At 41.8% G+C, this 69941-nt stretch overlaps 1 protein-coding gene across 2 annotated transcripts; it reads left to right on the plus strand.

The window, feature by feature from the left end:
- Positions 1-23250: 23250 nt before the first annotated feature.
- LOC143867583 (uncharacterized) lies at positions 23251-46386 on the plus strand. 2 transcript variants are annotated; one of them, XM_077376130.1, is made up of 6 exons: positions 23251-23519; positions 24448-24543; positions 40018-40821; positions 44186-44239; positions 45085-45269; positions 45960-46386. In XM_077376130.1, the coding sequence occupies exons 3-6, from the start codon at positions 40022-40024 to the stop codon at positions 46190-46192; spliced, it is 1272 nt and encodes a 423-aa protein (XP_077232245.1). In that variant the 5' UTR covers positions 23251-23519; positions 24448-24543; positions 40018-40021; the 3' UTR covers positions 46193-46386. The 2 variants fall into 2 exon arrangements, with proteins under 2 accessions (XP_077232245.1, XP_077232244.1); XM_077376129.1 differs by having other exon boundaries at positions 23251-23484.
- The last annotated feature ends 23555 nt before the right edge of the window (positions 46387-69941 follow it).

The raw sequence follows: 69941 nt of genomic DNA on the forward strand, positions 1-69941 counted from the left end.
TGAGTTGAGTCCTACGGGGGGTGGACATCAACTACCCCCTAGACTCACTCACGGTATACCTTTCAGTCAAGCAGTGTTGGCCCGCAAATGCATTTGCTAAAAACCATTTCAAAACTTATTTTGTGAAATCATTTTGTCATACACTTTATCAAATCCACCTGGTCAGGTATTTTTCTAGGCCTACTGCTCTAACCAAAATCGTAGAATTCCATGTCGGGTATCACTATTGACCTCGATGGTTTGTCCAACACTCTAGAACTACCCTCTAATGTTGCCAAGAGAATCACGGTTAGATAGACCAAGAATGAGAGACTCGCCAACAGACCAGTATGACCCCTCAGGTCAAAGGACGTGTAGAAGGTCCTCTGAGGTAGAGAGCTCTATTGTCTTCTGTCCACAAGCTATTCTAATGTGATCATGTTCAGTACGCAATCTAATTGTCTTACCCATTCTATCTTGCTTAAGGTCCACTACCCGAGTGATTGAGATAAGTCACTCCACATCACGTGTATGTTCGCAAGATAGATGCTAGTTGTATACATGAGGAGGTGTCCAACCTCAACTCCAACTAGGAACTATTAAGGTCTGCAAAGAACCGGAATCCCATATCTCCTTGCTCCCTAGGATCTGTGAATCCATGAACATGGATTTCCTACTTTGCTACCTAAGGACAAATACATGTCAATAATAAGTAGCATGTCACACATATTTAACTTTTAGTTACCCATTAATTGTAATGAAAAGAAACTTGTATTGATCAACATGTGAAATATACTGGGTTTTAGGACACCAACTCTAATAGTCTTCTACTTGCCCCCAAAACTAGTTATGCATATATATCTTAGACCCATCCCCTCAACATGTCTGTCAAACACCTTTTCACTAATGGGTTTGGTAAAAGGGTCCGCCACATTATCCACTGAGGCAACCTTTGCAATGGCCACATCCCCTCTGTCAATGATCTCCCGTATCACATGATACTTTCGAAGTACATGCTTGGACTTCTTATGAGACCTCGGTTCCTTTGCTTGAGCAATTGCTCCGCTATTATCACAGTACACCATAATGGGTCTCTCAACAGAGGGTCCGAGTCCAAGGTCATCCAAAAACTTTCGCAGCCATACTGCCTCTTTCGCTGCTTCACTCGCAACGATGTACTCAGCCTCAGTTGGGGAATCTACCGTAGTGTCTTGCTTGCAACTTCTCCATGACACTGCCCCATTTGCTAAGGTGAACACAAAACTAGATGATGATTTCATGCATCTGCGTCGGTAAAACTAGAAATGACCAACTCGTCTGCACCGTAAACTAAACAATAATGTTTAGTTCTCCTAAGATACTTAAAAATATGTTTAACTGATGTCCAATGCTCTAGACCTGGGTCCGACTGATATTTGCTAACCACACTTATAGAGTGACAGATATCTGGCCTTGTACATAGCATATATAAGACTTCCCACAGCCGAAGCATAGGGAATGTTGTTCATAACCTGCTTATCCTCAAGTGTCTTAGGAGACATCTTCTTGGATAACTTGATTTCATGCTTGAAAGGAACTAATCCCTTCTTGGGATCTGCCATATTGTACCTTGCCAATATCTTATCTATGTAAGTTTCTTGTGATAGCCCAACCTTCCTATTCTTATGGTCCATAAACAATTTAATTCCTAGAATGTATGAAGCTTCTCCCAGATCTTTCATAGCAAACGTGCTTGAAAGCCACAACCTTGTACTTGATAGAAATCCTACATCATTCCCAATTAGTAGGATGTCATCTACATAAAGAACCAAGAACATAACCACGCTCCCACTGACCTTTTTGTAAACACAAGCGTCATCTACATTTTGACAGAAGCCAAACTCTTTGACTGCTTGATCGAAATAAAGGTTCCAACTACAGGAAGCTTGCTTCAATCCATAAATGGATCTCTGCAACTTGCACACTTTTTTATTACCCTCTCTAACAACTTCAAAACTCTCCGGCTGGACCATATAAATATCTTCCTAAATGTTTCCATTCAAGAAGGCGGTTTTGACGTCTATCTGCCAGATTTCATAATCATAATGTGCAGAGATAGCTAGTAAAATCCTAATGGCCTTTAGCATGGCTACTGGTGGAGAAGGTTTCCTCATAGTCAATACTAGCCTTTTGACCATATCCCTTCGCCACTAGCCTAGCCTTATAGGTCTCCACCTTTCCATCAGGGCTCTTCTTCCTCTTGAAGATCCATTTACATCCAATAGGTTTAATACCCTCAGGTAGATCAACGAGAGTCCAGACCTTATTGGAATACATAGAGTCCATTTCGGATTTCTTAGCATCCATTCATTTTCTCCCATCGTTGTCTAACATCACCTCTTTGTAGTTAAGGAGATATGTATCTTCTCTATTTACTTCACCCAAGCAGACAAGTCTATTGGGTTATCTGATCCCCCTACTACTACGCCGAAGTGTTGGAATAGGTTTAGTGAGTACTTGCTCAACTTCCTTATATCTCTCTATTGGATTTTTGGGTTGCTCTTCTAAAGCAATCCTATCATTTCTGCTCCCATCTTGAATGAACACTTCTTCTAAGAATGCGACATTCCTGCTCACAAAACAGTTTTGCTCACTAGGGTTATAAAACATATAACCCTTTATTTCCTTAGGATATCCAATAAAGAGACACCTATTGGTTCGTGACTCCAACTTTTCAACACCTATCTTTTTAACATGGACAGAACAACCCCATATCCTCATATGATTCAATGCGGGTTTTCTGCCGGTCCATTTCTCATATGAAGTCCTTGGTACTGATTTAGTTGATACCCGATTAAGGATGTAGATCATCGTTTGTAGGGCGAATCCTCATTGAAACAAAGGTGCCTGTGCAAAGCTCATCATAGATCAAACCATGTCTAATAGTGTTCGATTTCTCCTCTCTGACACACCGTTCAACTCTGGTGTTGCAGGTGGAGTCCATTGAGAAACAATTCTGTTTTCTCTTTAAGTAGTCCTTAAACTCATCCGAGAGGTACTCTCCTCCCCTATCAGAGCGAAGTGTTTTAATCTTTTTGTTTAGCTACTTTTCTACTTCATTCTTGAACTCTTTGAACTTTTCAAAGATCTCACACTTACGTCGCATTAAGTACAGGTAGCCGTACCTTTAAAGGTCATCCGTGAAAGTCACGAAGTAGACAAACCCTCCTCTCACGGGATGAGAAATAGGACCACATACATCTGTATGTATCAATTCCAGTACACTTTTGCTTCTTCCACTCTTGCCCTTGAAAGAAATTTTAGACATTTTGCCTTAGAGACATGGCTCACAAGTTGGAAAGGGTTCCACTTGGATTGAATCCAATGAACCATCTTTCACTAATCTTGTAATCCGCTCTAGGCTAATATGACCTAATCCAGTGGAGTCGTCAGCCTGTGGACCTCGATCTGAGGAGGCGGCGAGGAACGAGTCCTCGTCGGTCCTTTGGATCTCCACATGAAGAAGAGCATTGCCAAGGACCTCTCGAAATAAAGCGCCCTATGGCGATATATGAGATACCTCTTGATCCGGAGACAAAAGCCTCGAAACCAAGACGTACCTAAAAATATAAAAGAGTCGCCATCCATGGATAGGCCATGGAACCAAAAACAAATGCTCTGTTTGCAACGGATAACCAAAGAAGAAAGGGTCCATGCCTGATTACGAGTTGGGAAGGTTTTAGGCATCCAGCTCGCTCGAGCGGGTCTCTTATGCCATTTTTAAATTAACTTTAAAGAGTTTTGGGCAAAAATCATGTGAAATGGGAACAAGCATCCCTAAGAAAACGTCTACCTAAACATGCATGACCCGGGTATGGGCAAAAGAAAGATAAAACATCCAAATTCTAAAGAGAATTGATATCAGTGTCACCCGACATTGGTTTGAACACAAGAATCCGTCGTCTCTAAAAGAGGCAGAGAAGACTAGAGTTTATCCAATATCAAATAACCATGCTATCTATCTCCACACATCACATCTAGCATCCATGCCTAAAGAGAATTAGAACCAGTATCATCTGTCATTAGAATAAACATTAGAATCCTCCGTCTCTGAAAGAGGCAGAGAAGACTAGAGTTTATCCAATACCTGATAATCCTGCTACATATCTCTAAACATCCCATCTAATCCTAACTCATCACATCTAGTAAAGTGGTAAACATACACATGCACATCTACAGCTAAGTAGATAATGGCAATGATTATGAGCATATATGATAGGCTAGAATAAGCAGGAAAACAGAAAAAGAGCTATAACTAAACAGATAAGTAAAAATAATCAACAGCTAAGCAGTAAAGAGCTACAGCTAAACAGGTGGTCAAGAAATAATAAACTAATAAGCAATAAAGAGCTAAAGCTAAGCAGGGGATCAAGAGATAATAAACTAGTAAGCAGTAAAGAGCTATAGCTAAGCAGGTGATCAAAAGATAATAAACTAGCAAGCAGTAAAGAACTACAGCTAAACATGTGAATAAACAAGTAACTTATAGCTAAACATGCAATAAAGCTATAAAGACAAGCAATGCCACTACTAAACACATACAACTATGCAAGAAATAAAGGTAATCAGAAAAAAGAAGTAAAAACACTATCATGATCCTATGCAAGAAACAATGCTGAATAACAGACTCAAATCCTAAAATACTAACAACAAACCCTAAAACTATAAATGTTTTCGCCTGAATCTTAGATGGTCTGATGTTCATCCAAGCCGCCTACGTATCCCCGCCTCTTACGGGAATCAAGGCCACGTAGTTCTTGCGCGCCTATTCTAAACTATGATGCCTAACACATCTAGACCACTAAACTAGACTCAACCTAAAAGACCAGACTGATTTTTATAGCTTCTTAAATATTATTTAGGTTAAAGTGAATTGTGGACTTTAGGACTTCCTATATGTCATAACTAAATGCAAGTTTAGCCCTAAGCTAATGCAAGTGGTTCCTATATCCTATGTGCAACTAGGCTGTGTGTCATAAGGAAAATAATAGGCTGTCTAACGCATCATAATCTAGTCATCAGTCGGCGAAGAGTATCGCCAACTGACCGGACAGAGACGTAACAAACTCCTAGCTAGGAGAAACTCCTAACTAACACAAATACAAAAAACTAAAATAAACACAAACAAAGCACTCAACACATCAAGAACAAACTCCTAACTCTAAAACTCTCTATCTAGGTCTAACACCTAACTCTAGAGGAAGATCTTTTCGAAAACATGTGTAGAGTTTTATTTAAAAGGTTTAAACGATTTCTTTTTTAAGGTTTGACTGGACTTGGGATGAAAATCCCAAGCTGCCTCGTATCTCGTGGGAGAGGATCAAGCCAACGTAGTTCGGAAATAAACTTTCCTAACTACTTCTAAAAAATTAACTTTTCAAATGTTTTTTATTTCAAATGTTTCAATGCTTTTGGATTTTTAAAATTTTTTCTAGTGTTTTTTAGATTTTTAAAATGTCTTAACCCTTAAAAAGCGAACATGCCAAACCTTAGGGCTAAAGGGGAAACTCTGAAATCAAATAAACTCACTAAAAGTGAAATGATCGCTAGACGAGTAAACTAGAGTCTCAAGGTAAAAATGAAAAGATCCCAAGTAAGTAAAGCTATAATATGACTGAGATAGTCTCTAATAAAGGTGAGTGACAACAACTTTAAAGGATAAACCCATAACTGACTTTCACTAAGGAGGGGGTGCAAATAAGTCAAAGACTTCTCTAATAATGCTACCAAAGCATAGGGGTAAATAAGTCAAAGACTCTCTAATAACGCTACCAAAATACCGGGGTAAATAAGTCAAAGACTCGTTATTAACGCTACCAAAGCACGGGGGTAAATAAGTCAAAGACTCGCTATTAACTGTAAGCCCAATGGTTCCCACCTTGGCATTACCTTCTTGTTTTGATGATTCCAAACATAAGTTGATGTGTTTTGCTTATCTAATTGTTTGATATTTCAAAGTTCATGTATTGGAAATCAAGGAATCAAACACCAAAGACAAGGAAGCATAGATCATGACATGAACCAATTGAAGACGTCTCATTAGAAGCCAAAGAAATTTGAAGGCTTAGAGAAATAAATGAGACATCATGAACAACCAAAGAATCAAAGAGAAGATCCATGGAATTGACCCAGACATGAAGAGCTTCAAAGTTGAAGATTTGTTTGTAATTGTCTTGTGTTAGAATGTAAGTCTAATCCCACTTAGACATCCCTTTTAGAGGCACAGGTAATTGAGTTTCAAAGGCCTTAAAATTATTTGAAATTAACTTGAAAATATATTTGAAATAAACTTGAAAATGTATTTGAAATGAACTTGAAAATGTATTTGAAAATATATTTGAAAGCATAGGGAAAAGCCCAAATACCTTGGCCCAAAAGCTCCTGAAGTTTTAAAGTTAAAATGGAATTTTTACCATGGCCGGTTGACCGGGGTTTTCCGGGCAACAACTGAAGCAAGTCTAGAAATCCAGAACTTGGCTTCCAATAGCGGGCCGGTCAACCAGGGTGTCTCGGGCGACCGCGGATATGTTTCTGTCAATACAAAAACAATCCAGTAAGGTCGAGCCGGTTGACCTCCAATGGCTGGACGACCTCGGATAGAAATCTGGACAAAAATAAATATGTCCAGGTTGCTCTCTCCGGACGACCGACATGGCTCGGTCGACCACTGCGGTTTGAAATTTAAAAATAAAAAGATGAACCCAATAAGGGCGGGCGACCGCCATAACTCGGTCGACCGCGACGGCCTGGCAATATAGCCTTTGGAGCCTGCGGGGCTTGACTTTTTCAACCCAGTTTTTTACCCTTTTGCCCTCAAACGGTCATATTTTCAAATGAGCTATATATATACCTTATTTAAGACCTCTTAAAAAGAACTCTCCCATTTCTAAACATGTTTTAATCTTGTGAAAAGTGATTAAACACCCTTGTGCCTCATTTGGGATATATCTAAAGGGATTAGATCTAGAGCTTATCTTTGTACATCTTTTAAGAGAGTTTTGTTTGTATAAGCTTGAGAGCTTCATCCACCCTTGAAGAGGGTTTTGTATTTTTATTTTCTTTTACATATTTGTATATTCGGCGAGTGCGAAGGGACGCATAGCCATCCCAAGAGCGAGTGTTGGAGACGCGGAGCTTTCTTTAGTTCGTGGAGAGGCGTAGCCGAACCAAGTTGTAATTGGGTTGATTCCTCGCCATTAAAGAAATCCGCAGTGAAATCACCAACAGGTCTTGGTGGAGTGGAGTAGGTCCTTGAGTGACCGAACCACTATAAATCTGGGGTGCACTTTTTCTATATCTCTCTCTATCTCTTTCTGCATTTGTGATTTATTTTCATTTGTGTGCTTGGTTGTTTATTTGCCATTTGATTTTGCTTCCGCATTTGTATTTGGCAAGAATTTTTAAATACCTTAGGTCGTCATCTATCCTTGGATTTCACTTGGTATCAGAGCTCAAGGCTCTTATTTGGGGATTTTTTATTTTTTAAAATTCAAAAGAGAAAAAGATTTTTTTTGGCATCCCATGGATTTTCATCTTGGTCAATCGATTTTAGATCCACCTATTTTTAATGAAAATAATTTTGATAAATGGAAAATTCATTTGAGTTTCTTTTTAGAATTATTAGATTATGAGATTTTGGATTTGGTTGAAAATGACTCATCTCTTTCTAAAAATAAAAGGGGGGAAATTGATTCCAAATGGCTTGATTTAAATGCTAAAGCTTTAATTGCCATTTGTTGGTCATTCTCTCCTCACGTATTTGAGAAAGTTTCAAAATGTAAAAATGCTCATGAAGTTCGGGTTAAACTTGAAAAATGCATTTGTAGATTCTAATGAATCTCATATACATGATTGTGTTGTAAATCCTAATGTGCATGTAAAGTCTTTAGAAATGGAAAAGGATTTCAACAGCTCAATTTCCAATTTGCAAAAAGAGATAAATTCTTTGAAAATGAAAATTGATGATTTCTCGCTAAAAAATGATGCTTTGAATCAAATGAATGAGAACTTGATTAGTGCTAATTTTGATTTGATTCAAGGATACAATTCATTTGAGAATGAAAATGAAAAATTGGTTTTTGAAAACCAAGGTTTGCAAGAAGAGAAGAAATCTCTTGAAAATTATAAAACTTCTTGTGATTTTGCATGTCCATCTACTTGTTGCACAAAATGTCATTTTTTGTGGTAAAGTAGGATATTTTAAAATTGAATGCGTGTTTAGATTATTACCTAGAACTAAAATGATTTGGGTTGAAAAGAACACTTTAGGTAAATCCAAAACATTTGGAACCAAATGGGTGTGGGTTCCAAAGGCCCCAACCTAGTTTTGAAATTCCAAGGGTAGGCCCGAGATGGCAACTTATGAGGAGGTAAAATTTAGGTTGCTAACAAGTTTTAACCTTTTGAAAATTTCTAACCCAAATTTGAAGATTAAGAGATCAAAGATGAAATTTAAACACACAAGTTAAATCCTAAGTGCAATGCAAATAAAGAGCATGAGATAAGAGAGAGTGCACCCGAGATTTAAAGTAGTTCGGTCCTCCAAACGCGAGGCCTACTCCACTCCACCAACCAAACCCGTTGTTGGCTTCACTATTTGATCTTCTTAACTTCGGCGAAGATCGGTGCCGATTACAATTCCGAATGCCTTTAACCTTGGTGGCACTCCTCAGCACGAAGAGTGGGCTCCGCTTCTCCGAACAATCCCCCGAATACAATGTTCTTGATAAAGAAAGAAAGAATAAAAAATCCCTCACAAGGGTTTACAAACTTTGAATAAGAGGTACTGTAGACACCCCATTTTGACTGAACCCTAAATAAGCGTCGTTAGGGTAGAAACCTTTTTAAACTAGTGTTTTAATGTCCCAAATTTGTTCCTAGAATAGGTTAGGGTCTCATTTAGGTCCTCGTCAATTTTTGTCCGAATCCGTCGCGGTTCGCCTAGCAAGCAGACGATGTTTGTAGAGTAGTGTAGTGTAGGAATAAGGGTGGCGATTCAGCCAGAAGCGGGGGTGTGCAGGAATTTAGAAAACCAGTTCAAATTTTCTATAATGGGTTGTCCAGGCAGAAGCAGGGGTATGCGGATTAGTGTGTAGCATAATTAGGGGGTGTATTATCCTGAAGCAGGGCAATTTCATAATTTGCAAAGATGCTTTTCTTCCCCTCCAAGTCACCATTAAGGCCTAAGCTAGGTTAGTGAGAGCTTTAGGACTAGAATTAGCCAGAGGGGAATCCTATGTAGATTAGGCTTCCTTTGATCCCAGCCCTTAAACAAAAGCTGATTTGAAGGGCTAGGATCAAGGGGAGGGAGATATTTTCCATAAAATTTCCCCCTCCGCCATTGCCCGAGGCCCCCCCTGTAAGTTAGGAGATGTACAAAACGCATTGATGGGGGCTGTCCAAAGGAGAGGAAGGGGGCAGAATATATCATCTTTTTCTAGACCATTTCTTTCCTGGGCCCCCCTGTTGAGAAAGGAGTAGTCATAAATATGCATAGAGGGTGGTTGTCCTGGGGGAAGAAGGGTCAAATTTATTATTACCCTATATAATCACCTAACGAGTTAGGGTTGAGGAGGATTTTTCTTTTTCTTCGTTCGAAGCAGAGGGAGAGAAAAAAAACCAGAGAGAATAAGAGAGAGAGAGAGAGAGAGGAAGAAGAAGAAGGAGAAGGAGGCAACCACCTCCGCACCCATTTCCCTAACATCCAAATCCCACCTCATCTCCACCTTCTTCTCCACTTTTCCATCGGCCGGCCACCTTTTCTTCCTCCCCAACCATCATTTTCTCCGGCGGAAACCCACCTCCTGCATCTACCCCATCATCTTCCACCTCAAAACCCACCCACCGCCTATCTCTCCATCCCAAACCCCATTCCATTTCCGACCCAAACCCACTCGTTCCATCTTCTACCTCCAGCCGCATCCCCCATTTCTCTGCAACTCTGACCACCATCCCCATCTCCGGCCATCCGCCCCTTTCAAACCCTTGAAGCCCTCCCCTCCATTTCCCACCGGAATCCGAGACTCACGCTACCTCCACCACCTCCAACCCAATTTCAACAAAACCTCCATTTCAAGTGAAACCCACTTCGAAACCCATTTCTCCACCTTCGGCCTTCATCTCCACGTTGCCACCATAACCTCATCCTCTCCTCACTACCTCTCCACAAAATTCGTCACTACCATCAAACCTAAACCCACTTCCATTTCCTCTTCACAGATCCCATCTTCCATTGCCTCATTTCATTTCCCCTAAATCCAGCAGACCCCATTTTCCCCTTCATTTTTGCTATACAACCATCAACAGACCGTATTTTTCTCCCGAACCTCCATTTATTCTGGTCACATTTCGTCGGAATCCGGCCAAGCCACCATCAACCCTACTTCATTAAACTTGAGATTTACAACCCATTTTCATCTTTAAAACCCATATCCAAACCCCATTCCATTGCTATTTCTTAATTCCTCTGCAAACCCATTTCTCTAATCCATCATCAGAGACCATCTTCGGAACCCATTTCTCTTTTCCTCAATCATTCGATCCTACAATCGGGCCGAGATCTCCATCCTCATTTTCCCCCTATCGCCATCATCACTACTATTTCAAACCTCAGAGGCCATTTTTGTCCAGTGGCAATTCCGACCTCGGTCATAGGATCCGAAGGATTACAAGGATAGTGTTCAGCGCATTAGCACGCTATCTAGCGGACTGCATTCTGCCTCATTGCAAGTATAATCCCCTACACTCTGTAAGTGATCCATCCCTTTGAATGTTTAAAGTTTGTTCCCTCTGAATTTCATGTGGTTATGTTTTTTTTTTTTTCTTCGTTTTGTCTTTGTTTTGAGCATATGTTTGTTCTTGGGATGTTATGCTAGTTATGGTGACATGGACTGTAGGTCTGTCATTACAATCCTTGGGGTTTAGAAGAAAGCATATCTGGAAATTCTTATGTCCCTCCTTGATATATTTACTCTCTGACCTGCCCCTGCACCTCATTTTGATGGATGTTTGTTTCAATGTTGGTGTTGAATGGGTTGTTTTGAATGGGTTTTGATGCCTTTGTTTGCCCTATTTTTTATTATTCTCCTCGGTATCTTTGATTTAGTAAAATACAAGATGAGGTAGTGCAATTGTGTGACTGTGATTGTGAAGGCATCATTTCCATGGAATGGTTACAGGGAGCTGATATCCATACCACCGCATTTTATAATGGCACTACGGTGTGGTTTCCCATGTCTATTTACCTCGCATTAGGGATCCTCCTAATCCGCTCCCCAGGACATGGAAGGCAGAAGAACACTGCGATTTTCATCGAGGATCGGGGCATAATACCGATCAGTGTATAACTCTGAGGCATGTGATCCAGAAGTTGATTGATGAGCGCAAGCTATCATTCCAGCAAACGCCAAATGTTGTGTGGAACCATGCCACACCATCGCCGGATAAGGCTTAGACGCATCGAAGTGTGAGAAGCTCAGGTCTAGCTGCAGTAGAACAGGAAGAATCCAAAGTTGAAAGTATCAGCCATGATGATGATTCAGAACGAACCAGCCTTCGCCGAGCCTTCAACACCAGACAGTTGCTCCAGTTAAAGTTTTAATCATTTACTATGTTGAGTCAGTCATCCCGGTCAGTACAATTGTTGAGTCCGGTCTTACAGTTCAAGGTTAATGCCTAGTCCAGGCAAGTTATCTTTTGCTTTTCTTTTTATTCAGAGTTGTGAATCCTGAGCATGTTCAGGATAGGTCGTCAGATGTAATAGCTTTTTCTTTAAATAAAAATTTCAGTTCCAATAGTTCACTTGTGTCTGTTTCTTAAGTATGCTTCTGATCTTAAAGTAAGACTCCCTCCTCAAATGATGACAAAATTGACGAAACTCCACTTGAGTCACAGCAATTACTTGAACAAGAGGAGGAGCGCCAATCCCAGCCTTTCAAAGATGAAATTGAAGTGGTAAACACTGGCACTGAAACTTTGATTCAGTGAATGCTGATTAAAAGTACATTACCCTCTGAAGAGTGTGAAGAATTAATAAACTTATTTCAAGAATAAGAAGATTGTCTAGAAAAGCTACAACCGATACCAGAGGCAAGACATAGATCAAAAGCTCAAGAGAATGAAGAAAGTGAGAGACATATGCTGTACAAGGGGCATAGAGTGGAAACAACTTTCATATTTCCAATCAATGACCTTGGTTCTCAAATTCATAACATAAAGCGAACAAATTCAAGATAAGAAGCTCAAGAGCAAGCGTTGAAAAGAGATCATCAGATATCAAGAGTTACAAATCCATAGATGGAGGATGTCAAAGAGCAAGTTTCGCTCTACGAAAGTCGAAAGCACGTATTAGAATCTTGAAAGAAGAAGATCCATTATCTCTTACCTGGAAATGCCGTCAAGCTCCGAAAAAAAAAAAAAAAAAAAAAAAAAAAAAGAAAGAAGAAGAAATAAATAATCAGTACCAGAGGGACTCTAGTAACCTAGATCGATTCCCAATCTGAGCATCGGAAGGCCTCCTTTGGCCGATTAAATCCCAAAATCAGAACCCAATGTCAAAAGAATACCGGTTTGCAAACCCTTCGAGCCTGAATCAAATTTTCTTGAAAACCCATCAAACTCGGGGCATTCGCCCCGAACTACGCGAGACCTGATCCCTGTACTGGGGTACGTAGGCAACTCGGTTGGACCGAGTTCGGTCGATTCAAAAGAAGAAAAGAAATTCAATCCTTTCAGAAAAAAAGATGGACAAGTTCCAAAAGAAGAGAAGTTAATTATTCCATAAAGAAAAGAAAAAAAAATCAATTAACCTTCAAACAATTTATCTTCAAACTAGGGGCATTCGCCCTGAACTACACACGACCTGATTCCTACCTTGGGATATGTAGGTAACCTGTTCACAGGTTCGGTCGAAATCTTTGTTGAACCTTAAGCCCTTCTTTGAAAAGCCCTATGCTACCTATAAAGTCCTTCTGGTGTTCAGAACTAATGATCTAGGTCCCGAGACACAATAAGTAATAAAAAAATGATGAAAAAAAAAAGAAAAAAAAAGAACGGAGTTTGAAGATCTGCTAGACTGAAAACCTGAAAAGGCGGTTTAGGCAAAATTTAAGATCATTCCCCTGCTAGGTTGAAAACCCGAAAGGGCGGCTTAGGCAAAAGCTAAGGGGATAGCCTGCTGGATTGAAACTTAGAAAGGTGGTTCAGGCAAAAGTTAAGGCTAGCACGGTCCGCCAAGTTAAAAACCCCGAAGAGGTGACTCGGTCACGGTAAGAGAACCATTATAAGAAGGCTACAGTCGGTATCAAGACTGAAGATCAACTGAAGATCAAGCAAATTCAAGTGACATCCTCAACACTGGGGGCATTGAAGCTAAGCAATCTTAGGGGTCGTAATTAAATCCTTGAGATATCACTGTTTTAAGGAAAAAGTCCAGTGTTTACCAATCGAAAAAAAAAAACATTCCCTGAAAGGATAGACTTACCAATTAAAACGTTAACTAGGTCAGAAGCATAACTGTGTCTGTCAGTGTAGTTAGTCAATCTTTGTCATTCTATGTTCACTCCTTCAGAGCTGCTCAGTCCTTTGAGTAGTGCCTTTTATCTAAGTTTTCTCTTTAGAAAGAGTCAATCGTCGTTCTTATGTCCAAATGATGCAACTGTCTTGGTGAAGGAGGCCCGGCCTCGTCAGCTCCCTACAATCGTACCTGAAAGAGCTCGGTAATCTAGTAGAACAGCTTCATTTCAAAGAAGATCAACTCAGAAAAATTCAGAAGTAGAAGCATCAGAAAGCCCAGCTTCCGTAAAAAGATCATACCCCAGGAAGGCACCTTAAGCTTGGCAGAACCTCAGATGCAATGGTGGTTGAGCCAATTTCTCAGAAAGATGAACCATTAAAGTTCAGAATTTCCTTCCAGTTAGTTAAATACTATCCTAGTCAAGAAATGTTTATCTAAGCACCTGTCAAGAAGCAAATCCCGCTTTTCCATGTTAATATCCAAGAGAGCCGTTGTTTTAAATTACCAATTTCAAGTATCTTGTTCAAAGTTTCAGCTATCAAAATCCCCAGAAGACAAGACCAGCTGTCTCTTTGAGAAAAATCTGGTTGAAGTTTCATAAAAGTGTTCCTAATCCATTCTTGTTAGTAATGGTTCTTCGTTCCTAAGGTTTGCCGTTTCGTCATTCGTCAAAGTCCTGATTTCCAATATCTTTGTCGGGCATGATCTATAATGTCCCCGATTTCATTGAATTCAAAAAAAAAAAAAATCTAAAATTCATCAAATCCAATCTTACGTCAAATTCAAACTCATGAAAAATATCTAAACTCTTCGTTGTTGAATTCATAAATCAAAGCTATCTTGTTTCTTTGAGCCCGTTTGTGAACGGTGCCTCATTTCTCAAAAATAAAAAAAAATTCGTCAAATCCAATCCCCAATTCATCAAACCCTAATTCTACGTCAAATTCAAGTTCATGAAAAATCTCTAAATTCTTTGAGCCCGTTTGTGAACGGTGCCTCTTTTCCCGAGGCCATTTGTGAATGGTCTCGTCTTCTCCTTGAGCCCGTTTGTGAACGGTGCCTCATTTCCCAAAAATAAAAAAATTCATCAAATCCAATCCTCAATTCAAAAAAATCCAATCCTACGTCAAATTCAAGTTCATGAAAAATCTCTAAAATTCCTTGAGCCCGTTTGTGAACGGTGCCTCACTTCTCGAGTCCATTTGTGAATGGTCTCGTCTTCTCCTTGAGCCCGTTTGTGGACGGTGCCTCATTTCCCAAAAATAAAAAAATAAAAAATTTTTATCAAATCCAATCCCCGATTCAAAAAAAATCCAATCCTACGTCAAATACAAGCTCATGAAAAATCTCTAAATTCTTCGAGCCCGTTTGAGAACGGTGCCTCTTTTCTTCGAGTCCATACAACTATGGTCTCTTATCCCCTTTGAACATCATACAACTATGATGTCTCATTTCCTTGGAATCCGTACAAATATGGTATTTCATTCTCTTCGAGTCCATACAACTATGGTCTCTTATCCCCTTCGAACATCATACAACTATGATGTCTCATTCCCTTGGAATCCGTACAAATACGGTATTTCATTCTCTCCGAGTCCATACGACTATGGTCTCTTATCAACTTTGAACATCATACAACTATGATGTCTCATTCCCTTGGAATCCGTACAAATACGGTATTTCATTCTCTTCGAGTCCATACAACTATGGTCTCTTATCCCTTTTGAACATCATACAACTATGATGTCTCATTCCCTTGGAATCCGTACAAATACGGTATTTCATTCTCTCCGAGTCCATACAACTATGGTCTCTTATCCCCTTTGAACATCATACAACTATGATGTCTCATTTCCTTGGAATCCGTACAAATACGGTATTTCATTCTCTCCGAGTCCATACGACTATGGTCTCTTATCCCCTTTGAACATCATACAACTATGATGTCTCATTTCCTTGGAATCCGTACAAATACGGTATTTCATTCTCTTCGAGTCCATACAACTATGGTCTCTTATCCCCTTTGAACATCATACAACTATGATGTCTCATTTCCTTGGAATCCGTACAAATACGGTATTTCATTATCTTCGAGTCCATACAACTATGGTCTCTTATCCCCTTTGAACATCATACAACTATGATGTCTCATTTCCTTGGAATCCGTACAAATACGGTATTTCATTCTCTTCGAGTCCATACAACTATGGTCTCTTATCCCCTTTGAACATCATACAACTATGATGTCTCATTCCCTTGGAATCCGTACAAATACGGTATTTCATTCTCTTCGAGTCCATACAACTATGGTCTCTTATCCCTTTTGAACATCATACAACTATGATGTCTCATTCCCTTGGAATCCATACAAATACGGTATTTCATTCTCTCCGAGTCCATACGACTATGGTCTCTTATCCCATTTGAACATCATACAACTATGATGTCTCATTTCCTTGGAATCCGTACAAATACGGTATTTCATTCTCTCCGAGTCCATACGACTATGGTCTCTTATCCCCTTTGAACATCATACAACTATGATGTCTCATTTCCTTGGAATCCGTACAAATACGGTATTTCATTCTCTTCGAGTCCATACAAGTATGGTCTCTTATCCCCTTTGAACATCATACAACTATGATGTCTCATTTCCTTGGAATCCGTACAAATACGGTATTTCATTCTCTTCGAGTCCATACAACTATGGTCTCTTATCCCCTTTGAACATCATACAACTATGATGTCTCATTTCCTTGGAATCCGTACAAATACGGTATTTCATTCTCTTCGAGTCCATACAACTATGGTCTCTTATCCCCTTTGAACATCATACAACTATGATGTCTCATTTCCTTGGAATCGGTACAAATACGGTATTTCATTCTCTTCGAGTCCATACAACTATGGTCTCTTATCCCTTTTGAACATCATACAACTATGATGTCTCATTCCCTTGGAATCCGTACAAATACGGTATTTCATTCTCTCCGAGTCCATACGACTATGGTCTCTTATCCCCTTTGAACATCATACAACTATGATGTCTCATTTCCTTGGAATCCGTACAAATACGGTATTTCATTCTCTCCGAGTCCATACGACTATGGTCTCTTATCCCCTTTGAACATCATACAACTATGATGTCTCATTTCCTTGGAATCCGTACAAATACGGTATTTCATTCTCTTCGAGTCCATACAACTATGGTCTCTTATCCCCTTTGAACATCATACAACTATGATGTCTCATTTCCTTGGAATCCGTACAAATACGGTATTTCATTCTCTTCGAGTCCATACAACTATGGTCTCTTATCCCCTTTGAACATCATACAACTATGATGTCTCATTTCCTTGGAATCCGTACAAATACGGTATTTCATTCTCTTCGAGTCCATACAACTATGGTCTCTTATCCCCTTTGAACATCATACAACTATGATGTCTCATTTCCTTGGAATCCGTACAAATACGGTATTTTATTCTCTTCGAGTCCATACAACTATGGTCTCTTATCCCCTTTGAACATCATACAACTATGATGTCTCATTTCCTTAGAATCCGTACAAATACGGTATTTCATTCTCTTCGAGTCCATACAACTATGGTCTCTTATCCCCTTCGAACATCATACAACTATGATGTCTCATTTCCTTGAAATCCGTACAAATACGGTATTTCATTCTCTTCGAGTCCATACAACTATGGTCTCGTATTCTCCTTGAAGCATCATATAAATGTGATGTCTCATTTTCCCTCTGAATATCCATTCGAAAATGATATCTCATTCTCTCGTTGCCCGTTTGTGAGCGGCACCGCAACGGGATTTTTTATTGCATTCCAATTCTAGGACTTCGTTTAGGGTCTTACATCAGGTAGTAAATGTTTGCGTCTAGGTTCCGTTTTGTAGAGAGTCCTTTGTCGATTGAAGCTACGCAAAATGGTTCTGTCATTTTTGCTTTGGTATTCGACGACTACGTCATCTCTACCAAAGAGGGGCATCTGTAGACACCCTCATTTTGCTCCGCTTTAATCAGCAAAGAAGTCAGTGTTTCGCTATCCGTTTTTAAGTGGTTCCCAATCCCGTGTCTGCCTTTTGTGTTTTCTCAATTTTTTTGATCTTCTCCGCAATGTTCTGCGTTTTTCTTTTCGCTAAGTGTTGAGAGGGGTTATTCACAAAAATCCGAGCAAGGGAAATTTTGGACCCGTTTGGTGGGCCCCCATCAAGCATTTGTTTAGATTTGGATCAAACAGGGGGCCCGCATTGAACATTTTTAACTGGAATGGGATCAAGTCAGTGTGCCCCACATTGTTTTTATTAAATGAGAATGTTGAGCTCATGGATTCTCATGCTGTGACCCACCAATCTAATAGATAAGATCATCATTAGGAGGTAACCATCACTTTACAGGGAGCATCTAATTGGATGGTTAAGATCATACTTTGGAAACGGTGCAGATGAGGGCACGCCCAACTTGTGCCGCGGCCTGCTACATAAACAATTTTGATCGACTCACAGAATTGAACTAAGGGGCATGGCCCATTTATTTTGCAACTTATCAGGTGGACGGATCAGATCATTTCATGCCCTATATTGTGAAAATAATACCCATGCATGACACCATCTGTTGAGTCATATGTATGAATACATGCATGGGATATTACAAGGATAAACCCCATGCAACTTATAAGGCCACGTATAATAATATTTCCCATGCAAAAAGATGATAGAAAGACATTTACATGCATGGAAAGGTGGCAGCAAGGGTTTTTCTAGAAATCTGACCTTTATAGAAATTAGGTGGAGCCCACCAATTATACCAAGAGAGGAAATTGACATTACAATGAATGAGAGTGTAGATGTTGTATTATTTTGGAAAATTTCCATTTTTCAATTAAGCTCACGGCAGAAATTTTCTTTTTTTTTCATTTTGGCATATTAATTCTCATGAAAGGTGGAAAGAACTAAGAGAGGGAGGTATGGTATTCGGCCACTTGCTACTTTTTCTCACGAAAGCATGGGGGTAAGGAAAGCCAAAACTGGTAGTTTCTTTCTAAGAATAGAAGAGCAGAATCAGCAGGTGGGTTGTCTATATAGAAAGAGGTTATAATGGGAATTGGGGGATTAGCATAGAGGGAGATTTTTTTTCTTATTTTTTTTTTTTTTTTTTTTTGGGATTTGATTGGCATGAGGGGAGGGAATGAAGGATGAGAAAGTGGAGGATGATTTCACGGAGGATGGGCATATTACTCTCGGTCTCTCAACTTTCTAAAATTTTTTTTTTCTCACAACTATCCTTGAACCTTCTCTGTCTGTGCCCTCTCTGATCTCACAGCACTCTTGAGCCCCCATGATCCTCAGCCTTTTGATCTACAAGGTTTTTTTCTTTGGTTGTTCTCCCTCTCCCCATCTCAGCCTCGGTTTTTCCCATCCCAACAGCAGCTCTCTCACTCGATTACCCTCTCTCATCTTTCAGCAAACTCCATCCCTTATCTTCTCCATCTCTATCCCTCACTTACACCCAACCTTCAACAGCCCACAAAAAAAGAAAAAAAGAAAAAAAGAACGAACAACGGGAGGAAAACAGAGGCTCTGTTTTTATTAAAAAAGAGAGTAACAGCAGTTTTCATCGCTCTCTCTCCATCCCTCTCCATCCCTCTCAACCTCTCAGCTATCAATCGTCCCTTTCCATCTAGAAAAACAGAGTATTGTTCTTGTGCTATCCCTCTGTCTGTTTACGTTTTTATTCTATCTCTCTGTTTTCTATTTTTCTCTGATCTCTCGGTCTGTTTCTTTCCTCTCCCCATCTCATGCTCTATCTCTCTCTCTCTCTCTCTCTCTCTCTCTCTCTCTCGGCCTCTCCAACCCATCCCTACCTCTCTCCCTCCATCCGGCAGTGAAAAAGAAAAGTAAAAAAAAACAAAGAAAAAAAGAAGAGAAAGAAAGAGAAAGCGGGTCGGATCGCAGCGTCCGCTGGATTTTCAGAGTTTTCGGCTTTTGGATTCGGCGTGGAACTCGATCACAGGTCGGTACCCTACTCTCGGATTTTTCCCGAATTATTAGGCATTTATTATGAATTTTGCATGATTTTTAGCCTTTAATTGAATTTAATTGAATATTAAATGTGTATGCTAAAAATCATGATCTACATGGGTATTTCGATTCCGTTTCGTCCCGAAATTTAATGCAACGATCTATCTAAATAGAGTAAGATAATCATCGGAACGGATCGGACAGTGGATCAACGGTTTTCGAAAATTTTAGTGAAGAGGGGTATTTTATTTAAAATAATGGCTGAGTAATTACGGAATTCGAAAAAATAGCCATCTCAGGATGATCTATTTTTTGGAATTTAAAATTTTTCTTGTGTTCATCATATCAAAACAAGATTAAAGGATGTTTTCCGGAGTCGTAATTTTCTCGAAAATCGTGTTTAAAAAATAGAAAACTCTTCAAAAATATCTTTTCGATGAAGAAAAATAAAATATATACTAAACGAATTCCAAAATTAATGAAATTTCGTAGGAAAATAATATAATGCTGATACATTCTACCATGAATTTTTGGGAATTTTTGGAATTGGTTTGGTATATCATTTTATACTTTCTTTGAAACTTATCAGATTTTGGGAGACTTTTTACTGACATCAGATCACGGATAAAATTCTCAAAATTTTTACAATATTCTTATATTCCATATTTCTAGTTGCTGTAAAATTTTCAAGTGATTTAGATCTTATTTCATATGGGATGTAGTGTTAATTCATAATCTGGGCTGAAAATTGAAAAATCCGAAACTGATAGTAAATAGTTTTCAACATTCATGAAAATCTCACAGCATGCTATACTTACTCATATCTTATTTCTGTCGAAATTTCACTGAATTTAGATTTCTATTTTAGTAGTTTCTGTGTTATTTTTGCAATCTGGTCAATTAATTGTTAAATCAAAATTAAATATGAGCTTAATGTAAAAATCTGTAAAAATCTCTCAATAAGCTACATCTCATCATATCTTGCTGCTGTAGAAGTTTCAACTCATTTCGAATTCATTTGCAACGGTTTCCCTTGTAAAATCACTCATATGGTTTAAAATTGATAAAATTCATTGAAAATCCGAAATTAATTAAAAATCATCTGAAAATCTCTAAAGAACCTCAAATCTCTGTCACATATTAACTCCTTAATCCATTGAAACAGCAATCTTAGGATCTTTAGATTTCCCTGGAAAAATGGCCAGTGCATCCATAATCGTATCCCTATTGCACTCGATCTTTGACAATTTGAATATTTAAGCTATAGCACGTTGTTGGCTCCGAGGTTACTGTCCACGGAAATCCTGAGATATGCCAGGCAATAAGGTGCTATAACCTAAGTATTAAATTGCACAAGGAAAGAGCGCACGATTCCCTTCCTTGGATGCTATTCTGGGTTGAAATTGGTGAACCCTAGAACCATTGGTAATCCTTGAATGTCTAGAAACTGAAAAGCCTTGAAATCTAAAATTAACTAACTTCAAAAGCTGAAATCGATTCATCTCGTGTCTCTCGGAACCATTGGATTATGGTTTCCGTCGTAAGAACCATTAGAGCCCAATTTAGGAACACTGGTGTCGTGTCGTGTCGTGTCCTAAGTTTTAGGGAGTCTTAGGTTTTAGGGAGTCCTAGAGTTAGGAGTCCAGCCTCATCACGGACGCTTGCTATGGATAGCAACCGTGCCATAGGTCTAGTTACACTAGTCACCCAATCTTTTCCTAGGACAAGCCTAGTAAACTAGGATGTAGGCTAACCTGCATTAGTCTAAGGAACAACTTGCATTTAGATAAGAATCATATAGCATCTTAGATGAAATCCTAGGATAATAAAATCCTCAACTTGAATTAAATAACTTCTCTTAAAACTGTTGAAACAGTCAATCCCGTCTAGGTCGGTGTCTTAGTTGAGTTAGACATAAGTAGCTTAGCTTAGGTGCACCGAACTACGTCGACTCTGATCCCAGTGAGGCTTGGGTACGTAGGCAGCTTGGATGTCTGATGGCATACCAACCGCGAGTCGGCACCACAACAAATTGTGGTGTTTTGTATATTAATTTTCTTGTAAATGCTTAATCAAATCACTTAGGATTTTTCATGAAATTAGAACTTTAGGAGAACTTTCACTTAGAATGAATCCAGACAAATTAAGAAATCAAGATACACATTTAGGATTCACATTGAAATTAGATCATAGGATGTATGTCCCGTAGTTAGCACATTAACAGAGAGTTGAATGAGCCATTTAAAATAAATTTAAAAGAGTTAGCTTTTGGAATCGAAGACCGATTATCGGGCAGGAATGGTGCATGTGGTGGATAAATCCCCATACCTTCTATTCTTGTAACCAGGTAGGGAGTCTAGATTTCTGGTTAATTTCGGGTCCTAGATCCCACATCTAGGTGGCGACTCTGTCAGTCTCTTTTGTGTGGAATTCGGATTGCCTTAGTGATCCCAAGTTCACATAAAAGATGAATTAAAATTAATAATTAAAATGCACACGCCAATCGCGTGGGTACGAGAGACCAAGAGAGTGCGTGGCGGCTCGCGCCCCACCCCTCTCGCGGGATCGGGTCCCACACTTAGTGATGGCGCCTAGCCTGTCCATTTCTTTCTTAGCACGTTTGTCTCATAGGGGTAATAACTGGTTTAGCTCTTAGGTATTTTGCGACCCCAGTTAGCGAAAATCTTATTCCTTTGGATGCGGGCCCCCTTTCAGAGTCTTAGAGATTTTATTCGTGGTTGAGATCTTCTTTAGAATTCCGAGTTGCTCCTTCGGGTTAGGGCGATGAAGGCGCTAGCCCAAGCCCATCCTTAATGCATTTGGAGAGCAACATAAGAAAAACGGGCCAAAGGCTTTCATTAATGCACACTTGGGGTTACAAACTTTTCTGATGAACACCTGGGCTTATAAAGCTCATCAAAAGTACAAGAACATGGTCTTGCTCAAAATCTTGCTTCATTACTGCCATCTGCTAACGCTGGAACTAGGCTAAAAGCCTATCAACCTCTGAATTCTGCTCTGCTCTACACTTGTTCACAAGAGCCATAAATTTTCTGCTTCTCTGAGAGTTCTGCTTTCCCTCCTCTCTTTTTTTTTTTTTGCCACCCCGGCTTGGGGAGGAATTTTAACTAAACAGGACCCCGAAGAATTGACCTCGACTCGACAAAGGAATGATTTTGACGAACAACAAACGAGGACATTGACGGACACCTGACTCAAATACCAAGATAGACTGAAATCTGCTTCTTAGTCTGATAAGATTTTTTTTTTTTTTAAATGGTAAAAGTCAAACTCTTAGAATCTTTTGAATACCGCATTTAAAGGTGCTTCAACCCTCTTTTCAAGATTTCTGTGGTGGTTATTACCCCTTTAGATTGTTCGGTTTCACCGTTGATGTCAGAAGGGTATCAGGCTTTCTTCCCAACCCGATTTTGAAGATTAGCCTCTTTGTTTCTTGTTTTAAAAGGTGCCTACAATCCGTAATTTCTCCAAACATCAGCCCCATTCTGTACTTTTCTCTTAACAATTTTAGAACAGTTCGGTTCTGTTGATAATGACGTCATATCTATGTCCGTCGACGTCATTGGTAATTATTCCTTTTTCTGATAAAACATAGGAAAGGCTCGGCGGTCATCATTACTCATTACCGTCGTCGTCGTGTATAAAATTAGGGTTACGTGTCTCGATATAACTCGATTTCTCACAGGCGGGAAACTCCTAATGGCATTATAGTCATTCACTCAAAGAACTAGGGTCATTGTAGTCATTTGATCTCAAATGGCAATAATAGGGAACCGTTGTGTATTTTTCTCCTCCTCTTCATTACTACTTCATAGGGAAGAAGAAGCTTACCTGAATATATATTGTTCCATTTTTTTTCTGGATTTTTAGCTGCTGTTCACTCAATTTTTAACAAGGCAAGTTGTTAAGAATCTCTTCGATTATTTTTTGGGTGAGTTGGTCCGATTTTTTTTGCGTCTTGGGAGTTTCTTGGCTGAAATGTGGGAATCTGTGCCTATTTTTTTCCTTGTATTATTAGGGTTTGGATTTTTTTCTTTGATAGGGTTTATGCATGTTAGTTACCTAATCCAATGTGTTAAAAGCCGTCCTTAAACTGGTTAGGATAGGTGCTAACCAATAGTAACAAATAAACCAAAAGCTCTGCATTAGGCCCACTACCCAGGCCCTTGAACCACATAAGATCTTGAAAATGCATTTGAGTTTTTTATGTCATGTTGTTCTTGTTCTTTTTAGGGTTTCCATTTTGTTGATTGATTTTTACGGTTGGATCTTTGATTTGTTTACGGATTTGGTATTTTGATAGTTCTGATTTTGTCTTTTGTCTAACCTTTTTCATATTGTGGCTTTTTGTTTTTCTTGTTAAAGTTCTTGTTAGGACTTGGGATTTTTTCACCTAACCAGATACTTTTTGGCTTTACAAAGTTTCATTTAGCTGGCGAGTTTTTTCACTTTTCTTTTTTCCCCAACTCTTGTTAAGTTGGTTAGATGAGTTTGGAATCTGGTTAGAAAAATCATACTATTTTATTTTGTCTATTATTGGGAAATATAGTGAGATTCTTGCGGATTTCTTGCATTTATGTTAAAGTATAAAAGATTAAATAATGCCATCTCCAACAACTTAAGCTTCTAGAGTAATTGGTTGTTTCACATGGTATCAGAGCAAAGGTACTGGGTTCAAAACTCCTTGAGATTAAAAATCCACATGTAATGGTTAACCTTAGAAGAGGGGCCACATGTGCCACATGTAGGCCAACCCTAAAAAAGAGGAGCCAGGGGGAGTGTTAAAGTATAAAAGATTAAATAACGCCGTCTCCAACGACTTAAGCTGTTTTAGTAATTGGTTGTTTCACAATTTGCAGCTGTAGAAGGAGCAGACATGGCTGGAATTTGAAGTACCGATTGTATGGTAGCTGGAGGAGCTGAGGATACGTTTTTTATCCTCTTAAACAGTTAAGGTGATTTTCTGCGGCTCTATCTTTGCATTCCTCTTTATGGTTTTTATCCTGGTTAATTGGTATTTTACTCGCAGTATTGTTGGTATTGGAGGAGGGAAATTGTTGTTACTTGTTGGTTGGGATCATAAATCTATGTAATTTTTCTCAAAAACTTTGCTTGCTTGCCATGGAGGTATAGATTGAATTCTTTTGTGCTACCCGTGTCGCTTGTCAATCAGTGCAGGAAAAGCGTATTACATTTGGAGAATGACAAAACTTTTTCTGTTTTGAATGATTGGATAATGACAAAACTTATAATTGTCATAAGATTATAGTGGTGGAAATTGTCTGTAAATTTTAGTGAAAGCAGCTCATAAGCAATTTATGGTTTACCAATTCGCTTGTAAATGTTTGAAGGAAATTGGGTTATAGGTTTTATGCTTCCATAGCCAAGAATGGTAGGAATTCCTATTTGAATTTCGTTTCAGTATAGTTTGTATGGTGTTGAGTTGTTGCTTGTATTTTTGATGGTTATAAAAGAGCTCATAGATAACTTCTCCAGCAGAGTTACGTGTTTATGGAATTAATATATAATGCTGACACTGGGAGCATGAGTGCATGACAGTGCATAGAAATTCATATTTGAATTCCCTTATGCTGCTGAGATGCAGATTTGTGTGTTCTAAAATAAGTTTTTTAATGTGTGGATTAACTATGGGGACACCAACAATGGGCGTGAATTCAAGGTTTACAAGCGCAGATGTGAACGAGACTGATGGTGAAGACTCTAGATGGGTCACAAACATGGGGGTCTTTTTTTTGTTATTTATCTTCTATTTTCGTCATTTTATTTGTAGCCTACTTTTTAGGCATCAAATCTCATCCGTTTGGTGTGTTTTTGGTATTATTAGAAAGATTTTTCAATTACCTATCGAATGAGCTCAAGGGACTTTTGAATATTGAATAGAATTGACATTTTTATTTTGTGAGAGCTATTGAAGCTTAGAATTTCTTCCCTTCTCTCTCCTTGGTGGCTTGGAGCCATTCTTATCAATCCCCTCTCATCTTCTCACTTCTATTCTCCTTTCAAATCAGCCATAAACAAGTAAGTCACTAGTTCTTCAATTTTTTGTGTTCTTGAACCCTAAAATACAAAAACCCAAAACCCAAATATCTCCTATATCATTTAAGTTCTCATCTTGAAACTTTGAAGGACTTTATTTGGGACTAAACCTCAGCCAAAGCATCCAAAAAAAATTGGAGTGTGATGGCGTCTGGATCCGGGTCTGCGATTGCGCGGTCGGTAGAGGGCCTCCGCGGGGTCTGCAATCACAAACAAAAAGGGGGTCAGGGGGTCCGGGGTGGGTCCCGGACGACCACTTCGACACCCAAGTCAGATCCTTCGACCAGTCAATATAAAGAACAGCTAGAAAGGGAGGGGGTTTTGATCAGGGTTACCAGGGCCGGTGCGCGGGGACATTTCTGGGTGCATAAATGAGTGAGTCGGAGGGGACTAGCAGGGAGGGCAGGATGGGATTCCTGGCCTCCTCTGTTGTTGCCTCGCCTCTTTTTCCGGTATTGCGGGGTGGAGGATGGGTGAGTTCCCTGCCTTCAGGGGCCAAAAAGAAAAAAGGGTCTCCCAGGTCTCCAAGGTCTCCCTTTCCCTCCCCTTTTAAAGGGAGGTGTGCGGCCCTTTTCATCATTATGGAGGGAAAAACTTCCTTTGCAGGATTGGGCCGTCCCTCTGCCTCGCCGGCGCGCGTGGCTTTGGCGGCCATTTCCTTCCCTAATTTGTGATGATGAGGCCTGGGTGGTAAGAGGGCGACACGTGTCATGAATGTGTGGTCTTTGCCGTTTTCCAACACCCTTCTTCATGATGGTTGGGCTCTGCTCGTGCATGGATGACACGTGGCGATATCTGGGAGCGTAGCCGTATTTGTGCCCCATCATAACTCCCCCTTACTCTTTTGGTCCATTGAATGGGCCAAGGAAGTAACGTTTTGTTCGAGCTAAGTCATGATGAGGATATTTACGAGGGCTCCGGGGTGCGAGGAGATGTGCCGTTTTATCCGGCGGCTGTCCTTGGGAAGCGGTAGCGTCGTTAGGAAGGCTGCGTTGTCTCGAGGCACCAGGATTTCTTTCCCGAGTTTAAAAGAGGGGAATTACCCTGGTGTCTTTTTGTGGCTCTTCGTCGCTCTTCTTCTTTCCTTTGCGGTAGGGGTTCTTTTCGTATATTTTCCAGTAACATGTCTGGCTCTTCTTCACGAGTTAGGGGCAAGGCCTGTTTCCTCCAGGAGTCGTCGAGCGACCCTGACTTGTCCTCCGATCCGGGGGAGGATCTCGTGGCTCGTCGGAAGAAGGCTAAGAGGGGCCCGGGCGCTTCGTCGGGCTTCCCCCCCCTTCGCCTTTCTTCCATGCCTAGGAAGGACAGATTGTCCAGGTCCCGCGTTGCCCGGGAGTGGTCGTTTTTCTCTCGAGCCTATCGTCAGGGAACGGAACTGCGTGGGCGTGTTTCGAAGATGGGTCAGGAGATCGAGGACTTGAAGCGGGAGAACGAGGTTCTACAGAAGAAAGTTCATCTTCTCAACGAGCAGCTGTTGGAATATGAGGTGGACCCCCTGCTGGAGACCTCTTGGGAGGAGGAGGGGAACTCCTCTGGGGAGGAGTCGTTCTCCGATTAAGCTTTGGCTTTCTATGTTTTCCTGCGTGTCTATCCCCTTCTCTGGCGGGGATTTCTGAGGCCTGTGTGCCCTGTGCTGTTTTTTGGTTTCCCTTTATTTTTGTAGGCCTATGGGCCAGGAGGATGTTAATGGGTAGTTTATGTGTATTTGGGCCATATCTCTTAATGTTGTTCTTGGCTTGTGATGGAGAATCTCTGTGTTTGCAAGGATTTGCGATGCTCCGACCCTTCCGGGCGTTCTTTTTTTTTTTTTTTTTTTTTTTTGGGGCCCGAACCTGCGTGGGGTCGGGATAGCGAGGCGTGTCGAATTCGTATGATCCTGCCCTTTACCCTCTACTTCCTTTATGAAGGTTAGGCTTTATGTAGATCTGGGGGCGACACGTGGCGTGCTTCGGTGATAGCGCCGTCTTTGCATGTTATCGTGATATGACCTTTAGTCCATTGATTGGCCTCGGGGAGCGGGCCCGTTGGCGTAGTTAAAGGATAATGTGTTGAAGGCGTTTATGGGAGCATTGGGGTGCGAGCGGATATTCTGCTCCGTCCGGCGGCTCCTTCCCGAGGCGCCGCTTGGTTGTTCAGTAGGAAACGGACACGCGGGTAGTAAGTGCTTCATTTTTTCGCACCGGGGTTTCCTATAAGGGTTCTATAAAGGGGTGAGCTTTCCTGAAGTCAGGAATATCGCCCTTTGTTTCTTCTTTGCCTTTTTGATTTCTTCCGGCCTTTCTTCAGGCTTGTCCGAGATGTCGTCGCCTTTCCAGGGTCCCTTTGCGGGCGGCGATCGTAGGTCTGATCGCGACGGGAGTCGTCCGAATAACCCCGAGGCAAATTCTGGCGGGCTTGGGCCTCAGCGAGGGGTTCCGGAGGGGGACGTGGATCATCCTCCTCCCCTGCACGAGAGGGAGTCTCATGAAGCGTTTATTCACCGCAACCGTTTCTTCTTTTCCTGCGTCCATCGTAGGGGAATGGAGGTTTTTAGCCGGATGAGGGACATGGATCGGGAGATTGCTGCTTTGCGCGCAGAGAACGATCTGCTGAGGAACCGGGTGCGTTGGTTGAATGACCAGGCCCGTTTGGCTGGGAATCGGCGATGGGGAAGCTCTTCGGACGGGGAAGAGAGTGATAGGGAGATTTCTGATGCGGAAAACTCTTTCAGCGGCCAGTCCCTCTGAGCTGATTGCGGTGGGAGTTCAGAATTTTTGGAGGAAGCCTCTTGTCTTTGCGCTTTCTTTTTTTTTTTTGTCTTAGGGATCTTGGGGGCTTCGGGCCTGCGTGCCTATTGTCCTTACTCCCCTTTTTGTAGGCCTTTGGGCCAGGAGGAAGTGGTTTATGAATGGTGCCTTTCTTTTTCCTGTTTCTGATGTGTGTTTTCTCCTTACGTGTTTGCTTTTCTTTTGCATGCTTGCTTTCTCGCGCATTTCTGAGCCCTTGTCGCTGCGTTCGATATTTTCGGCCCGGTGGTATTTTGTATGGGGTATCTAGTCGTACCTTTATGACGGGTTCCGAGCTCTTTGCCATCGAATGTGGTTTTTTTTTTTTTTGGTTTTCCTTTGCTTTGAGCAATTGTTATTTTCTTGTTTTTGGCAGGAGAGATGTCTTCTTCTGGTGACGTTGGTAAGGGGAAGGAGGTTGCGGCGGTGACAACGGGCTTGTCGAGCCGTAAGAAAATTCCTTCTGACTTTATGGCCGCGGCCAGGCTGGGTCGGTCGCAAGCGAGGCTCGCAACATCTATGCCTTCCAGCCCCTCTCGTCGAGCGGTTGGAGAGAAGGGGCCGGTTAGTTCCTCACCCCCGGGGTCTGAGCATCCTACCAGGAGGGTCGCCAGCCGCGTGGCGTGTCCTTCAATCTTTGCGGAGGACGTGCCAAGTCGGATGGAGGGGGCAGTAATGACCAAGCTTCTTCTGGAGTGGGCGGAGCTTCCCCCGCAGAGTTTCCAGGTGCGAGGGGAACTGTTTAAGCCTGGCTGGAGGATTGGTGTTGAGGACAGCGTTCTTGCGAATCCCCGGGTTGGGGTGGAGCTAGGGGTGACAACTGCCCTTCCTTGTGACGAGGCTGAGCTGAAGGGCTACGATCGTAGGGCCCTGGGGGCTCAGTATTTTCAATCAACTTCCTGCGTAAGTAACGGGTGGCCGGTTTTCTGATGGTATTTCTCTCTCCTCGCTGTTTTCGAGATTGCATGTTGGAAGTTTTTTGATAACTTGCCTTTTGCAGTCCCAAAGTTATGCCAGGAGGATGGTGCAGTGCCTTCTTGAGGATGAGGCCGAGATAAGTGCTGCGGGGGAGTTAAACCGGCAGTTACGCGAGGAATTGGACAGACCCCGGGCGGAGAGAGCGACCTTTGATGACACTGTTGCTCAACTCCGGGAAGATCTCTGGGTAACTGTGGAGGGGAGGAGTCGTGCGTCGGACAAATTGGCGCTGGCTCGGCGAACTCATGCCCGGGAATTGGCGAAGGCACGGGAGGAATGACGCGACTCTGCGGAGTTTTTTAAGGCTGCGGCTGCGTTCATCGTGGATATTGAGATTGATGCGTTTGCTGAATGCCGGCGGCGCGTTCAAGAGGTCGATCCCTCCTTCCCTCTCGATAAACTGATGCATGAGTCTGAGGTTGATCCTTTGCCGGCACCGGCGGAAGTGGTGGAGCCGGTAGGAGAGGAGGTGGCCGCCCCGGTGGATCGCGTAGTTGCCGAGACTTCCGAGGGGGCCCAGTGGTGTTGTGAAGGCCTCGGGGGGCTTGCTCTTTTCTTTTAATGTTCTTGGTTATTTGGTCTGTAATAACTTTTGAACTACCTATTTTTTTGTTTGGTATGTAACCGTATTGGCATCTCTGCATATATACGACGCGCCGCGAGGTTTTCGAGTTCTTGCTGTTGGTCCTCAGGCCTTTGCGAATTTTGTTGGTGAGGGTATTCTTAGTGCACCCCGTAGGGCGTCTGTTTATGGGAGGACTATCTTCCCCTCGAATGATCAGTTCGGGGTTAATGGGTCCCGCCTGTCCTTAAAGGGGGAGGTCTTTTTTTTTTTTCATGGGGAGCGTTTTAGGGTATTCTCGGGGGGATCGGCCCCGATGTTACCTCTGTCTCACTCCCTGTTTTCTTTCGGGTCCCTCATTTATCGTGGGCCGGAAAGTGGAGATGTACGCTGCTTTTGTAGAAGTGCTTTTCCATTAATTTGTTGACAACAATACATCTTTGCTTCTAGAACACAAAAAGGAAACCAAAACACTTGTCATATTTTTAAAAGAAAGGCACGGAACTTACCCTGTCGTTTTACTGATAGAACTTTCGGAGGTTGTCCATGCTCCAACTGCGAGGGACCGGGGTCCCATCGAGGCGTTCTACTTGGTAGGCCCCGGGTCGAAGTGCTCGAACGACTTTGTACGGTCCTTCCCATTTGGGTGCGAGCTTACCCGTGTTGCGGGGGTCTGATACCTCTGCACGCCGTAGCACCAGATCTCCGGGCTTTACCGAACGCTTTTTTACCCGGACATCGTAGTATCGTGCCACCTTTTGCTGGTAGGAGGCGGTTCGGAGGAGGGCTTTCTCTCTTTTCTCGAGCACGAGATCGAGGTTGTTCCGGAGGAGTTCGGAATTTCCCTGCTCGTCGTAATTCGCGGTGCGGAAGCTGGGGAGGCCAATTTCTAGCGGAATGACCGCTTCGGTCCCAAAGGTTAAGCTAAAAGGGGATTCTCCAGTTGCGGTCCGTGGTGTTGTTCGATAGGCCCAGAGGACGCTAGGGAGTGCGTTCAGCCAGTTTTTTCCGGCTTCTCCCAATCTCTTCTTGAGACTTTGTAGCAAAATCCTGTTGGTTACCTCGACCTGCCCGTTGGCTTGCGGGTGTGCTACGGAGGCGAAACGGTGTTCGATGCTTAGGCTATCACAGAATCTGCCAAATTCGGCGCTTGCGAACTGGGGACCGTTGTCTGTTACAAGGGTCTTTGGAATGCCGAAACGGCAAACGACGTCGTGATAGAAGAACTTCTCCGTCGCTTTGGAATTGGGTTTCACCACTGCTTTGACCTCAACCCACTTGGTGAAGTAGTCGATGGCGACGTATAACATTGTATGCCCCCCGGGGGCCTTGGGGAATGGTTCGAGTAAATCCATGCCCCACATGGCGAAAGGCAGGGGTCCTGCTATCGCGGTGTACGGTGTAGCCGGTTGGTGGGGGGTGGTTGCGTACCTTTGGCAGGGGCTGCATTTTTTGACGAATTCCTTGGCGTCCCTAAGGACCGTGGGCCAGAAGTAGCCGTGCCTTACGATTTTCTGGGCTAGGGTCCTGCCGCCTCCATGGTCTCCGCAGATCCCTTCATGTACGACCGTTTGTAGAGCCTGGGCCCGTGGACCACGTAATGGGCGGCTCTTGCGGTTAGGCGCCGGGCTTCCAGCTTATCTGCGGGTAGTATACCGTCTTTCAGGTATCGTATGATGGGGTCCATCCAGTTTGGCCCCGGTGGAATCTCCAGAACTCGTATCTCGTCGATGCTGGGGTGGGGCAGGATTTCTGTGAGCACGGTGCCGAAGTCATGGGTCTCTTCGGCGGCCATTCTTGATAATGCATCCGCTCGGTTGTTCATGTCTCGCGGCACCTGGAGGATCTCTACCTCTCCCATCCCCTGCAGTTTCTCTTTTACCTTGTGGAGGTATTTTTTCATTCTGAAGCCCTTGGCTTCGTATATTTCGTTTACTTGGTTAACGACAAGCTGTGAGTCGCTATAGACTTTCAACTTGCCCGCGCCGAGTTCCGCGGCTAGACTTAGTCTTGCTAGTAAGGCTTCGTATTCGGCCTCGTTATTGGAGGCTTTGAAATCCAACCTGAGGGCATATTCCAGTGTGAACTCTTCTGGACCGTGGAGGACCACTCCCGCTCCGTGTCCTTTATTGCCGGCGGAGCCATCAACGTGCAGGATCCAAGGGGTTTCGCTGTTCTGTTCCGAGGGGTCCTGCATCCCGTCGTCGCAAACCGTGTGCGCAGTGGGGCCCTCGCTGCTCCCCATTGTTGCTGGTTCTTCGGCCGGGGCCGTGAATTCCACTATAAAGTCAGCGAGGGCTTGAGATTTGATAGCCGGCCTTGGGCGGACTTGTATGTCGAATTCGCCCAGCTCGACGGCCCAACTTACCATCCTACCCGAGGTCTCTGGTTTTTGGAGAATCTTCTTGAGGGGCTGGTCGGTTAGCAGGACTATGGGGTGGGCCTGGAAGTAGGGGCGGAGCTTCCGAGCGGCACTGACGATTGCGAGGGCGAATTTCTCTATGTTCGAATATCGGATTTCTGCACCGTGGAGAGTCTTGCTCACGTAGTACACAGGGTGTTCCTTTTTGTCGCTTTGTTTGGCCAACACCGCGCTTACTGCCGTGGGGCTGACGGCCAGATATAAAAATAGCTCTTCCCCCGGCTCGGGTTTGGCGAGTACGGGCGGTGTCTGGAGGTATTTCTTCAGAGAGTCGAAGGCCTCTTGGCAGGCCGGGGTCCATTCGAATTCCCGTATGTTTTTTAATTGTTTGAAGAAGGGTTGGCACTTCTCTGCTGATTTGGGCATGAATCGGCCGAGGGCCGTGATCCGTCCTGCGAGCCTCTGTACTTCTACTGCTGTCGTCGGGGGTTCCATGTCTAGGATGGCCTGGATTTTTTCTGGGTTGGCCTCGATCCCTCTTTGGCTGACCATGAACCCCAAGAACTTTCCGGAAGTTACCCCAAAGGCGCATTTCGCGGGGTTCAGCTTCATTCGGGCTCGTCGTAAGGTGTCGAAAGTTTCCTGAAGGTCGGAGATGTGTCTGGCGGCTTCCAGGCTTTTTACCAGCATATCGTCGACATACACCTCCACGTTCCTTCCAATTTGCGTTTGGAATAGCTTATTCACGAGCCGCTGGTAGGTGGCGCCTGCGTTTTTTAACCCGAAGGGCATGACAGTGTAGCAGTAGACGCCCTGATCGGTGATGAACGCTGTTTTCGGGATGTCTGGCTCGTGCATTTTGATCTGATTGTAGCCTGAGAACGCGTCTAAGAAGGTGAGAAGTTCGTGTCCGGAGGTGGCGTCGATGAGTTGGTCAATGCGCGGGAGGGGATAGGGGTCTTTTGGGCAGGCCCGGTTGAGGTCGGTGAAGTCTATACAGGCCCGCCATCCTCCGCTAGCTTTCTTGACCATCACGACGTTTGACAGCCACTCGGGATACCGGATTTCCCTGACGAATCCGGCTTGTAGCAGTTTTTCCACTTCGGCCTTTATGTGAGTTTGGCGCTCTACTGCGAAGTTCCTCTTTTTCTGCCGGACGGGTTTAAGGGCGGGGTTCACATTCAACTTGTGGACGGCCATTTCCTTGGGTATCCCGGGCATGTCCTTGGCGGACCATGCCAACATGTCTTTGTTTATTCTGAGGAAGTTGATCATCTGGTCTCACAGGGGGCCTGTTAACATGGAACTTATCCGGACTTGTCTCTCCGGCTGATCTTGGGTCAGGGGGATGGAGTCTAGCTCCTCGGCGGGCTCTCCTCTGATTGCGCGAGCCCGCTGCCGAGGGTCTTCACTGCCGATTGTGAAGTTTTCGGCTGGGGCGTTGGTTCCTTTCAGGCTTGCCGCGTAGCACTGACATGCTATCATTTGCTGTCCCCTGACCTCTCCCACTCCGTCCGGAGTGGGGAATTTCATCTTGAGATGGGGGGTGGAGACTACGGCTCCCAAGTCTCTGAGAGCAGGGCGCCCAATGATGGCGCTGTAGGTGAACGGTATGTCTACGACCAGGAAGGTGGTCAGGATGGTTTTCTGCAAGGGGTACGCTCCGAAAGTCACGGGCAAGTCGATCTTGCCGTCTACCTGTACGGATGCCCCGGAGAAACCGTAGATGGAGTATTCCGCGGGTCCCAGCCTTTCCCTGCCCAGCTTCATTTCTTCGAAAGTTTCGAGGTGTAGCACATTGACGGAGCTTCCTGTGTCCACCAAGATTTTTCCTATATCGAAGTTGGCGACGACTAGCCTGATGACCAGTGCATCGTCATGCGGGACTTGCAGCCCGTCGAGGTCTTTGTTGGAAAAAGTGATGATCTGGTTTTCATGGGGTGGATTTGTTCGGGCCTTCTTGGAAGGTATATCCATGGAGAATACCCGTTCCGCGTATGCCCGCCGACCGGCTGTTGTCGGCCCTCCCGCCGCGGGCCCGCCTGCGATGATATTGATTTTTCCTGTGATGGTAGGCGGTTGCTCGCGAGCCTGTGGCTGTTCGAGGGGCTCGCCCTTTCGGGGGCGCTGGTGGCGGCTCGTGTCGTGTCTGCTGCGGGATCGGCGTCGGCTTCGTGAGTGATGCCTACCGGGGGATCGGTGTCGGCTTGTGGACCGGCGGCGGTTTGGTGACCGATGCCTACCTCTGGGTTCGTCGAGCGGGCGCTGGGCCTCGCATGGGCTTTTGTCAGGACTCCTGAGGTATTGGTTTAGGTGTCCTTCCTCGGCCAGCCTTTCCAGCTGGAGGCGGAGGTGGAAGCAGTGGTCAGTTTCGTGGCCGTGGTCCCCGTGGAATTCGCAGAATTTCCTGGCGGACCTCTTCTTTGGATCTGTGGCCATTTTCTTGGGGGGGGTCAGGAGACCCTGATCCCTAATAGCTGATAGAACGTGGGAGAGGGGGAACTTTAGTGGGGCGGTTCCCAGCCTTTCGAAGACGGGGATAGGGTTACGGCCCGTCTGTCTTTCATCGGTTCGTGGCCTTATGGCCCTTCGGCCGTCGCTTTTTCTCTCGTCGGGGCCGGGCCGATTCTGTTCTCGAGCGCAGGCTTCTTCTGCTCGGACGAACTTATCAGCCTTTGATTCAAGCTCCTGTAGGTCCCGCGGGGGCTTGAGGGTGAGGTGCAGCTTAAGATTCGGATCGGTGGTGGCATGCTTTAGTGTGGCGACCGCTATCTGGACGTCCATGTTGGAGAGTTGGGCCAATTCGGCGTTGAACTTCAACATGAAGTCTCTTAGGGTCTCGTTTCTGCCTTGGCGGAGGGCTAGGAGGGCGTCCGCAGGATCATGGCGGAGGCGGTTGTTGGCGAACCTTGTGCTGAACTTTCGCCCGAATTCGTGGAAGGATGCGATGGAGTCGAGCTCCAATCTCATGTACCAGTCGTTGGCGGTTTTTCTTAGTAGGGATGCAAAGGCTCTGCACATGAATCCATCCGACGCGCCTCGAAGCATCATTACTCTCTTGAAAGTCTGGAGGAACTCGAGGGGGTCCGTACTCCCGTCGTATAGACCGAAGCGGGAGAGGTCTATGCCTGCTTCTGCGGGGGTCTTTAAGACCTCTGAGGTGAACGGGGATGCCGTTTCCCTTTCCCACTCATCGAGGATGCCGTGGGCCTAGGGTTTTTTCATTTCTAGTTTTACCTCTCGGATTTGCCTTTGCATGTCCGCTATTGGATCCAAGCTGGGCGGTTGTGCCGAGGTTGCAACTTCTTCTGCCCGAGCCAAGGGCGGTTCCCGGAGACGGGTATCTTGGACAGGGGGGGCGCGACTGTTAGTAACCTGTCTCCCGCTGCCTCGCTGGTGTCCCCCGGCTGCGTGGGGCAAGGGGCTATTTGTTGATGGGGACGGCGTTCTGCGAGTCGGCGCTCGCTTTCGCCGGGGATGTCGTTCCCCTGACTGTTCCTCGTTGCCTTCGTCGTAGGCTTCTGTCCGGTCCTGTGTCGTCCGGGGCTTTTCCGAAGCCGGAAGAGGCAAACGCTGGAGTAGTTCGTTGAACATCTCCATGGTGGGGACCATCTGCGGCGTGCTAGAGGAGGGTCGGGGTCGGTCTGAAGGCGGTGAGTTTCGCTCTTGGGAGCTTGAGAAGCTGGCTTGTGCGCGCTGGGCCTGACTCCTGGTTATTACCCCTGTTTCTGGCTGTTGGGTGTGGTTTCTCATCGCCATAAGGCGTTCAGTTACTCGACGAGTCCCACGGATGGCGCCAATATGATGGCGTCTGGATCCGGGTCTACCGACCGCGCGATCGCAGACCCGGATCCAGACGCCATCAGAGTGGTGTGACTATGCCAGGCTTCTTAATCCCAGATTATAAATGCCATGTAATGCATCAATAGTTTTTGATTCTATTGTACCTAATAGAATCGAATTCTATAAGATAATAGGCAAGGAATAAATGAAAGTAACAAATGATTCTAGGAGGGATTGCTCGTCTTACTAATCTTCCACACAAGAAAAGGAATTTTTCACCCTTTTCCTGTGTGGAAATAATAATGATTCTTGATCCTGTTCGTTAAAGATTACGATTTTCTTTTCTAGGACTATTATAACCTCTTTCTTTTGATTCATAAGCAGTAGTGGCCAAAAAAAAAAGGGGGGGGGGGAATCACTCATTGAGCAAATAGAACTTTTTCAATGAACTTATAAAATAAAAAAAGAAAAAAAACAAATTTTCGCTGTGATGAGATAATCAATAAGGATTTTGATATGCGCAAAAATCCAAGATTTTTACTTTTTTTTTCTTTTTTTATTTCACCACACTCGGGCATTAAATTAAGTGTCTTTTGCTTGAAATTTTCTTTATGGAGTAAGGTTCAATTCCAATTAGTATGGAAATGATTTGAAGAATGTCTCATCTGTAGAAATCCATATTGTGTCATCCATAGAATCGATTGATTCCTTCTTTCTTCTTGCTTCGGAAGAGCCCGTCCATACTATAGAGGAACAGATACTATGACAATCAAGGGATTCAATTCTTCAAAAACATCATTAGAAACAAAGGAATGGGGTGGTTTTAAACATCGGATCGAAGCAAAGGATCCGTTTTGTCATTTCTACGAATCAAATATTCTTCTTATGTTGACTGAATGAATTTCATAGCTTTAAACCCCTTTTGCAGCCAATTGAAAATTCACACCCCTTTCAACCTTAAAACACGATTTTTTGGAAATTAATGGTCCAACGGCCATCAAAACTGAACCCTAGGCCTGAAATTGTTTTTTTTTCATCTTTTAGATCATACCCTACGAACCCCAGCCGTAAATCCCGAAATTACAGATCTGTCCAAATTACCAAAATACCCTTTTGGCCTACATTGGACCGATTTGACCCCGTTTTGTTGTTGCAAAAATTTATTATTATTTTTGATTGGATTATTGCTGATTTCTCATCAAAACAAGGTTTAATTCATAGGTTTTTGCAACTATTTTAATTATTTTACTTGGTCTCACGCCTAAAACCCCATTTTAGCCTAATTTTGCCCTTAACTAGTTACCGGAAAGGTCTTCTAATTGCTAAGTACTTTGTGCAAGGTTTATTTAATTGCTAATTGTTGTTTTTCCATCTTTTATTGCTGTTTTAAGCCTTGATATTGCTGCCGTCTGCAAAATAAATTCCCAATAAATCAGCCTTAGTGGTTCTCATAGGTGCCTCTAGCCTTTAGATTCAGCCCTAAGAGTTCCTATAGTCTTTAATCCAGGGAAGCAGGATTCGTACCTGAGGGTGGGGATTCGCGATTCCCCGAATCGCGAATCGGAATCGTGATTCGATTCGATTCCCCGATTCTGGGGAATCCCGAATCGATTCCGTCGGAACGCCGATTCCCAATTTTGGGAACCCCGATTCCCAATTTTGGGAACCTCGATTCCCAATTTATGAAAACCCCGATTCCCACTTTATAGGAACCCCGATTCCCAGGCGATTCCCAGTGAATCCCAACTCCCCAGCGATTCCCCGGCGATTCCCCGACGAATCCCCGACGAATTCCCGACGAATCCCCGACGAATCTCCGTCGACTCTCTGGCAAACCCACGATTCCCGCCTTGGCAACCTTGCTTTAATCCCATTAGGAGTCTAGAATTTTTCCTTTATTTAGGTATTGTCCTGCATCAATTAAGTTGGAATATGCTGATAAAAAAGGACTCTTCAAATGTTAATTGGGCTTTGAAGGAAAGTATGGTTACTTCGAGGCTAGCTTTCATCACCACTAGAATAGGAATTTAGCAAGTACTTTCAATCATATGCTATCTGAAACGAATGAGGCAGAATGCGGGTAGCGAAAGGTGTAGTGAGGCACAATTACGTATTAGGCAATCTCTATGTGTGAACTTTGAACCTGCTTTGTCTTTATGGTTGATAAATGCAACCTATAAAAAGTGATCTTGTAAGTATAATTTTGGAAAAGGAATCTAGTTTTGATACTTATTCTGGATTGCCACAAGCCATGGTGCATAGCAACAAGTACACTTTTTTGGAACTGGCAGGGGTTCAGGTGTCAAACTCATAAATCTCAAAAAATAGATCTTGTGGACTCTGCAGTACACTTAGTTAATATTGGAGCTTCAATACTATGTTATAATGGATTATAATGGGTTATATAATGGAAACTTTTGTACGATAGGCAAGTTGAACATTTTATTTTCTTATTAAATGCTGAGTAGCTGGACAAGCAGAGCTCAAAACCTATGGTACAGTGCAGGGAAAACTGAAACATGAACGTAGATATGACACACACTCAAATCCAGAGTCAGAATCTTATTTGTTCAATACTGGTGCTGTACTTTCTTAAAGTTATCCTTGCACCAAATGGGTAGGGTACACTGTGATGTGCGTATAGCCAAATTGAACATTTTATTTTCTTATTAAATGCGGAGTAGCAGGACGAGCAGAGCTCAAAACCTGTGGTACCGTGCAGGGTGAAAAACGAATCTAGATATGACATTCAAATCCAGGGTCAGAATCTTATGTCTTCAACACCGGTACTGTACTTTCTTAAAGTTATCCTTGCACCAAGTGTCAAAGGATGATAATGGGTAGGGTACAGTGTGATGTGCGTATAGCAGCTTTTGTAGTTTCTATAGAACTAAAACTTGGGTCTCCATTGTTAATGTTACCATTGCCCTGGATTTTCTAAATAAAATATTAAAAGCTCCGTTGAGATCCTCAATTTTCATTCAAGAAAAAAATTATTGAGATAATTGACTTGCAATTTTGTTTGGTGATCTTATTTCTTTGGTTTTTCATAGTTGTTCCTAAAAACACATAGCTATTTTACTTTGTATTTTGATTGCCTTAATTATTAGCCCTCTAAGAGTGCCTTTCACGTGATCTATACTCCAAAAATAATTATTACATGGTTTTATAATTTATACAGTATGAACTAGTTGTAAATATTTCATATGAGACTGGATCTAATAATTCTTTTCATTCTGATGTTGTTAATCATATCCCGGAGTTGATTTTGTTTTATTTTGCAGCTACTGACAGGCTTTATATACTTTTTTTGAATCTCTTTTATATTTGAATTGCTTTTATACTTTCTTTTTGAATCTCTTTTATATTTGTATTTCTTTTATATTCCATAGCTTGTATACGCTTGCAATTCAGAAGCTGATTTGAGCAACTTGGCTTTACATATTCTTACATTTTGCATTTATCAAGCAGACCCAAGTGCTACTTTCAAATAACTAAAATCGTTATAGGTGATTTAGCTCAATTACCAGTTAGCTTCAAAGCCTTTAACTTGAATGGGGTTTTTAATAGATTCTTGATTTTGGAATATACTTTTAGTTAGATTCTTGTAGTTTCATTTTTCTACCATTTAAAAAAAAAAGATAGTTTTATTTTTCTCCTTAGAAATTGGGTGGTCGGAAGTGGACAGTTGGCTTGCTGATTCAATGCGCTGAATCAATTGATGATAAAACATGCAATGTTTGTTTTGAATTATTTGGAGTTGGTCTTAGATTAGTTTGAACTCTCAGAATTACATTGCACCTAGTTAAGAGTTTCAAATGCGCCAGTAATTATGGTGTACAATGGGATGCTTTCCTACCCCTGGGAAGTTGAATTGACTATCAATGCTTTTGCTGTGTGATTTAATTCTCTTTATTTGCAGGTTGATGTGGACCCATATAGAATCTCAGATGCAGTCACAACCGGGAGATATACTGCCTAAAGTGAAGAAGGAACAAGGTGGGTCGGACAATTCTGCTAACCCTAAGATGAAGAAGAAATATGATTGCTCCAATTATTATGGATCCCCAGGGCACTTCGATAGAACCCCTTACGATTCTGCTAGCCCTAAGATGAAGAAGAAATATGATTGCTCCAATTATTATGGATACCCAGGGCACTTCGATAGAACCCCTCAGAAACCGGTGGGCACTGTTCCTTTTGAGGAAAATGATCAAGATGCCCAATATATTGAAAATGCTTCGAATCAGTTAGTGGTTTATAACCCTGGGATGAGTGATACAAGTCAAGTTCTACCGATGTCTGACCCAACTGAGTATCAAATTCTACCGGTCCCTGCCCCAATTGAGTATCAAATTCTACCGGTCCCTGCCCCAATTGAGTATCAAATTCCTACCTTTCCAAGTTTCTCGGCACCAAATCCTGGTACCAGAGTTTTGCCCACTGTAGGGGCATTCACTGTTCAGTGTGCTACATGTTTTAAATGGAGGTTTGTTCCAACAAAAGAGAAGTACGAGAAATTACGTGAAAATATATTGCAGGAACCTTTTGTATGCGCAACAGCCCGTGAGTGGAGGCCTGATATATCTTGTGATGATCCAGCTGACATATCTCAAGATGGTAGCAGGCTCTGGGCAATTGATAAGCCTAATATCTCTCAGCCTCCTCCTGGATGGCAAAGGTTGCTCACGATCAGAGGTGAAGGAGGCACCAGATTTGCTGACGTGTATGTATACCTGTTCTTGTTTCTTTTCAGGATTGTCATTTTAATAATTGAAATGATCTATGTTACTCTTGTTAGAGGGCGAGCCTTAGTGCAATGGTAAGGTTGCTCCATTGTGACCTGGTGGTCACGGGTTCGAGTCACGGAAACAGCCTCTGTGCAAAGTAGGGGTAAGGCTGCGTACATCTAGCCCTCCCCAGACCCCGCAATGGCGGGAGCCTTGTGCACTGGGCCACCCTTTTCTTCTTTGTACAGTGCCTTTCAACATACATCTATTTGTTCAATATATTTTGGAATCGTAGCATTGCTCAAACCCTTAGGTGGACAGAATTTGATATGTAGGGTAGTGTGGCTTGACCCTTGACTGGTTTTTGAAGTTTGCATTTCAGTTTCCATCTCTAGTTTTTATCCTTATCCTAATACTTATTTATCTTAATATTTATTGAGTTCTCCTCTACAGATTATGCATGGTAACTAATACTTAACACCGACATGGTTTGAAGCCATTGCTAATTCTTTTACCATTTTTGGATGTAGATTTAACTTTATCTCCTTGGTACGGACTTAAGCATTGTTATGTATGTAAATTTTGTAGACAATCTTTTGATGTAGGTTTCCTGGGAGTAAAATCTACAATCATAATTCATGATGATGTTGTTTATAACTTTGTAATGATTAGCAAATACATTGTAATAATTCTGTTTGTCTATTTTTCTGAGATCCCTGAATCTTCTCAGTGAATGGATTTGTAGAACTGATTGATCTTAAGCATTATAGTAAACCTGTAAATGTTGCTCGCGGTATTTGCAGACCACACTATACCTTCTGCTTAGGACAAGTTCATTGTTGTTATATTATGTGGCAACATGAGCCAACGTCTCTGTTTTGCTCTGTTAATAGCTGATAAAGTTTTAAAATATTTTTTTACCTGATTTAGAGACATTCCAATGCTCAAGACGGAATTGACAGGTAAAGCCCTTACAGGTTTCTACTTGTTTTTAGTTGCAACTGGCTTTGATTCTCGCAACTGGTACTTGTAACCAGAGATTGCTCCTGGAAGCTTGTTCAGCCACATGTAATATGTCAATTTAAATAAGGCTATTGTGTACGAAGTCAACACTTATTTTTATTTTAAACTTTTTTTAATGTCATGGTAGGTTTCAGATGTTGTTACCGTCTAGATGTTGTTACCGTCTGATATATTTCACATTATATGGAGACCATCACATGTGATGTATTATTATTTACATGAATAGTGACAGAATGGTGGAAATGTAACTAGGGTGTGTACCAAAAATCAGATCGATAGGATCATCCTAACCTAATCAAAGGTGGAGGGGAAAATGGACAGACACTGTGTGTCCATGTTTCTGCCCATTTTTTCCCTCTCCGAAATTGATTTTTTTTTATCTTGTGTGATTATGATTTTATTATATATTGATGATTTATCTTCCCTAAATTTTTCGTACTTTTTTCCGTGAAAAAAAAAAGATATTTCTTTGATTGTGCCTCGGATAGAGGCATTTGGGCAGGGATAATTTTTCAAACTGTTATATTTCTCTTAGTTACCTTACCAATACACCAAAAGCTCTAGAGCTGATGGAACGCGTTAGGCAAGGCCTTTTTTTTTCTTTTGAAAAAGTTTAGGCAAGGCCTTTTAAACCTATCCCACACCAGGCTGGGCCCCACCTAGTCCCATACCTAGGCAGGCCCCCACTCAGGACCGTAACATACCCCCAGGCTTCCGCACCTGCTGTCCTCGGCGGCCCTCTTTGTGATGGCTTTCACTCTGGCCTTTTTTCCAGGTAGAGCTTCCCACAGGTCGCCCCTTCCACGGTGATCCACTCTGTGGCAACTTCACTCTTGCGGCTTTCACTCTAGCTTTTTACCAGGTAGCGAAAGGTAGTCCTCTCCACAGTTCGCGCCTTCCATGACTCGAACATGGGACGTGGTGGCTGGTCTGATACCAGATGATATGGTCCTAGGAAGAAGAACAAAAATATGCAAATTGATTCCCATGTATGGGGGAAACCCTCAATTCATTTGATTTTATTATTCGATACCTTCTCAGACTATTCGATTACATTTATTCACCGAAAGACTTGTGTCAACTATCAGCAGGGATTATCTTCCAAAGATCTGTTGGACTATCTAAACACCAACCTGATAATTACAAAAATAACAATTTTATTGGACTCATCTTAACACCAACCTGATAACTACTAACACTAACAACCAATCCCAACACTTAACATAACTAGATATGTGGATACATATCCAGATATGCAGATATGTATCATTATGTTAAAGTTCTAAGTGGGGGCCCGCCTAGGTATGGGAATGGGTGGGACCCAGCCTGGTATGAGACAGGTTTAAAGGGCCTTGCCTAACGCGTTCCATCAGCTCTAGAGCTTTTGGCGTATTGGTAAGGTACCTAACATTCGGTACCAGAGCCAACGTCATGGCTTCTGGGACGGGTGACCATGGTGGAAGGGAAGGGACTAGAGTTCAGGAGGCAAAACACATGGAGGAAACTGTCAGGTACCTTCGTGAAAACTCGGACAGACACGCAGAAGCATTAACGGAGCTACGACAAATGGTAGCAGCCGTTAATTTCAAATACGAGCAACTGGTTAGTAATGAGCAATTGGTTAGTAATGATGCTGGGGCAAACGACCAAGTAGATTAATCTCGTTTCTCCCAGGGAGGGGTTTTAACGTGCAACGGGACAGTGCAGACTCGATATACCAAGATCGATTTTCCGCGATTCAATGGTGATGATCCGAAGGGATGGATCTATCGTTGCGAGCAATTTTCTTATTTAATCAGATTGAAGAAATGTCTAAGGTGCAGCTAGCCTCCATTCACCTCGAAGGCAAAGCTATCCAATGGTTTCAATGGTACAGACAAACCATTGGAGAGATTAGGTGGGCTGATTTTGTTCGGGCAGTCCTTGCTCGTTTTGGACACACTGCTTATGAGTATTCTCTTCCCTATTGGTTTTGCATCTCTCGATTAGTTCTACATCATATTTGGTGCCAGAGTTACAAGGACTAGTATGAGATATTTATTCCATAAGAACTAGATTCTCTTCCCTATTGGTTTTGCATCTCTCGATTAGTTCTACATCATATTTGGTGCCAGAGTTACAAGGACTAGTATGAGATATTTATTCCATAAGAACTAGATTCTCTTCCCTATTGGTTTTGCATCACTTCATTTACAGCCTGGTCGGAAATTTAACATGCTTAGAATCCATCGAGTATATTTACTTCGAGGTGGCATCACATCTGTCCATTGTGCTAATCTTGTTTTGTTCAAATTTTCTCTCTCTCTCTCTCTCTAATTTGCTTTTTGATATTTTCAGGTATTATGTCACTCCATCGGGCAAGAAATTACGCTCCTTGGTCGAGATTCAGAGGTATGTATGAATCCCCTTGTTGAAAATCCTTATTTTGGTATTGATTTTACCCGGTATACATAAAATTTATAATGAGACCCCTAGGAAAATGAAACCTAGCACAAGTCATTGAAACATAAAGCCCGTACGGGGTTGGCACGTCGGTTGGTGTCGTGGGTTTGCTCCCCATAGACGCGAGTTCGACTGCCCCCACGCTTAGTCCATGCACGTGGTTTATGGGTGATTGCGGTATTAGCCCTGCCCTAAATGGGGTGGGGATACCCTATGTCATCGATAAAAAAAGTTATTGAAACATCCGTCCGAAAAAAGTGATAAGAAACTGCCTTTGGTTTCAGAAGAATGGCAAAGCCATAGCTTAGTAGTTTATGAAATGGATTGGTTTTTGTTGTCATAGAAATGAGGTGTCATCCCAATTTTTCCCTTTAAAAGTCTAAAGAGAAAAGTTATCCTAATGAACACCCTTCAACTATGTTCCTAAGTATCAACAAATGGTCTCACATTCGCCACTTCTATGTGATTAGCTCTGTTAATATGGTCGGCGGCCACTACTCGAGCCCATATCTGCAGATCCCACCGTGATGCTATGAACATAGCCGCTTAAACAAGGCGACTTTCAGTGTTTTGCTCAAGTAGATTAACTATATTGTATTAGGGTTTGTATGTGATATTGCGACTGGGTGTCCATTCGGCATGGAATCACAACCATGTGCCCCCTAGGGGTGGGCCTTACCAGATCAACGATCTCTTCACATGTGTGTTCCTGTTGGGGCCCAAGATTGATGTGATTGTTTGCGTGGTTGAACTCAAATTTAAAGTATCTCCGTAATGATTTCTCTATAATGCAGGTACTTGTTTGAAAATCCAGAGTACATTAGAGAAGGGGTTTGTATGTCTCAATTTTCATTTAAAATCCCTAAACCGCTGCAAGAAAACTATGTGAGAAAGCGCCCCTATACTCCTCGAGTGACACAGCAGTATGATGGCAGTAGTCTTGGAATGCCGAGGCCTCTTTCTATTGAACCTGCTGAAGGTACGTAAACAAGAAACAACGGAAAGACAAAGGAAAGATGTTATACTTATAGGACTTGTTGGTAAACTACCATTCAAACAAAAAAAAAGGACTTGCTGGTAAACTAATGATAACCTTTGTGTTTAGATGTTGCCAAAATCCACCCTAATCAGGTCTTTTGTCCCTTTTTATTTGTTTATCGAGAAACCATTACAATGTGTCTAATGGTTTCTAGATAAACAAATAAAAAGAAAGAGGTCTCTGTTTGCCAAATTCAATGTCAGATATTGTAGGCAAGTGTTAAATCACGGAAACAATGAAAAATGCGGCAAATACCCAAATGGTTGATGCTTTGGATTGCTAAGTTCCAGTTTTGTGCTGGAATATGTTTATACTTTGTTGTTCTGAAATAAGAATAGTTACCGGGAATAGGTTTGTGATATTGTTTTTAACAAGTTAATGTTGTTGCGAGTTGGCTATAAAAAAGCACACTCCTACCCTTCCGTAAAGGCCAACATTCTAAAACACAGTGATCTACTGAAACTTTGTCTAAGTAAAAGTTTGTAGTCAGCTAGCTGATTTTTCATAAAGTCCATGAGCCCTTCTTCGAATCTTAGAAATTCATGGGGCATTTCATTCCTTAAATGTAAGTGATTTCCTTTCATCGATGGTTATCTTGTTACAATCAAATGAAGAAAAATATTTCTGCAGTGAATCCGTTGTCATGGGCTTGCCCTGTCAAGTGCCCAAAGCTGCAGAAGGGCAGATCGGATCGATACTATGAGGAACTCAAGGCACCCGTTTTCCATCCTCTAACTCCAGTGACAAAGAAGAGGTCAATCAGGAGGCGATCCAAACATATGTACAGTGGTTCATCATATATTCTGCCCCATATCAAGATAGAAGAGCCTCAACACAGCAGGAACTCTGCATATAAGCTGTAAGGTCCAGGTTTGTCATCTATTTTCCCTTTTTGCTTTATATGGGGCTTCGATATGGGCGTGTTGGGTGGTGAAGTTTTGTAAGCTTGATTGTAGAATGTAAGAAATACTTAGGAGAAAGAAATGTGTTACATGATATTGGATCCTCGTCATTGGGTGTGGCGGCTCTAATGAATCAGTTTTTTGGTATTTTGTTATGGGATTTACTATCACTATTCACATGTTGATTCTTTGATTCACAGTAACTGATTAGGAATTATACCCACGACTTTTCTCCGGGCTTTCTAACATTACAGCTTTGGTGTGGCCAGGGCTGAAATAGCCATTGGATTTCCACCTTCCCCTCATGAGAAAAAACCCCAGTAGTGCAATCCTTTGGTCTGCCGAGGCATGACCATTTACATGTGCTTTTGGTAGTTGAGGCTCATATGTTTAGTGAGATTTTTGTTTGTTGATATGTGATGGTTTGGGCAGAATAGCTGAGTTCTAATGAAGGTTGGAGTTTAGTACAAAAATGCAGTGTAATAGTGGATGACTAAGTGAATTTTTGCTAGTTGCTAATGTTCTCTTTAATAAGAAGAAAAATGCTAAAAAAGAGGATCATTGTCGGGTATTTTCACCACTGGGATAGTAAATCCCATAATGTTCCTAAGCTGTTTTTGGGATTGGTTATCATGCTTGGACAAGTTTATATTGAAATTATTGTATCTGTTCATCATTTTTGTAATAGTAAATATTGAGAAAAGTACGGAATGCAGGTAGTAATTACAAGAAATTACGGATTAAGGGTACCTTCTAAATTAATCATCAAACACGGGCGATTCTTCAAAAACAGGTGGAAAAAAGACCCCAATACCCTTCTGTCATTATCAGAACTAAGATAGAGTCCTCGTAGTTACCACCGACGGTACAACTCAATCAGACGGTACACCTCAATCATTCTCTTTGTAGGTAGCTTTTTCAGTAAAAAAAATTTCTTGGAGAGAAAATGCCGCTGCATTTAATGCACATCTTATTCCCATTAATGCATGGGGTGCCGGTGTGCTGCACAAGCTACGTAGTAGAGTATAGTCACCCGGAAAATGACAGCGTCTTCAAATAGATGCCGGCTGCGCCAATGTCTATTGGAGGATCCCGGCGTCTATTTGAGGGAAAAAGTTGTCCAGAAATGGTAGAGTGCTCAATTTGAATTTTTAAGCTGACGTTAAAGTAAGTCAAACAAAAGCACATCTCCTTAGAGGTACAAGATATATTTGCAAGGTGTTAATGTTGAAGCACTCAAGATATTTGGTCTGCAATCGAAGTTGGTCTCCATTCCAGTGAGTTACAAGATATATTTGCAAGGTGTTAATGTTGAAGCACTCAAGATATTTGAAGTTCAAGCTGGTCTGCAATCAAAGTTGGTCTCCATTCCTGCAAACCATTAAAGGTGCTAATGTTACAATATACATCAGAGAGTTAGAATGTATTTTAAGTTCTCTTTGAAGCTCTCTTGAAGGTCTCTTTGAAGCACTCTTTTATTTTTCAACATTAATAGTAAGAGTTTAAGTCTCACAGTTCTTTATACATTACTGGCATATCTGTTGTTGTCTATCACGGATCAGTTATTGTTGTGTTTTTGCTTGGTTATGTTCTATTGAATCTTGACAATCTGGGTTAAGATGGAGGGGGTAGAGTTACTTTTATAGTATACTATGATGGATTTTTGAAGGAGGATCGATCGTTTGATTACATTGGGGGTACTGTGAGGGCGGTAATCTTTGACCGTAGAGTTCGATACTCTGGATTTTTATCTGCAATCTGTAATACGATTCGAATGAGGGAAAATGATGTTTCGCTGCGTATTCGGTCTCGATACATCGTGGATCCGTATAAGTACATTCTTTACGATATCTGTGACGATCAAGACCTCTCTGCAGTTATTAGAATGTTTGACGTGCAAGGGTTGAATGCTGTCATTATGTGTGTGTATGTGTGCGTGTGTGTGTGTGTGTGTGTGTGTGTGTGTATATATATATATAATTGGGGTAGGTGGAAGCGATGCAATGTCTCCTATACACTGCAACAATGTGCAAGAGGATACTTATCAGCCAACATATCCTATATGTAGAAACAATATGCAGGAAGAGACTTATCAGCCAGCGTATCCTGTACGTAGCAACAATGTGCAGGAGGAAACTTATCAGCCAGCCTATCCTGTACGCAACAACAATGTGCAGGAGGAGACGTATCAGCCAGCCTATCCTGTGGAAGATGATACTTATCCTGTACGTTGCACCAATGTGTATCATGTGCGTTGCAGCTGCCCCAATGTGCAAGAGGATACCACTCTGTCAATCTCTACTGTACGCCGCACCAATTTGCAACGAAGCCCTAATCTGCAGGAGGATATTTATCCATTGCTCGATGTACCCCTCCCCAATTCAAGCCGTCCCGTTCTCCCAATTTCATATGGTGATGATGATTATGCAAGGTGAAATTCACGATTCATTGTAATTAATTGTTTGACAGATAATGGAATTTATCTCATCAGGATATTTTATTTGTTCTTACTATAGGTTTGATTTGAATGAACATGTGGAGGAGGAGGTCCGTCCTATGCTTCCCGATATTAATTTTAATCCAATGGATGATACATTTGACCTCGATGATGACGACATGAACTATTTATACGATATGGGTTTTGACGTGGGCGTGGACGACGCCAGTAACGGAAACTACAATGGGACTGGGAACAAAGTCGGAAAAATGCTCAGTCATGTTGCTCACCTCGACCCATTGATGATGGTTCCAATCCGAATGTATATGATGACAGTGAAATGATTAACTATCAGCTTGGTGATGCATTTGGAACTGATGAACAAGAATTGAAGGTTGGAGCCATCTTTGAAAGTCTCGCAACATTAAAAAAAGGCAGTCGCCGAATATGCTCTACGCTAACGCTTCTTATTCCGTGCTGTTGATAGCAACAGGAAGAAGTATGCAGTTGTATACAAAACAAAAGAGTGCCCCTGGAGAATAAGCGTATTCCTATACAAGGGTAATGCGAAGATGAAAAGATTTGTAAAGGAACATACTTGTACTCGTCAACTACCCGAGCATGATCATCCAAAAGCCACATCGGACTAGGCAGCTAAGACTTTCATAGCTAAATTTGGTTGACCGATGGACGCCAATATTATTATTGACTACTTGAAGTCCGAATGGGTATCACGCTTAGTTACCGAAAGGCACATGTTGCGAAGGAATTAATTGATCAACATTTCCTTGAAAATCATCTGGATCCTTCGCTTGCCAGGCCAATCCCCTATCGACATAGGCTCCCTCGTTTGCCTAGTTGATTTCATTGGCCTTGGATCCTTCGCTCGCTAAGCCAATTCCTGATCGACCCAGGATCACTTGCCAGCCTGGTCGATTCCATTTGGCCATGGATCCTTCACTCGCTAGGCCAATCCCCTATCGACATAGGCTCCCTCGCCTGCCTAGTCGATTCCTTTGGCTCTAGGCACACTCGCGCGCTAAGCCAATCCCTGATCGACCCAGGCTCACTCGCCAGCCTGGATGATTCCATTGGCCCTGAATCATTCGCTCGTCAGGCCAATCCCCTATCGACATAGGCTCCCTCGTCTGCCTGATCGATTCCATTGGCCATGGATCCTTTTCTCGCCAAGTCAATCCCTGATCGACCCTGCATCACTCACCAGCCTGGTCGATTCCATTTGGCCCTGGATCCTTCGCTCGCCAGGCCAATCCCCTATCGACATAGGCTCTCTCACCCGCCTAGTAGATTCCTTTGGCTCTAGGCACACTTGCGCACCAAGCCAATCCCTGATCAACTCAGGCTCACTCGCAAGCTTGGTCGATTCCATTGGCTCTGTATCCTTCACTCGTTAGGCCAATATCCTATTGACATAGGCTTCCTCACCTGTCTAGTCGATTCCTTTGGCTCTAGGCACACTCGCGCGCCAAGCCAATCCCTTATTGACCCAGGCTCACTCGTCAGCCTGGTCGATTCCATTGGCCCTAGATCCTTTGCTCGCCAGGTCCATCCCCTATCGACATAGGCTCCTCGTCTGCCTAGTCGATTCCTTTTTGGCTCTAGGCACATTCACGCGCCAAGCCAATCCCTGATCGACCCAGGCTCACTCGCCAGCCTGGTCGATTCCATGGCCTTGGATCCTTCGCTTGCCAGGCCAATCCTTGATCAACCCAGGATCACTCGCTCGCCAGGCCAATTCCCAACGTTTTGGTTTATTCGCAACCACGTCAATGTTCAGATGTAACCCTCGAAATCCGAGTAAACCCGTTATCACATGGTATCGAATTGGAGCAAACCCGTTATCACACGGTAGCTCTCCAGGATAAGTCTGTTTCTACGCGGTAGCCCTCCAAATCAAAATAAGTCCATGCAGTGATCCTGCAAATCAAATCAAAACCAGAGTAATTCCGTTTGTACACGGTAACTCGTCAAAGCCAAAATACTGTTAAAACGCAGTATCATATAAAATATCATGCATACCATCCGTCGTATCAATCACCAGGTGTCAATTTGTCATTCCTATTATCAGTGTCTGCACTGGATGTCAAAATGACATCCCCCGAGGTCTCTCCCCAAGTCAGGTGTCCTAAACCTGAGTACCGATGACCCTCCCGACTGTTAGTAATTGCGTCCATCCCAGGGCTCGTTCTAACGGTCGTATTTTCAAAACCCCAAAAACTGTCGGCGAGAGGTTTCCACCCAATGACCTGAAAGCAAGATTCCTCGGTGAAGGTTGCACGCCTCAGGATCGGATGTGAGTCTTACAAGCCTATCATTAGTCTCTAGTGACAAAATTTGTTGTCTCTTTACTTTAGCATTCAGGTGCCTTGCACCCTCTACTAAAGAGGGGGCATCTGTAGACACCGAATTTTGTCAAGGCAATACTAATGATAGGTGTCGCGAGGAAGAACCTTATAACGAGTCCCAGAGCACCAATTATGTTTCCCTCAATCTCTCTTTAGGGTATTTGTAAAGGGAAACGATTTTCGAAAACCGTGTTATCTCAGAAATGCAACCGAAATGCCTGCTTTTCACAACACTCGTATTTTTGGCAACTGAAAGCCTGTTTTACACAGCACCTGCCTTTTTTGGCATAAACTGGTAAACCTGTTGTCGCCGGGCATTTCAATCGGGAAGTTAGCTTTAAGTAAAAAAACGTACGTTTTTTACCCAAATACACTTCACCCAAAAATGTTGCAATATTAGACTCGTTGGAATCTTCTCAGAATAAGAAATCCAACGGATCTGACCGCATGTGATTCAAAGTCCAACCGGAGAAGTTACGGACTGCCGAAGTTTTCCAAGAAGAGAAGAAAAATCACGCTTTTCGAAAAAGCACTAAAGGACGGGAACCCCACCAAATTACTAAAATACCCTCTATGATGTCATCCATGACATCACCCATGATGTCACCGATGACATCATCAGGGTGAGTCACATCCTCCCAGATTACCAAAATGTCCTCGATGATGTCATCCATGACATCACCCATGATATCACTGATGACATCATCAGGGTGAGTCACACCCTCTCCATTTTCAAGAATACCCCCCTCCCACTACTATAAATAGGGGAGAGGGGGTAAGCCTTTCACCACTTCTCTTCCCCTTCCTCTCTCACACAACTCTTCTCTCCCTCTCTCTCCTCCTTTTATTTTGGGTTTTCCCCTCCCCTCTTTTGGTGTATACACCTCCCTTAGGTGTATATCAAGCCCCGAACTCCTGAAGAAATTCAGAAAAACCCTAGTTAGCTTGCTTTTTAGAAGAGAGAAAGTATAGAAACACTAGGTAGCTCGAACCGGGCGTCGGCACTCCGCCGAATTCCGAAGGTTCGGAGCGACATTTTTTCTTTTACGTCGTTGTTTTGCTGAATTTCGCAGAACTACGAACTGCTTTTCAATAGCAGCGCCATTGTTCTGATGAAATTTCGACAACTTCGTAGTTCTTTTCGGCTACATAGCGCCGTTACTCCTCCCATTTCTCCGCAACTCCAGAGCCTCTCTCGTCAATACAGCGCCGTTGCTAGGACTGTCTATCGGGATGGGCAAGCTCGAAGCCCGCCCGTTCGGCCCGCTAAAAGTTCACCCATAATTAAAATGAGAACAAGCCAAACCAAGCTTGGTCAAAAGTTGAAGCCCGAACTCTAATTTGGGCTGAGCTTGATCAAGGGTCGTCCAGCCCGTTATAGGCTCGGGCCCAGTAATATATTTACTATATAATTTTTCAAGATTTTTTATGCCCTTAAAAATCAGTAGATATTAATTAAATAGGTTACTTAAACATTAATATCCTATAGGCTATAGTTCGACATTAAATAGGTTTTTTTCTTTCTTTATTTTGCCCCTCTTCAGCCCACTCCATATGAACGGTTTGGATCATCATATCCTATAAGCTATAGTTCGACCTCAGATTTATTAAATGAATAAGACAAAATCTGGCAAAAAAATCAATCGGTGTGGCTTTTCTCACATGCCAAAGCCAACAAGTTTAATGGCTTTCTATGAAATTGGCTTTTCTGTGCTTGGCTTAGTCTTTTTTCGTGCAGAAAATTAGAGGTGATGGGCAAGCCCGAACTCGGCTCGAAGCCCGTTGTGGAGTTTGGGCTGAGTTTGGGCAAGCAAATTTCTAATTTAGTCAGGCCCGAACTCGGCCCGAAGCCCGTTGTATAGTCATGGGCTGAGCTTGAGCACCTCAGGCCCGCCCAAGCTCGGCCTGATTGACAGTCCTAGCCGTTGCGCCGTCGAATTTCGGAGAACCCAATGCCCTATTATCCAGATAGTATCGTTGTTCTGCCGAAATCTCTGCAAAATCGAAGCCTCTTCCTTCCAAACAAGCTCAGTTATGCTGCCCGAATCTCCACTGGTAAAAATTATATCTTTTCAACGTAATTTCCTTTCCAAGAAAGGTACGAGGTGGTGACATAAGATCTTCGGCTCATGTCTGGCCCCCAGATCTTATGATATAAACCCCTCTGCCTTTCTTTTACTTTCCGTACTGTCTCTTTCCAATTGATTTTAAGGGGCCTACTTGGGATTAGTTGCAACATTCCTTTGGAGTTTGTAACAATTGGTCTCAAACAGGATCGAACCGAACCGCTTATTTTCGATTTTTTCTGTAAATTCATTTCATTTACATTGTGAAATTAACCATAATCTAACCAGGGATAAAAAGACCAATTATCTTGTTTCAAATCTTTCGAAAAAATGCCAATCTAAGTTAAGAGACCGGATTAATCCGGGCAAGAGGGCTGCCTAATACCTTCCCCGATTGTAACCACAACCCTTACCCACTGTAAGGACCACGCCTTAAAACAGAGCAAAATATAAGGTTCAAAGGCCCAGAGCAAAAGAACCCCTTATTGATTACTATTCTTTCAACGAAATTGGAGCCACAGTGCTCATTTCCTTGAAAGAACAGGCACGGGTCCTAGGCCTTAACCTAAGTGGCAACTCTGAATTCTCTATCTTGCGAAGTTAGGACCCAAGTCCTGAGTTCGTAAGATACGGAGATCAAATAACACCCCCCAGAAAACCCGATGTGGTGATCCCTTGCCGTCTTGCGCAACGAGGAAATAAACAGGCTCCAACAAAATCCGGAAACGTAATCCCAGAAATGGTAATGGCAGCTTCTCTTTCCTTTTGTCGTGAGAGGGATGGCGGCGGAAAAGGGGAAAGTAAAAAGGTCAAAATGGAGGTAACTTGGGAAAGTAAAAAGGTGAAAAAGAATTTGGTGCCACGGGCAATCAGGTCCACTAGGGGCAAAAGTCCGTACTAAAGAGCATTTTTTGGTCATTTAGAAAACACCCCCTCATGCGCGATATTTCAGAAAGAAACCCCATTTTTTTTATCATTTTCGGTATATAATATTAATATTCTCATAGGCAATCTGGTCTTCTACTCTTCCTTCTCATATATGGAAAATGAAAAGTGAGAAGTACAGAAAAACAGAACCTGGTATTCGACCTGGAGGAAAAGAAGAGGCGGAGAAAGGTGATGGGTGGGCCTTGGAGGTGATGATTGACGATGGCTGGATGGGTATCGTCGCTGATGGGCACTCCCTTATTGCAACCAACAACTTGATTGGATGACGCTCAATTGCTAGTGGATAGATGGCGATCGTCAAAGCTATGAAAATCTCTCTCAATTGACGACTGTTTCCAAGTAATAAGCAAAACCTGCAAGAGACACCTAGTTGTTATGCAGTCTTTTCTGGCCGTTTGAGTGAGTCACCGGAAGAAAAATAGTCTCGCCGGAAAAATCGTACGGCCGAATCTCCTACTCCGATAGAGGGAAATAAAAGCCATGGATCTCCTATTAGCTTTCATACTAATGATGTAAATATGTTGCTCTTGATGGATTCGTGTTGCACACAGACACAAAAGAAGAAGAAGAAGAAGAAGAAGAAGAATGTTAAGAATACAGGGTGATATAGATGAAAGGTAGTGTTAGGCCATTTTGGTCTTTCCACTTTTGTATTAGCATAGTATATATGCTAACCATTAGAAACCCTAAAGTGACTTTCTCTTTCTCCCTCTCTCTCTCTCTCTCTCCTCTCAATCTACATGGTATCAGAGCCTTAGGGTTCTTGATCCTTATTGATTTTCTATATTCTTTTCTTCCTATTGATCTCTTCTCCCTTGAGATTTGCAATACATAACACACCGTCGTCTTGCAAAGTTGAGTTTGGGGTGATCAACGTCATCTTTGGATGTCATTTTTTTTTGGTATTGTGCTAGTGGTGGTGGTGTTTCCAATAATGACTTGAGGACTTGAAGTCTTGTTTAATACCTCGTCCTCTCATTTATGTGGTTCTTTTTTGGTAAGATTCGGTTCTGTAAGCCCAAGGGTTCCCATGGGTTAATCATTCACCTTACCTTCTTGTTTTGATGCTAGCAAACTAAATTGATTAGCTTTTATGGACTAATGTGTTGCCTTGAGGTGTTGTGTCATATACAGGAATTTCATTTCATAATCGCCATTACACAACTCAACTCAACACATAGCTTGTGGATCAAGAAAGCAAGGAGCAAAGAGCTTGCACCTACATTGGAGTCATCACCATTTGGAGATGATCAAGTCAAGGAGCTCAACATAAAGATCCCACAAGTTCCCCAGCAAGTGTCAAGAAGGAGCTTGGAGTTGAACATGCCATGGTGACACCTCATGTACCTCAACATGCATTGAAGATTGGAGGACAAGTCACTAGAGAGAAGACAAAGTTCAAGTTGTTCTTTCAAGCCAAAGAAGTCCAAGGAAGTGCAAAGTGCAAAGACATTCCAAGAAGACTCAATGGTATACACTTTAGAATGTAGTTTGGAGTCCTCTTGATTTTATGTTTAAATGCACTGTCAATAGGTTTCAAAATGGTTTTCATACTTAAATTTTGATATATTTGCAAACCATACACACACCCAAAAATGTGTTTGAAAACCTAGGACTTAAGCCCAAAGACCAAAGCCCAAAGCCCCTGGATTTTAAAGTTAAAAATGGAATTTTACTCAGGGCCGGTCGACCGGGATATGCCGGGCGACCACAGGATGCTACCTGAAATTTCAGGGCATCTCGAAATTTATCGGGCCGGTCGACCGGGGTAAGCCGGGCGACCGCGAATATGTTTTCTTAAAATCCAGAAAACATCCAGGTTGGGCATGGAGGTTGACCGCCATATGTCCGGTCGACCATGATAGTGCTTTTGAGCCGAATTTCTATTCAAACAGATTGCCTTCACCGGGCGACCGCCGTAAAGCCAGTCGACCGCGCCGGTATGAAATTTAAAATTCAAATTGAGAGCCCGATAAGGGGGCCGACTGTCGTGCCTCGGTCGACTGCCGCGACATGGAAATAGAGCCGTTGGGGCTTGTGCAGGTTGACTTTTTCAACCCTGTATTTTACAGTTTTACTCCCAAACGGTCATATTTTCTTGTGGGCTATATATACACTATCTAAACCTTTCTAAACAACCTTTTGCAAGATAAAATTATATCTTCTTGAATCGAAACTTTTATATGAAAGGTTAAACCTCTTTGAACTTGGATTTTTACATTCTATCAAGAGGATCTCCATGGGTTTTACATTTGTATCTATTCCTTGCAGAGTTTGTGAGCTTTCAAAGTTGTAATCAGCCTATCAAGAGGCAAGAGAGAGTTTCTACATTTTCATTTGTTCTTCATTGAGGGTCTCTGATTCGGCCCACTAAGAAAGGTGAATCATTGGAAGAGGGAGTGTGCCTCGCAAGGCTTCGTGTAGAAAGGGTGTGATCCCTTTGAAGGAGAAGTTGGTGTACGGCTTTGAGATTCGCCCGTGGAAGAATCTTATTGGTTTAGTGGAGAATCCCAAGGAGAAAAACTTGGAAGAGTGGAGTAGGTCAAGTTGTGACCGAACCACTATAAAACTTGTGCATTGCGGATGCTTTCTCTTCTCCTTCTCTTTGCACTTTGGTGGTTGGTAATCTTTACCCTTTACTTGTGTTTATGTTTCATTGAACAAGGGTTAGAGTATATAAGCATAAAGTAATATCTAATCCCTATCCTACATTATATTTATTGATTGATAAAGGGTTAGACTTGTTAAGGCTTAATTGGTAAATTAATTTTAATAATCCACTTAATTAAGCCCCAAAATTTTTAATTAGCTAATTCACTTTCCCTCTTGGGTTGTTACCTTGTATTTCATTTGGTATCAGAGCTTAGCTCTTAAAGAGATTTTTAAATTCAAAAATCTACAAGAGAAAGATCCGTGACAATCCAAATGGATTTCGAGCTAGGCCAATCCGCTCTAATTCCTCCATATTTTGATGGAACGAATTTTAGAGCTTGGAAAATAAAAATCCTTGCCTATCTCAAATCCATAGACTTTGACATCTTATATGTCATTGAAAGGGGATTTTCTATTCCAAGGAAACGCACAAAAAATGATGCAAAATTATTTTTATTAAATTCAAAAGCTATGATTAGAATATGTTGTGGACTATGTCCTAATGATTTTGAGAAAATTTCATCATGTACAAATACAAAAGATATTTGGACTAAACTTGAAAACTTTTATGAGAAAAATAGTAGTCTCTCTTCAAATGATAAAAATATTGTTTTTGAACAAAAAGAGACTCTACAAAAATCTTTTGTAAAGGAAAATTCTTTCAAACATTCAATTTTCGATTTGAAAAAATAAATTAAAAATTTGAAATCGGAAGTTAATGAATGCTTGGAAGGAAATAAAAAATTGTCATTTGAGCAAAATCTTGATAAATAAGAATGATGACTTAATTAAAAAGTGTACTATCTTGGGAAAAGAAAAAGAAAGCCTTGAAAACACAAACAATGATCTAAATGAAAAATTCAAACTTGTTTGTAAAAATGAAGAAAAATTAAAAGCTAATTTATCTCAACAAACAAATTGCTTTGAAAGTCAATTAAATGAGATTAAACTAGCTAATAAAGAACTCTCTATAAAGAACCAAAGATTACAAGAAGATAAAGATAAACATACATGTTCTCATGTGTACTCTTGTGGTTCTAGTTGCTCTTCATCTACCTATGCTTATTCATGTTCATATTGTGGTAGATTAGGGCATCACAAATCTAGGTGCAAGCTTAGATTTGTGAAATTAAACAGGTTTGTGTGGATAAGAAAAGACTCACTTCCACACACAAACTTGGTTGGAACCAAAGTAATTTGGGTTCTAAAATCACCCATTCAAACTCTTCATTGAACACTTTGGTTAAATGGGTTGTGCTTCAATTGCTATATCATATGAATTCTCTCTAGATACTATTTCAATATTGCATTCTTTGTATCTAGATCACATGTGCTTAAATGATATATCATTTCAATCAATGAACTTGGATACATATACTTGTACTTGATTATTAAAAGTTGTATCCTTGCTCTTATTTACTTAATGATCACATCATTCCCATGCTATAGTCTAAAAGTAAACCACTTTTGTATTCTCATTAGACTATATTTTGTGCTATTTTGAAAATCTTTTAAAAAAATCCAAGTGCAAAAACACACACATATGCACTTAGCATCCACAACTAGATGAGCTAACATGTCAAATATTGCTAGACATAGATCTAACAAGTGTCACATTTTGTTTCTAGCAAACTTCATCAAAAACACATCAAAAAAGAACTTCATTGAAAACACATGTCCACCCATTATCTTAAGCTTAAATGTTAGAAAAATAGAAATGAATTTTTAGATGTCCTCACATAGCCTAGGAATCGAGCTTACATGTTCATTACAATCCCATAAATGCGAGAAAAATAGGAGAAAATTGATTTGTCCGAAAAATCTCTTGAAAAATATCAAGAAATAGAAAACAGGGGTGTGGCGGTTGACCGAACCTTGGCAGGCGACCGCGGAAGGCAACCTGGACAAAAATAAAAAGAAACTGGTTAGTCGCGGCGGGCGACCGCGGATGGTCGTAAAATGAAAAATAAAAAGGGACAAGCGGGTTGCGGCGGGCGACCGCGATAGCCCGGTCGACCGCGACGGTCGAAAATTGTGTTTTAAAGGGCGTCCGCGAATCGATTTTTTCACTTCCGCCGTTTCTTTCTCTCTTAGGATTTTCTTCCCTCTTTGCTCCGAAGCCATTTTCGGTTGAAGATAATCAAGATTAAGGCATTCAAGTGAGTTTTGATCCATCCCTCTTCCTCTACTTCTCATTTTCTCATCTTTTTCCTTGTCTTCATTCATATAATCTTTCCATACCATTTCTTCTCTTTTTCTCTTGCTATTTCTTTCACAAATCCTTAGTCTTCTATGTTTTTCAATCTTCATCCTTTCTCCATCATCTTCCACTAAATCCTTTTGTTTCAGCTTGATTCCTCCATTTTCTCTCAAAATCCCAACTCTAGAATGTCGACTTCAAGAAAATCAATCGCACAAAAGGGCAAGCGAGTTAGAACCGCGCCGGAAGAAGTGTTCCCCACCGAACACTTCTTCAACAAGCAAGCCAAGGATCTTCATAGACTGAGTCGTCATCTCGGGGTGAAAAATTATTTTCCAAGACTTTGACAAATTTAATCTTCTATCACTTTTTGAATTCCAAGGTTGGTGCTTCTTTCTAGTCTATAGTGCTCCAGTCTATCCTGAGATAGTTAGGTATTTTTATCCCAATTTGGATATTTTCCATTAAGGAATAGTTATGAATACCCACCTTCAAGGAGACAAATTTGGGTTAAATTTGAAGAATTTCTGTGCTTGGCTTAATATACCTAATGCAGGAAAAATGATTTTCTTTTGGGAGAAAGACGAAATAGAAAATTACTTTCCAAGACAAGAGGTATATGGGACATTAGGTGTTCCTCCTCCAAAGGATAAGTTAAACATCCAGGCTAGTAAAATGAATGATGCGGCTAGGGTGATTCATAAAATTGTTGCATGCAACATCACCCCTTGAGCAGGAAATTTTGATGCAGTGAAACCCTTTGAAGCCCTCATAATCCATTGCATTATGAAAAAGATCCAATTACATTTAGGCTTCATCATGTTTGGTTATATGGATGAGGCAGTCAAGAGAGGACATGGTGGCCTACCTTATGGGATGCAAATTACTAAGCTCCTAAGACTCCATAAGATCAATTTGGAAAAAGGATTTTCAACAAACCCTGATCCTCCACTCAACCACTCGACCGTTACCCTTATGAGAATTCTTATACCAGGAGTAGGTGGTCATAGTGGGGTTACACAAGAGGACATAGAAGAGGCTGTAGATGAAGCTGAACGAGTGGCCTTGATGCAGGAGCAGAGTAGAGCACATGAGCAGGCACAGGCTCAGCAACGTCAGTCCCCTACCACTGGTTCTTAAGAGATTCTTGCTAGAGATATCGCATCATTGAAATCTGGCATGGTCACCCTCACGACTGGGTTTGATACCCTCTCTACTGCCTTTATAACTGTAGAGAGTCAGAGAGCCTCAGATCATGCGAGACTTATGGAACTTATGTCGAGGCAGCATAGGGAGATGATGCAAGCTTATCAGAGGAGTCAGGCCACCAGATACTACACCTCCCGGTCTCGCAGTATAGGGAGATGATGCAAGCTTATCAGAGGAGTCAGACCACCAGATACTACACCTCCCGGTCTCTATCTAGTGAGCATCAGCGTCCTCCTCAGAAGTGACAGATGACCAGTACCTTCTCGGCAGCAGTTGTAGTTGATTACATCCTTTTTACTGCTTGATCATCTTTTTTCAGTCATTCTTCTTGCCCAGTGTGTGCTTTTGGACTATGTTTATATTTTTCTCTCTTCATGGATGTCGTTTATGCCTGATGTGGACTTTTATGTCTGGATGTATATGCCTAGTATGGGCTTTATGATTGCTGTGGATGTTGCCCTAGATGGGCTTGTGGATATTGTTGTTTAGATGCCCAGTGTGGGATTTATGGTTGGCGATGGATGTTCTGTGCCCAGTAAGGGGCTTTTTTATGTTTTATTTTGATTCATGACTCAGAGATTGTCTGAATGTATCTATTGTTGTGGTGTTTAGTACATGTCTTTCACACCCATTCATGTATCTCTGATGATGTTTTGGCATGATGTGAAGAGGGTGTGTCTCTTCCATCTATTGGCTCATGTATATGGACGGTTATGTTTCCTATATATATACATGATCTTTTGGTTGCCATGGATGTATACTTTCCATTTCACTCTTGACCTTTTGTATCCATGTGATTATTAGATTGTGCTCTATTCATCGTTGTGTGTTGTCTAATAATCATCCTTTCACATTCAAATTGTGATTATCTTGTGAATGGAGCATCTGTTGATTGGGTTAGAGGTGATTACATTCAAATCATAGGGCCTATGTGCTTAGAACTCTTACGTTTAGACTAGATGCACATAGTCAGGGGGAGCTTTCACTTGCAAATGTATAACTATTTAGGGCCAAACAACTTAAACTCAAAAGTTATTTTATAGTTCTGAGCATCATGCTCAGGAAGAGACTTGTCTGCCCTATGACAAGAAAACCCCTACATAATGCAACGTGTGAACTTGAAAGGTTAGGTCATAGATCTGAGCATATCTTTACTCAGGTAGATACTTATCTTCTTCAAAAAGTTGCAAATGAAGCCAAAGTATTCAAATCATGTTGCCCTGTCATGCCCTACAACATAGGTTTCACCTAGGGCCAATGACAAATTCAAAGGGGGAGACAAATGGTTATATCTTCATGCCTCTATAGATCATTGTGATGTGCTCACAAGGTCTATTGCCCCTATTCTTGTGCTTAACATGGAAATAATTTAATTATATACTGTAAGCCCAATGGTTTTCACCTTGGCATTCCCATCTTATTTTGATGATTCCAATACACAAGTGATCTTTTATCACTAATGTGTTTGAATGTCTAAGTTGTAGATTATGATAAAGTAAGATCAAGGATGCTTGGATTGAAGGCCAAGAAGCTCACATTGGACCACCAATTGGAAGGCCAAAGTCATCAAGCAAGAAGTCATGAAGACTTGAAGACATGAAGAAATTCATATTGAAGACCAATTTTTGTCTTTTAGAATGTATTTGATCCAAACCTAGATTAGGCTTTTAGAGGCATAATTAAGTTAATCTCACACACCCTAAATAAACAAGTGATTGTATTTGTGGAGTTCCAACACCTTGGAACCCTCATAGCAATCCCATCATGGTTGAGAACTGGAAGCCCAAAACAGAATTGAAAATCTGCTCTGCATAGGCTTCTCGGAACTCCGAGAGTTTTTCTCGGAACTCCGAGAATTATTCTCGGAACTCCGAGAAATGGTCCAGTAGACATTTTCATCTTCTGTTAGAATTCCCGGAACTCCGAGATTTTTTCTCGGAACTCCGAGAACACTAATAACGGCTAGATTTATATCCGTTGGTGTTTTTCCAGAAATTACCGTAATGCCACTGAACGGTCATATTTTGTTTTTCCTATAAATATGGGTTTTCTAAACATACAAACAATGAATCCTAACACTCTAAAACTTCATTTGAATATCCAAGAGTGAATCAAACCTCAATTGTGCCTCTCATCACCATCTTTAGGATTTGGATCATAGGCTCAAATTTGTACATCCAATTTGTAACCCTTGTGAGGGATTTTTCATTTCTTTCTTTCAACCTTCGAGTGTTGTATTAGGGCGAGTATTCGGAGAAGCGTAGCCCATTCTCCGTGGTGAGGATAGCCACCAAGGTTAAAGCTATTGGGGTGAGGATAGCCACCAAAGTTAAAGCTATTGTAATTGGCATTCGATCTTCGCCAAGGTTAAGAAGATCAAATAGTGAAGCCATCAACGGGTTTTGTTGGTGGAGTGGAGTAGGCCTCGGATTTGAGGACCGAACCACTTTAAATCTCGGGTGCACTCTTTCTATCTCTTTGCTCTTTTAATTTGCATTGCACCATTAGATTTAACTTGTATGCTTGAATATTGATTCTTGATCTCTTAATCTTAAAATCGGTTTAAAGGTTTTAAATTGGTAGATTCTATTTCTTAAAACAACCATATTCTCCCTCCTCAATGTGTTGCCATTCTAGTATAACTTGGGACCCCCCTACATCGGATTTTCACTTGGTATCAGAGCCTTGGCTCTTAAAAGATTTTAAAATTTTTGTGAAAGTTATTTCAAAAATCTAACTAGGGAAAGATTTTATTTAGCAACTTCTAATTGTGAAATGGCACACCAAATTGGAACCGGACTTCCGGAAGGCCATTCCACAACTAGACCTCCTTTCTTCAATGGGTCAAACTATGGACATTGGAAAACAAGGATGCGCATCTATCTTCTTTCGATAGATGTGGAACTTTGGTACATTGTTGAAAATGGATACAATGTACCTTCCAAACCATTTGAAGAATGGAATGTGGTAGAGAAAAGGCAAGCTAATTTGAACTACAAAGCAATAAATTCCTTGTTTTGTGCCTTAGCTACCGAGGAGTTTAATCGAGTTGCTCTTTTTGATTCCGCCAAGACTATTTGGGATACCCTTGCGACTACCCATGAGGGAACATCACAAGTCAAGGATTCCAAAATAAACTTGTTAAAGAGCAAGTATGAAATGTTTAGAATGAGTCCAAACGAGAGTATTTCGGAAATGTATACTCGTTTTTCTATTATTTCTAACGAACTGGCTAATCTTGGTAAATCTTATCCTACTGATGAGCTTGTAAGTAAGTTACTTAGGTCTCTTCCTCCACATTGGGATCCAAAGGTGACCGCGATTCAAGAGTAAAAAAATCTCAAGACGCTAACCATAGAGGAGCTTGTAGGATCTCTCATCACCCATGAGATGTTCCTTACTAGCCGACAAGAGGAAAAGAAGCCAAAGGAGAAGGAGAGGGAATTTAGATCCCTAGCACTCAAGGCTTCCAAGGAAGACTCATCAAGTGAAGCGGATAGTGACGAAGAAGAAGCTTTACGAAGATTCAAGAGCTTGTGGAGAAAGAAGCATAAGAAAGATAAGAAAAAGAAAGAAGAAAGTGATGTTGATGGAGCCTTAAGATGCTTCAATTGCAAGAAGATTGGACACAAAAGACCGGATTGTCCACTTCTAAAATCAACTTCCTCTAAGTACAAGGGTAAGAAGGATTGGAAGAAGCATAAGGCTCTTGCCGCCGGTTGGGATGCGTTAAGCACATCGGGCAAAAGCTCAAGTGAAGAGGAAGAAAATAAAAAGGATGATCTTTGCTTCATGACATTCACCCATGAAGTTGAGGTAAACTCTAACCCCTCATATTCTTCATCTAGTAGTAAAAGTGATAGCATACCTTATGATGAATTGTGTGAAACCTTGCATACCCAAATTTCCAAAAACAAAGTTCTTAAAAAATCCATTTTAAAATTAGAAAAAGAACTTGATTTTTTGAAAAGAGATTTATCTTCTTCCATATCTCAAGAACAAGTTAATCTTGCAAATCATAAACTTGAGATTGATACCCTTAAGGGTAGTTTGGATGAGAAAACTTGCCAACTTTTAAAACTTCAAAATATGGCAAGCTCCTCCAATTCTTATGAAGATGAAGGAAATGAGCTTTTAGTTCAAACATCCCATCTTCATAATGAAAATGAAAGACTTAGATTATGTTTACATGGATTTTTAAATGGAAATAAAATTATTGACATAATCCTAAGTAAAACTAGTCTTAGACCTCAACATGCTTCTCATGATAGGACTAGTGTATCTAACCCTCTTGTTAGATGCCATTTTTGTGGAATGAATGGTCATTACCAATTCCAATGTGCATCCAAGAGTAGGGCTAGATGTGGGACCAAGAAATCTTGGGTTCCCAAGACCCCCATATGATGTTATTCATATTGTGTAGATTAGGGGTTTTTGAACTTAAAATTGAATATATTTCATTTGTATGGTTTTTTGATAACCCCTCTTGTATTATAAAATTATTTTAACTAGGGGGAGTTAAAATTGAATTTTTCTTTGAAAAAGGGGGAGCTTTAAAATTGTAAATTTTAAACCCTTTGTTTTTCTTACCCCTTCTTTTTGTTGATGACAAAGGGGGAGAAGAATCTAGAGTAAAGACTCTAGAGTAAGAAAAATGTGAAAAGAGTATATGCTTTGATTTGTAAATCTCTTGTGCTTGTCATCATAAAAAAGGGGGAGATTGTAAGCCCAATGGTTTTCACTTTGGCATTCCCATCTTATTTTGATGATTCCAATACACAAGTGATCTTTTATCACTAATGTGTTTGAATGTCTAAGTTGTAGATTATGATAAAGTAAGATCAAGGATGCTTGGATTGAAGGCCAAGAAGCTCACATTGGACCACCAATTGGAAGGCCAAAGTCATCAAGCAAGAAGTCATGAAGACTTGAAGACATGAAGAAATTCATATTGAAGACCAATTTTTGTCTTTTAGAATGTATTTGATCCAAACCTAGATTAGGCTTTTAGAGGCATAATTAAGTTAATCTCACACACCCTAAATAAACAAGTGATTGTATTTGTGGAGTTCCAACACCTTGGAACCCTCATAGCAATCCCATCATGGTTGAGAACTGGAAGCCCAAAACAGAATTGAAAATCTGCTCTGCATAGGCTTCTCGGAACTCCGAGAGTTTTTCTTGGAACTCCGAGAATTCTCGGAACTCCGAGAAATGGTCCAGTAGACATTTTCATCTTCTGTTAGAATTCCCGGAACTCCGAGATTTTTTCTCGGAACTCCGAGACATATTCTCGGAACTCCGAGAACACTAATAACGGCTAGATTTATATCCGTTGGTGTTTTTCCAGAAATTACCGTAATGCCACTGAACGGTCATATTTTGTTTTTCCTATAAATATGGGTTTTCTAAACATACAAACAATGAATCCTAACACTCTAAAACTTCATTTGAATATCCAAGAGTGAATCAAACCTCAATTGTGCCTCTCATCACCATCTTTAGGATTTGGATCATAGGCTCAAATTTGTACATCCAATTTGTAACCCTTGTGAGGGATTTTTCATTTCTTTCTTTCAACCTTCGAGTGTTGTATTAGGGCGAGTATTCGGAGAAGCGTAGCCCATTCTCCGTGGTGAGGATAGCCACCAAGGTTAAAGCTATTGGGGTGAGGATAGCCACCAAAGTTAAAGCTATTGTAATTGGCATTCGATCTTCGCCAAGGTTAAGAAGATCAAATAGTGAAGCCATCAACGGGTTTGGTTGGTGGAGTGGAGTAGGCCTTGGATTTGAGGACCGAACCACTTTAAATCTAGGGTGCACTCTTTCTATCTCTTTGCTCTTTTAATTTGCATTGCACCATTAGATTTAACTTGTATGCTTGAATATTGATTCTTGATCTCTTAATCTTAAAATCGGTTTAAAGGTTTTAAATTGGTAGATTCTATTTCTTAAAACAACCATATTCTCCCTCCTCATTGTGTTGCCATTCTAGTATAACTTGGGACCCCCTTACATCGGATTTTCATATACATATATATATATGGCCTATCATGCATTTCACTTTTGTTTTCACTTTGATAAGCATTCCTAGAGCTTGAATGGTATATCATATACAAGGCACATAGCTTAGACAAGTTATTATTCATCTTGACACCCCACTTGCACTTTCACTTGTATATCCCTACCTTTTTACTATTGCCAAAAGGGGGAGAATTTTGGGAATTGATTAGGTAGTCCAATTGTATATGCACCATATGTTTTACAGTCATTATTATATTTGTGCATATAGTGAGGGGGAGTTATGCTCTATTATGTATATGATATCATGCATACTCATCTATTTGTTTTATATCTCGTTTCTCCCTAATCAATTTATTTGCCATCATAAAAAATGGGGAGAATGTAAGCCCAAGGGTTCCCATGGGTTAATCATTCACCTTACCTTCTTGTTTTGATGCTAGCAAACTAAATTGATTAGCTTTTATGGACTAATATGTTGCCTTGAGGTGTTGTGTCATATACAAGAATTTCATGTCATAGTCGCCATTACACAACTCAACTCAACACATAGCTTTTTGATCGAGAAAGCAAGGAGCAATGAGCTTGCACCTACATTGGAGTCATCACCATTTGGAGATGATCAAGTTAAGGAGCTTAACATGAAGATCCCACAAGTTCCCCAGCAAGTGTCAAGAAGGAGCTTCGAGCTGAACATGCCATGGTGACACCTCATGCACCTCAACATGCATTGAAGATTGGAGGACAAGTCACTAGAGTGAAGACAAAGTTCAAGTTGTTCTCTCAAGCCAAAGAAGTCCAAGGAAGTGCAAAGAGCAAAGACATTCCAAGAAGACTCAATGGTATACACTTTAGAATGTAGTTTGGAGTCCTCTTGATTTTATGTTTAAATGCACTGTCAATAGGTTTTCAAAATGGTTTTCATACTTAAATTTTGATATCATTGAAAACCATACACAAACCCAAAAATGTGTTTGAAAACCTAGGACTTAAGCCCAAAGACCAAAGCCCAAAGCCCTTAGATTTTAAAGTTAAAAATAAAATTTTACTCAGGGCCGGTCGACCGAGATATGCCAGGCGACAGCGGGATGCTACCTGGAATTCCAGGGCATCTCGAAATTTATCGACCCATCGACCGGGGTAAGCCGGGCGACCGCCGATATGTTTTCTGAAAATCCAGAAAATATCCAGGTTGGGCTTGGAGGTCGACCGCCATAGGTCCGGTCGACCACGATTGTGTTTTTGAGCTGAATTTCTATTCAAACATATTGCCTTCACCGGGTGACCGCCATAGAGCCGGTCGACCGCGCTGGTATGAAATTTGAAATTCAAATTGAAAGCTAGATAAGGGCGAGCATCCGCCGTGCCTCGGTCGACCGCGGCGACATAGAAATAGAGCCGTTGGGGCTTGCGTAGGTTGACTTTTTCAACCATGTATTTTACAGTTTTACCCCCAAACGGTCATATTTCCTTGTGGGCTATATATACACTATCTAAACCTTTCTAAACAACCTTTTACAAGATAAAATTTTACCTTATTGAATCTAAACTTTTATATGAAAGGTTAAACCTCTTTGAACTTGGATTTTTACATTCTATTAAGAAGATCTCCATAGGCTTTACATTTGTATCTATTCCTTGGAGAGTTTGTGAGCTTTCAAAGTTGTAATCAGCCTATCAGGAGGCAAGAGAGAGTTTAATTTACATTTTTATTTGTTCTTGATTGAGGGCCTCCAATTCAGCCCGCTGCAAAAGGTGAATCATTGTAAGAGGGAGTGTGCCCTCGCAAGGCTTCGTGCAGAAAGGGTGTGATCCCTTTGAAGGACAAGTTGGTGTACGGCTTTGAGATTCGCCCGTTGAAGAATCTTATTGGTTTAGTGGAGAATCCCAAGGAGGAAAACTTGGAAGAGTGGAGTAGGTCAAGTTGTGACCGAACCACTATAAAACTTGTGCCTTGTGGATGCTTTCTCTTCTCCTTCTCTTTGCACTTTGGTGGTTGGTAATCTCTACCCTTTACTTGTGTTTATGTTTCATTGAACAAGGGTTAAAGTATATAAGCATAAAGTAATATCTAATCCCCATCCTACATTATATTTATTGATTGATAAAGGGTTAGACTTGTTAAGGCTTAATTGTAACTTGATTTTAATAATCCACTTAATTAAGCCCCAAAATTTTAAATTAGCCAATTCACCCCCCTCTTGGGTTTTTACCTTGTATTTCAGGTTCCTCCTCCTTCGTGCATATATTTGGTGCATCTTGATTGTGTTTATGTTGAGATTATAGCTATATATTGTGGTATAGCATTTATGCTTCTATGTGATTTGTGATGCACGTGCTAATTATTATGGGATCGACAACCATTCGTTATTTGTATTAAGGGCTGTTTGGTGTGCCTTTTGAAGAGTAATATTGTACAAGGGATGATATATGGCAGAATCTAGTGAGAACAAAGTGACCTAAATTGTGACTGTTACTAATGATGGAGTTAATCTCCAAGGTACTTCAATTAAGCTTAATGGAAAAAATTATTTGTTGTGGAAACAAGCTATGAAAGTGTTCCTTGGTGCAAAAGGAAAGTTAAAGTATATCTTAGCAGATCCTCCCCTTAAAACAGATCCAAAATATGTTGATTGAGAACAAGAAAATTATGTGGTTATGTCGTGGTTGTGGAATAGTATGGAAACACACATTAGTGCTAATTGCATCTCTATGGAGACTGCTAAGGGTGTTTGGGAAAGAGTACAAAGTTGGTACTCTAATGACAGAAATATCTTCAGGATCTATGAATTATATGAGAAAATCTTTACAACTCGGCAAGATGGTCAGCCCTTAAGTGAGTATTTTGCTTCCCTTACTGCTATGTGGGAGTGTGGACCCCGATCCGAGAGGGGCGAGGGGACGTGCCCCCACGCGAGTCTCGGGATCATCCACGTGAAGGAGAGCTCCGCCAAGGAACTCTCGAAAGAGTGCCCCTCACAGCATGAGCGGCGATGTGAAGTGAGATACCTCTCGATTCGGGGACTAGCCCGGATTCGAGACGCACCTTAAACAAAGAAAGAGTCGCCATCCAAGGAAGTGGGCCCTGGATCCCATGCTGTGCTCTGTCGCAACAGATAACCAGAGATATATAAAAGGTCCGTGCCTGATGACGAATGGGGAAGGGGTTAGGCGCCCCCAATTCGCCCAAGTGCGAGCACCTGGTCTCTTATGCCATTTATTATTAATTTTGAAGAATTTTGGGCGAAAAATCACGCGAAATGGGAACGAAGATCTCCGAGATAACGTCTATCTAATCATGCATGTCTCGAAGATGAATAAGAAGCACAAAAAGGAAATGAAAGATGTCACCTAAGAATAGCTAGATTATGAGTGCCATGCCTAATTGGTGTCTAAGTTCTGGTGGGCACACACATGCATGCTACATCTAAAGGTATAGGATCTGTACATGAAAGTAAGAAAACACAGCAAAACATACAGCACAACCAATGACTCGACACGACACACCCTAAACTCTAAGGTGATAATTGACTCGGACCAAGATGGCCATCCATCTTAGCTGCACTACGTATCCCGGCCTCGGGAAGAATCAGAGCCAACGTAGTTCGGCGACCTATGCTAAACTACAATGCCTAACCCTCTAGAACCGCTATCCTAGACTCGATTAACTAGACCCGACTAGTTTTTAAAGCTTCTTGCGACATTACTTAAGTTCAAGTGAATGGTGATTTTTAGTACTCCCTGTATGCCCTAACTAATGCCAGTGAACCCTACACCCTAGGTGTGACTAGGCTGTGTGTCCTAAGGAAAA

The sequence above is a fragment of the Tasmannia lanceolata genome, unplaced genomic scaffold (assembly GCF_043159265.1).
Source record: "Tasmannia lanceolata isolate RefF3 unplaced genomic scaffold, GAP_Taslan_0.1 ptg000268l, whole genome shotgun sequence".
NCBI lineage: Eukaryota > Viridiplantae > Streptophyta > Magnoliopsida > Canellales > Winteraceae > Tasmannia > Tasmannia lanceolata.

What these genes read in the sequence shown, in the direction of transcription:
- LOC143867583 (XM_077376130.1), top strand. Translation starts at nt 40,022, where the DNA reads ATGTGGACCCATATAGAATCTCAGATGCAGTCACAACCGGGAGATATA. An exon ending in TCCTTGGTCGAGATTCAGAG is followed by an intron (nt 44,240 to 45,084) that starts GTATGTATGAAT and finishes TCTATAATGCAG; the next exon opens with GTACTTGTTTGAAAATCCAG. An exon ending in TTCTATTGAACCTGCTGAAG is followed by an intron (nt 45,270 to 45,959) that starts GTACGTAAACAA and finishes ATATTTCTGCAG; the next exon opens with TGAATCCGTTGTCATGGGCT.